Raw genomic sequence first — 60,354 nt, 5'->3', positions numbered from 1 at the left:
CGATGTCTGACACACCACACCAACATTTCCAGTTGCTTATGTGTGGCAAGTTGGATACTACTGACGTTAGTACTAACACTATGAATGATCTTGTTCATATTTTTAAAGATAATGGTAGTCAGTATAAACATCTGTATCATACCCACTAAGAACGTGGTGTTGTCTCTCACTGTGACCACAAGAGAACAATAAATATGATTGTTGCTTTTATTTGGTCGCTTTACTTTGAAAATATTCACCGGCAATGTCCATAGTACCGGTCTCCACAATAGAAAACTGTCACTAAAACAGCTCTTTGATGATACACTTATTACTGATACTGGTTTTCCTGTTATTAGCAATAATCACTCATGAGTTAATAACACAGATTCCACCAATATCAACACTGTGTAATAGCAGGATAATAATAATAATTATTATTAAGGATAATAATTACTGCAGAAACAATACTAATAACATAAATAAACAATACAACGGTAAAAAGAGAAAAGGTTTAATTATGTCAATGGAGGAGGAAGACAAAACATTCATACAGGTAGTATTTATTGATGAGAAGTTTATTTGAATGCATGACACAGATGCCCACTGAAATGAGTGATTGGTCATTGCATGCATTTGTCTTCATACAGTAGCATAGCAACCACTGAGGTAAAACAGACTTGTTGGGCAACATGCAGCAGCATAACTGCAGGCACATTTACCCATGCACAAATATGAAACCATTACTCAGAGGATTATGAAAGAGATGTAATTGCAGTTACCTCAGACAAACCTGGATTTTTCACACAGAGCAAAGACCACAGGGTCACGCCTGTCTCTGCAAGGAGATCCGACAATGAACTCTGTGAGGCTGGATGACGCCTTATGGAAAACCTTACGCTTAAAGTAAAACATATTGTCTTGAAGGAAAGGATGCCGCCTGCATTGTCATGTGTTCTGTGATCACTCGCACGCGCCACATGTGGCTGTTTTTTAATGGGCAGAACTGTATCATGTCCGCTGGTGTAAACAGACGAGTGGGTTGTTCACCAGCAGTGAGAGTAAAAGGTATGTTTTCTGTTGCTTACTGCACTGTTCACATCAAGGCCATGATGCAACACAACCAATGTGTCACTGAGAGTAACATTTCAGAGAGTCAACAGTCTGTCATTTGTTGGCAATCAGCAAACTAGTCTTTGCATTTTTTTTGTTGTTGTAAATGGTCTAAAAGGTTACAATGAATATGTGACATAGATATAAATATTCAGACAGGAGTGTTTGCTTACTGTAAGCAACCCAACCCCACTGTGTGGTCCTTTGATTAAACATCAGTCTCATAATATGCAACATAAAAGCACAATACAATGAAATAATGAAGGTTTTAAAATATATTTGGACACACACAGCCATTCCAAGACAGGGCCTCAAGATCAGGTAAGAAATCAGGCAGCACCTTAAGGTTTGCATTGTGCTTTAATGTTGCATATTCCCAATCAAACGTTCACTTAAATAAGCACAAACCAGTAAGCCCAGAGCTTCCAGGGACCCAGGACAGCTGTCTGCTTTGAGGTTGGAAACTGAGCCTCGTCAACAGAAAGCCTCAGGCAGTATAACCTGATATTGTGAAATGTGAAATCAAACAGTGCGCCCATGTGGCAGAGAACCACACAACACAAGCATGGAGGAAATGTCCTGAACTATCCTACTTATCCAAATTCTCTTAGTCTTGTGTTTTGCCATTAAGGCCTAGTCAACCATAATGAAGGTAAATATTTGCCCAAAGAAAACACAACAGTTCACTCTTGGAAACACCGGTTTTCAACCGTATCACATGGTCTTCATCAGCAGATGGAGTTTGTTCAGTTGCCGTGTAATTGCAGATTCCTGTCTATGTCTTAAAAGTTGAGCTTGACATTGTGGTGTGATTAAAAAAAAAAAAAAGCCCCAGCGCAAGCAAGTTTGTGGACATTGATTTGAGATAGTTTTGTCAATACGAAGGTCAAGAATAAACTGTCGAGTTTCAACTTTTAAGCCAGCATGGATGGAGACTAGAATGTATGATGAAGACCGTGTGATAGGGTTGAGAGCTCCAGAACAAGTAGTGGACTTTGAGTTGAGACTTTTATGTTGAGAATTTTTGTTTTTCAGCAACACATCCTGTATAAATGTACTTCTAGTGCCAAAAGGGCACACCACCAATTTTAGACATTTTATATCAGTTCAGTGTATTTGTCTTGAGGAGAACCAGTCAACCCGTCTGCTGTGGTTTAGGTGGAGGTTTCCAAAGTTCAAAAAATAACCCTGATTATATCATCATAATGAAAGACCCTATTTAGTTGCATTATGGAAAACGGTTCTGGAGCTTGACCCACACTACAAACTCACTTTATGAGTGGAATAGAAAATCAATGGAGACCCCTTTAACCCTAATGCTGTGTGGTCCTAGAGACCATTGTTTCATTACCTTGATATTTTACGACTTCTGATTTTTTGAGAATTACTTATAAACATGATTTTGTTGTATGTTTCATCTTTCTCTACATTAAATGATGCATTACCTCTGTTAACGGTCTCAGAGACACCAGCTGTAAAACATTTAATACAATGGATTTTCATGTTGAATAACCACGATAGATCACGACTATTTACGCAGCACTAGCCCTCCCAAATCCCAAATAAGTCTATTTCCATTTCTTGGTCTTGTAGTTTCATAACAGTTTGCTCCTAAAAGAGGCCTAACAGGGAGTTGGACCCCAAACATAAGTAACATCACTGTGTGTGATAACTTACTTGCACTCTTTGCCTGTGAATGACTATTTGGCAAGCAAAATGTGTGTGTATATATATATGTGTTCATGCATAGCCCATATGACTTATGAGACACAAAATATATGCTAATTTCTGTGCATTTATTTTGTTGCCTTTAAATAGGGAGGGTAGGTAATCAAAGGAAAACAATGAGGACCTCAATCTCATAAGGGTTCTAACTGACAAATGAATATAAGTGGACTTTCTGTGTCCATTTTAGTACAGTTCATTTGAAATATCGCCTTTCATACGTTTTTCAGTTCATGTTTCTCCAGTCTTCACAGTAACAGACCGCATTCGTCGTGTACGCGGTTACATCATCCCGGAATGCAGCAGTAACAGTACTATCATCGCAGAGCCGTTTGGATATAAAGAGCAGTGTATGTTTCAGCGGTGAGTGCAGAGGCACTGAGTGCGGCGGTCCTACAGCACTCGCATCATTACACTGAAGGTCTGATAGCCTAATTGTAGGCGGCGTTCCCTTTAAACCGTGACGCAGTTCAACTAGTGCCCCGCCGTGTTGTGTGAGCAGCCGCGGCAGTCTGCGCGAGCGAGCGAGCGAGCGTGGCTTGACGTAGCATACGGCTCTGCTCGGGGACGTCGGCGCTTCGCTGGGCCCTCACCGCTCATCAACATGGAGTTTTTAATGGGGAACCCGTTCAGCACGCCGGTGGGACAACGGATAGGTGAGCCGTTTTATAACCACAACACAACATGGTTACGTTGTAATAACCAAACGCTTCGGTCGGGCTCAGTCACCTCTGCCGCAGTCGGCGAGCCTCCGGCACCCTACCGCTCTGTGGAGCCGCCTCTCCGTTTTTATTAGAAATTGTTTTTATTGCACGAGATAACGCGTGTATAAAGTCAATACATTATAATTGTGAATCCGAGCGAAATGTATTGAGACTGACAGAGGAGCGACGGACTATGGTTTGATTGACGCGTTCGTTAAACAATGATTAGGCAGAGGCGGGACCTACATGCTGGGATGCTCAAGTTGATTGGTTGTTATTGTGTCCGTTGAACCTGCCAATAGCTGGGCGGGACGAAAAGTGGCCGACATCCTCTTGACCTAAATTTGATGCATATTCGCCTGCAGCCCAGTGATCGCACATGTGTTTTCACTGACTGATGGAAATTGATTGTTAGGCATTAAGATAAATACTTGAGCAGATTTAATGAAAGTAGATACAGTATTACTCATTATACAACCTAGATTTCTACAAAAATACTAAATACATTCACCCATCTGTCCTAATTCCGTATCTATGCATTATTATCGTGTAGTATTTAAACCTGTTTTTAAAAACTGTAATAGTGCCGCCACACATTGACAGGATTTAGACCCAACAGAGCCAACATGTGTCTGAATTCTGACTGAATTTAGACTTTTCCTGTTATACTTATGATGGTCTTAGTGCACTATAACACCTGTTAGTCACGTTTAACTGTTTTAGTAATTAAAAAAAATAATACACACATGGGTTCTTTTATTGATATCAAAAATGTATCATCTTTGGACATGTGTCTTTTTCTTTAGGATTAGGATGTATTTGTTTTGCTAAGAAGAAATTATTATTATTATATTGTGAAAACACATGTATTAAGCATTAATAAAAAAAATTATCTTATTAATAATCATAAAGGCAAGATATAGGATAAATTCCAGAGTAAACTGTTAATCACAGCATTTATTTTAGTCTGCAGTTTCATATTACTCAGCCGTGTATATTCACCTGTTTTTCGCAGAGTGTGCGACCGGCTCCAGCCTGCCATCAGATGACTGGGCCCTCAACATGGAGATCTGCGACATGATCAACAGCTCAGAGGAAGGGTGTGTGTTAGTGTGTGTGTGTGTGTGTGTGTGTGTGTGTGTGTGTGTGTTATTTGTCAGCATCAGGAACTAACTGGTCTTCTGGAGGTTACATGCCTCTGACTGTTGAAAATTCTCTGATTACAGACCCAGAGATGCAGTCAGAGCCATAAAGAAAAGGATTGTGGGGAACAAGAACTCCAAGGAGGTTATGCTGGCGCTTACTGTGAGTGTCGTGCCCTCGTCACCCTCATGTTCCGCCACCGCCCTGTTGACCCGGTTTATGTTCCCGTACGTTCTTGAGTGCATTTGCTGATTCTCCACGTCTCCTGCTGATATTAGGTCCTGGAGACTTGTGTGAAGAACTGCGGCAACAGGTTTCACATCCTGGTGACCACACGGGATTTTGTGGAGGGGGTTCTGGTACGGTCGATCATCCCGAAAAACAACCCTCCATTAGTCCTGCATGACAGAGTGCTCAGCATCGTACAGGTAAGAAATGCTACATTACATGTTTGGCAACACTGTGTTATATTTAGTGTTGCTCTACAGTCTGGTAGTGATTTGTGGTTTTCCCTATCAAGGCGTGGGCCGATGCATTCCGTAGCTCACCGGACCTGACGGGTGTGGTGTCGGTGTACGAAGACCTGCGAAGGAAAGGGCTTGAGTTCCCCATGACAGAGCTGGACGGTTACTCACCTGTTCAAGCCCCAAAAACGGTACAAACATTGCTGGTTGATTACTGCTCACGTTTGGGTGCTACCTGTCATCTTTGGTCATTTCTCTTTCGGGTCATTTCTGTGCCTTTGCTTACCAGACTGTGCCTGGGAACGGGCCTGCTATCACTACTCTGCCTACTGTGCTCCTATCTTCCAAACCTCCGCTCATCCCACCCCAGACGCTAAACCTGGCCCTAGAGGGAAACAATGCCTTCACTCCCAGCCAGGTGATGGCCCTGCTGCCCTAGAGACGGATATTCTACGCGAACATATCTCTCGACGCCTTCTTGTATCTGTGTTTCTCAATTCATTTCAGCCTCCAACACTTATTAAATCAATATTTGCCTTTGCAAGGAGTTGTTTTAGCTGTGTGTATTCAGGAAATATTATTGACATTCTAGGTAAAAAAGCTGAAGACAGAGCTGGGAGTGGTGCGAAGCAACCTGACTATGATGTCAGACATGATGAGTCAGCTGGATCCTGTCACGGTAAAACAAGCAGACATGGAGCTGCTGGAGGTAAAAACAAAACAGACTCTGGCTTTATTAATGTCAAGTATTCTATGCAAGAAAATCATTTCCATCCAGTCGTGTTGAGTGACAGCGCGTTACCCTTAACTGATCTCGTACTTTATACATTTTGTGTGGCATCTGGCCCCTCAACCCCCCCCCCCACCCACACATTCTTTGTCTGATTGTGTCATTAGCAGTTATACACAGTATGTAAGGAGATGCAAGAGAGGATTGTGAAGATCGTCCCCAGACTCAGTGAGGAGAAGCTGATTGAAGAGTTGCTGGCAACTAACGACGAGATGAACACCGCCTTTACTCGCTACCACAGGTTAGCCACAATTATTATTATCATGCTACCTCATTTATTAACAAAATGAGAGGATGATATCATTTTGTTCTGCTGTTTACAGGTTTGAGAGACGAATAACAAATGGTCCGAACACGGCACAGAAGGTACAGAACACGCAAATCATTTTTTTATTCTTACTTCACAAGCTCATCATTTTATGAAATGGTTGCATCGCGGACTTTCAATTTATTGCTTTTTGCACCTCAGAGCCACACATACGTCAACCTAACGGACCTCGATTTGACAGCCAAGTCTGTCAGCCAATCAGGGGTTGCATCAGTTACCAATGACAGCTCACTCAGCCAGTCAAAAGCTTACAATTTGTCCAGTCAGATGGCAAGACTGAGTAAGTACTCCAGTCTGATACATTTTTATTATTTATGTGTAGTTATTGATAAATGAATATGTAATTGTTGTGCACAAGCCTTCATACTGCAGTGTATGTATGCCTCTACTTACTTTGTGCTCTATAAACTTGTTGCTGTTCTTCTTGCAGGTACAAGTGAATCAGATGACACATTATCACAGAAAGCAAATGTCTCAACTCAACAAAGCCCAAGGTACAGAAAGACGAGAAATCATAGTTTTAATGACCTTGAAGATGTACACGGTTGCAAAGACTGTATTTCTGGTATTAAGTAAAGCAGTGATTCCCATTGAGAGTACATGAAGACTTGTGAGCAGAGAAGTCTAAACTGTTTAAAGTAATGAATAAACAGTTGGAATAATTAGCTAAAATCAATGGAGAAGTTGTTGAAATAGTTAGCTAAGCATACTGGAAAATATTTAAAATAATTAGCTCAAAGTAATGGATAAATGGTTAAAACGTCCAGCTTCTGCCACTCCTAGCAGTACATTAGTAGTATGAATGCAAACTCGTAACAGTAACAATTTCATACTGTATGATCAACAGTGTTAATCTGTGGGGGTACAGCAGATAACAAAGGTTGGGAACCACTGAACTAAAGGGAATGCTGTGTGAATAACAAAGCAAATTCTGCTGATTTCTTATATGACAATGTTAAGATGACAATCTTACAGAGCAGTCACGCAGCTCTGTCCCGAGCAAATTCTCAGGAATGGCATTTGCGGAGATGCTGATCTTTGTTTTGGAGCTTAATTCCGACTCATTCCAGCTAATTCTTTTTTTAAGATATGTGCCAGTATTTCACTGTGTGTTAACTGAAAATATTAGCTTACATGGCAGTTAACCACTGTACAAATGTGTTTCAGCGAGCAGAGTGAAGCTGTGGACGGCTTGGCTCAGGCTCAGAACAGCAGACTACTGAACATCGGAACGGTAAGCAAAGATGCCAAGTAATTCAGGTTTTACACAGTCCCAACAGGTTTAGTCGCAGGATTTATCAGCTTTCAGCTTGTTCTTATCTATGACCAGTAGAAAAATGAAGTGTGAAAATTGCTTTTCTTGAGTTTGCAATGGAAACCCAACACTTTTGACACCAAACCTCAAGTCAAATTCTGAGGTTTTATGTGCAACAGAGTAACGAGCTCACTGTATAGATATTCAGTGTAATGTAAACACTGTCTGAGCTGTGTTATTTGTCGGAGGGAGTTTGGGGGGGGGGGACACTGCTTCCAGTGATTTTCAGTCAAGAAATAGTGCAGAATTACCTGGCCTACAAAAGGCTCCTTGGTTGCGTAAATGTGTATGTTGCTTTGTCTCAGTAACTGTTTTCCCTCTAAATGAACTCTCTGTCTGTGCATGAAGGATGGCAGCCCAGCCTCCAGCTGCAGCTCCTCTCCAAAGTTAGATTGGATGATTAAAAGGGGAATGGTGGGTCTGTGTTCATAATGTGTCCTGGTTTTACCTTGATTCACCTTTCCACACCCTTTGTCTCCTGGTTTTGTTATGAGGTTGCAATTTACTTTTGCAGTGGTCTGGATTGCTTTTTTGTTGGATAACCTGTTGGGTTAGGGTTAGGGTACATTTTCGCATGTTGTCATATGTGGTGAAGATATATTTTGGAGTTTGCGTTCGTGCCTACGCCCACAACAGAGCATGACAATGTTTGGGTTGCACTGTCCTGATATGCTACATTGTTGTCATACCTGTCATGCTTTGCTTACCGACATGTGGTTGTTCTGTTTGTTTTCTTTTGTGTATGTTTTTTTTTTTTTTTTTTTGGTGGTTTGGTAGCTTTGTTACATCTGCATAAAGTTAACCAGTTATTATGTTATATATTTTACTGCACTGAACATCCTGGTGCTCTGCTTTCTTCCTTAGATTCCTATCAACCAGAACACTGTAATGGATGATATTGAGAAATGGCTAGAGTTGGATGATGAGGTAAATGGCTGGATTCCTGAATTTACTCTAAAATAAATAAATACAGTCATCTTGATGGCAAAGTAACTCGAATGATCATTTAACTATATCTGTCTGTTTTAATATATATGTAAAAGCAACATTTCTGTTTGACACAGTATGATGACTTTGAGGATTCAGATGGTGTGACCAGTGAAGGTGAGGGTCTTTACAATTTAATACTTCCTCTTTTAGAATGAGCTACTTTTATTATCCATTATTGTATTTGCTATTCGTGTACACCTGCAGCATCTGAGGAGTTGCTTTATGTAAAACTTACTGTATATTTCGTGTGTAGTACACAAGGCTCACTAGCTTGGGCTTACTTTGACTGTTTAAAGGGATGATTAGTGTTTGAAGTGTCTAATTTACCGGCTATACTTGGAGCTACAGGCTCAACTTGAGGTTTTGATCACATTTTTCTTTACTTGAATATATTAAACTCTAAATTTCTACCCGTCAGACTGATATCTGCTGCTGAATATGTCTGCCTTTGACCAGTAGGTGGCACTAGAGGCTAAACTGGGCCTGTGGTGCCACATACTACCTCTCTGCAGAAACTCTACACAGCTATGCATTCTTTAAGCATCTACTCCAAAAGAGACTACTGCCATATTTTTATTTTTATGTTTATGTTTAAACAGTTTCAGTTTTTTCCAGTACAACTTCCATAAGAACTACTAACTTCTCTAAACCTGTGACTCCCAACCAGGGGGTACTTCTGCAGTCCCCAGGGTGTATGTAGAAAGATTGTGGATTAACTCGACTAATTTGGAAAAAAAGATATGGAAAAATCCAAATATTGAGTCAACTTTAACCCCTGAACACTACATGATGTGATTGAGAGTATGTGATTTGGATAAACAGTGAAATAGCTAAAAGTAATTTTATATAATTAATAGTTTGGAACATGACTGGTGGTGTTGATGAAGGGTTACTCTTTGCTACTTCTTTAGCCCATTGTTCCATTCAGTAAATTCACTTGAGATAGTTGATGGAAGTGTTATCTCATCTAACCCTGCTCCTCTCCCTCTGCAGAGTTTGACAGGTTTTTAGCAGAAAGAGCAAAAGCAGCTGAGCGTCTGCCATCGCTGAGCACTCCCTCGCAGGATACCAACCACTCCGAGTCTTAAGCTACACTACAAACCTGCCAGACTAACAATACTCATGAAGCTCCTGCGCCATCGGCTGAGAAATGGAGATGTCTTTTAGGCGAACTGTTGAATGGCACATTTGACATGGGAATTCCAACCCATATCTGAGGAGGGTGGTCGTAGCTGTGTATACTGCTCTTTACTGGGGAGCAAACGTGTTTTTTAACTGCTAAAAATAATGTTATTTGATGAAGAACAGCGGTTTTTACTTGGCATTGTTATGAGGGTTTATCCATGTGTGGAATGCAAATATTTGCACATTTTATATGGTTACATTCCTGCTGTTGAAAGAGAAAGAGGATGTTGTTACAGAAAACAACTTTTGCAACATAGATTATGTATTATATTGCTGATATATGAATGTTGTCAAACGTGCTGATGGGTGACAGAAAACGCCCCTGTCAAAGTAGCAAACACCGTAAACTTGTTTGTCAGAGAAGCTCAGCTGTTACAGAATAGTTTGATGCTTCACATCATTATTGATGTAGGATGTCAAAGAAAACTGAAAACTGTGTTGTTTTTTTTGTTTTGTTTTTTACATCCAACAGTCCCTTGTGAAGATGTTTTACTTGAAGTTTAACAGAACGTCATGACAGACTTCTGTCATATATTAAACTAAAACTATTAACTGGAAGTCTGGCTGTTCTCATTCTGACCTCAAGGTGCAGTGCATTGAGGTTTCTTACTGTATAATCCAATCCATGGCTTTGCAGGTATGGGAGCACTGCAAATCTGTTTTAACTCCTGTCTGCTGTTAATTAGATGTGACTTGTGGCTTTGGTCCTGAGCATGTCACACCCCTTCACCCTTGACTGCCTTGACCCAGCTTGGCTGTCTCTTAGACATTACTGTGCAGGCTTTAATTGATAGTAGAGGTTATTAAAAAATTTGACATACATCATACATACAATCGGATTAATAATGGCTACATACTTTTTTATATGATAAGATGCTGGAATACAACCGAGCTGTGATTATTCTTTACATCTAGAGCTCTGCAGTAGCAATTACAAATATATTTTAAGGGTCAAAGAGGGTAAACAGGGTTAGTGTGCCTGTGTGTGTGTGTGTGTTGTACGATAATAATGACACCCAGACAAGGACTGTGCTTTTGTAGTTGTAACACAATATACCTTTTTTTAAACTAGTCAGAGTTGAGTAGTTTTGATAAAAGAAAGAAGACGGACATGAAGTCAAACACTGTAGTTTATATTAGGCAACATATTGCTGCCATACTGGATCTGAACCAGCAAGTAAGTACTATCTGAAATCTGATTGGACAAAACAAGCCACCTGGCAAATGCCCCTGCCTCTGATTGGTCCACTACACATACGCCTACCCTTGTTACGTGACGCAGCTACGCCTCCTCCACGGTCCTTACGTCGAGCCCTCCTGCACGTTTGACACCTCACACACACACACACACACACGGCACCACCGTCATGTCTCTCGGAAAAGCTGCCCGGAGTTTGGTGAAGCCAGTCCGGGGCGTCCTGCGGCCCTCGGCCTCGGCTCTGAGCCGGAGCTACGCCGCTGTCGCCGAAGCCAGAGCGGTGCTGGAGAACGAGCTCGAGGGTATCCGAGCCGCGGGGACGTGGAAAGCCGAGAGGATCATCACGTCCAAGCAGGGTCCTCAAATCAACGTGGGCGGCAGTCGGAGCAGTGAGTGCTAGTGTACAGTTTAACAGTTTATATAAACATGTGGCAGCAATGAGACCTAGATGTCCGTAAACGCACCATGGGGGGACACACTAGTCCAGATAGTGTTTTGCTGTTTGACAGTTGGCGCTCTGCCACGATGTTATCTTGATGTTGAACTGGACTCAAACTGCAGTTAACAGTTAACTTAAAGTCATGTAAGGTTACTGGAGGACTAACCTCTAGGACGCCTGTCCAGAAACTTCTCAAAAACGTATTCCAACAGGAAACCCTTCCGCTCTGTAATTGCTGTGTAATGAATTGCATTGTGCCCTCAGCAGCTCATCTCTGACCTGCCTGCTGTTCTGTTAACAGTTCAGGGTGAACCTCTGCCAGAGGTTGACTCTGCTGGTTTCTGAATGGCCCTCTGACTTTAGGCCTTGAACCCCTCATGTGTGAAAGTGACTCTGTTCAGTTCATCTGGATGCCGTTTGTTCTGTCAACTCTTTGTTCTGATGTGTTGGCTTCACTGTGCTGTTTTTGTCACCTGCCTTTGATACAGGCAGACTTTCTATTGCAGGGTTTGAGTAGCTCACAGTGGTTATTGTCTTAACTGATTTGAACTGGGAAGTGTGTTATAACAGACTCAAACAGGGACTTTTTTTTTACCTCAGGGGTCCTGTTCTCCACTAAACTCTCTCTCTCTCTCTCTCTCAGGCATATTGAATTTCTGTGCCAACAACTACCTTGGGCTGTCCAGTCACCCAGAGGTGGTGCAGGCAGGGATCGACGCTCTCAAAACATATGGCGCTGGGTTGAGCTCTGTCAGATTCATCTGTGGCACACAGGTATGATGGAGGAACACATAAGGATAAGAACATATAGGTAGCCGTGTTGCCGCTAAATCTCATGGAGGTTCATGAGTTCGCTCCTGTGTTCATAGGATCTCCACAAAAACCTGGAGCAGAAGCTTGCAGAGTTTCACGAGAGGGAGGACTGCATCCTCTACGCTAGCTGTTTTGATGCCAACGCTGGACTGTTTGAGGTACTTTGCAAATCTCCAGCAGGCTGGAGCAAGAGCAGAAAGGTTCCCCCTGTTATGACCAATAAAGTGTCATGTTACTCGCACACCAGGTTCTGCTGGGCCCAGATGACGCGGTGCTGTCTGATGAGCTAAACCACGCCTCCATCATCGATGGGATCCGTCTGTGTCGGGCAAAGAGGATGCGCTACAAACACATGGACCTCAGTGACCTGGAGAACAAGCTCAAAGAGTCTCAGGTGTGTGTGTGGACGTCTTCCTGTGCTAGAAGGACTAGAAGAGCGGCTTTTTACATGGAAACAAATGTTATTACTGTGTATTCCGTTAATGTTTATGTCACTGATATACTGTCTTCATATTTCAGCATATAATACGTGAGTCATATTCTCCATCGTGTGCGTCTTTGGCTTACCTGGACTGACTTATTGTCTGGGCTGTGTTAGCTTTACGTTGCCGTTTTCAACCAACTCATGGAGCTAACGTTACTTTAATGAGCTGTGTGCTATCAACAATTTCAATCTGCAAAATCTGTAGTTATCGCCTAGAAATGAGGAGCTGCTGAGTTGATGTGTGTGCACTTTGAGGGAAAAACTGAAATCGATAAAACGTGTCAACGATAATGATGATAAATGCTCACCACAACAGTATTTCATGGGCCTCATCTCAGAGCATGTCCATGTGAGTTTCATGGTGCATGAAACCGCATGTAACTGAGCTGACAGGGTCAGGTAAGGGTTACAGTGTTGATTAGACCTTGACCAGCTCCACTGACTCCACCAGGACTCTGCCTTGTCCTCCTCAGTCATCTCGTATGCGCCTCATAGTGACCGATGGAGTCTTCTCCATGGACGGAGACGTGGCTCCCCTAACAGAAATCTGTAACTTGGCTGAACAGTACGGAGCCATGGTGTTCATAGATGAATGCCACGCCACTGGCTTCCTGGGGCCCCGGGGCAGGTAAGATGCTTCAAGATGCTCTTGCTCTTGTTAGCTTTGATTATATTTTCATGCTATCCCCGCTGTGTGGAAATATGTGATTACAGCAAGCTTTCAAATTATTGTAACGACACGAGAGTTTGTCTGTTGAAAAGAACAATTTGTTGCCGTCTGCAACATTTGTGAGTGTCTTTTGTTGATGTGGCCAGCAGGTGTCGCCAGAGTAAGAACTCCTACACAACGGCGGCTTTAGTAAAGTCAAGCTCTGTATCTTACTCTCATAAACTGATGGCACTTCTCCCTGTGATGTGCAGGGGAACAGACGAGCTCCTGGGAGTGATGGACAGAGTCCACATTGTAAACTCCACCCTGGGGAAAGCATTGGGAGGAGCAGCTGGTACGTCTCCATCTGACCTATGACTTAAATAACATGCAAGTTCTGCCTATTTGTTGCTGCTGTTCGAACATGTGGCTTTAAAGCTGCATTGATGTGTGGAACTCAACTACAGGATGACAACATAACATCTGGCACAGTATTGTCGTATAAGTTGTTATGGGGAACGTGTTAGCGAACAGTTGCCTGTTTACATTTATTTAGCAGACACATTCAGTTGGGTTAGTCGTGTTTCTGATGAATGCACCTGCAGCTTGCTAGATGTTCTCCACCAGCTGGTCGCTAACTTTGTCTGTCTGCTGTTTTGTGCCGGGCAGGTAGCGCACAGTGTGTTTATCAGGGAAGTTACCTAACCCTGGCTAGCTGTTTCCAGTCTTCATGCTAAGCTAACCGGCTGCTGGCTGTAGCTTCATATTTACCACACAGACATGAGAGTGATGATTTTCTCATCTAACTCTTCGCCAGAAAACGAACAGGAACTGTTCCTTTAACAAAGTGCTGTTATGGTACTAATACACAAGATGTCACTGTTCTGTGTGGAGTCTTTCTCTGTCTTATGCATTTTCTGTTTTTTCAGGTGGCTACACAGTCGGCCCTAAGCCTCTCATTGAACTGCTGAGGCAGCGCTCGCGGCCGTACCTGTTCTCCAACTCCCTCCCCCCTCCTGTGGTGGGCTGTGCCACCCGGGCCGTGGAGCTGCTGCTCGCCTCCAGCGAGATTGCACAGAGCATGACGGCCAAAACCATGAGGTGCGTTTGTGGTTCAGGGTGGAAACACGTCAGGGTTTTTTTTTTTTACTTTAAGCTGACTTGAATCAGTGAATTTGTATTTGTTCCCACCTATTCACAGACGGCTACTCTGAAACGTCTGTCTGTTGGTTAATGTACTCTGCCTAGTAGTATACAACTTTGTCTTTCATATATAATGTATTTATGGAAATGAAACACCCAGGAGGAGGACCTGTAGAAACGTCCTTGTTTTTCTCTTGAACTAAATGAGCTAATATTTGTTCTGGCAGCAGCGTTGTTCTACATTTGCAGGGAGAATAAATACGTTTCCCGTCCTGTTTCTTCCCCTTGTTGACCTGAAGGCAGCGTGTGGAACGCCCACACGCTGCCTTCAGGCCAAGACAAAGCATGCATACTAAATCATGTTTCTCAGAATTATTATTGAAATAGACTTTAGAGGTGTACAACTGATCTCACCTTGAAGGGGTTCTTCCTGGATACAGTCATGATACAACCCACCGCTCTCCAAAATATCAAAAACAGACAGACTTGATTTGATTTTGACTCGTACACAAAAGAAACGACACGATGCGACTGGTGAGTGCACGTTTACACCGCTATCCTTCTGTAACTGTGACTGTGATATATATATATTTTATTCTCTGCCGTCCATTCAGGTTCAGGAACAAGATGACGCAGGCTGGCTTCACCATTGCAGGCTCAGCTCACCCCATCTGTCCCGTGATGCTGGGCGATGCGCGGCTGGCCTCCCTCATGGCCGATGACATGCTGAAGTTAGGTGAGACAGAGTGTTATGCCTGCCGTACACTGGAAGACAGACACTGGTTAAAGACTCATAACGCTGTTAATTCATCGTCTGTCGTGTGTGTGAGACGGTGTTTGGAGCACACCCATTGGTTGTTGACAATCTTCACGTCAATTAACTTCACTGTTTGCATGAGCCAAGACTAAAAACTCCCGGCAATATTAAACAAGTTTGAACGTCGAGACGAGAAAAAGGCTGAGTTTTAAGACCACCTTACATCACACGATCGAGAGGACGGGAGCGCGCCCCGACTCCAGCAAAACTCTCGTGATTTTACTCCGACGCTGGAAATTTGTCTGCGACAGTGAAATCGTTTGGTGAAAGGCCGGCATGAGTTGTTACATGATGCTTGGATGAGGCTTTACAGTTGTAGTTTCAAAACCAGTTTTAATGTGTACTCAAATACTCTGTGTTGTCACTAGAGGTTACAAAGCAACCTAAAGCAAGTAAAGATCAGTCAGTAGCATTTCCCATAACTGGTTATATAGCATTTAGGGTGTAAAATGATGTTAAGTCTTTAAAAGACGTAGTCCCAAGCTCTGGTAACCCCTCCCTTCCCTCCACAGGAGTGTACGTGATTGGATTCTCCTTCCCAGTCGTACCAAAGGGCAAAGCCAGAATCCGTGTTCAGATTTCAGCCGCCCACACAGACGAAGACATCGACCACTGTGTGGACGCTTTCATCCAGACGGGCAGGAAGCACGGAGTCGTCTCCTGAAGAGGACAAATAAGCAGGAATTCAGCATTTGAATTAACTGAACAACGCTGAACCGCTTGCTCTTGCAGATCTTGCTGCTGTTACTCGAGACCTTGATGGAAGTATTAGTTGCATTTGTAGGTCAACGGAGGATAATGTTATTTTTGTCTTTGCTTAGCTGAATAAAGCACGTTTGCTAACATGTGCAGGTGTTTGTACTGTAAGAAAAAGGGCTGTTCATTTCGTATTTCTTTAGATTTTTAGGAGTGAAGGTAAATATGCTTATTTTCTCCTCCCCAACATGTATGAAATCTGACAGTAGGGGCTTTAATGGTGTTTTCAGTCTCTTAACACATTCTCCTCGTGAGGTGACCTGCTGTGCCTTTATCCCAGACTCAACAGCAGATGTGCTCGTGCTGGATATGGAAAAATATTAAATAAAGTCCGCCTTTACTCAAAAATGTGTTGTGCTTATTGTTGAGCTTCGCTGTGAGTTTGACACTAGAAGGCCGTTTTCCAAATCATCTGCTGGAGGAGGAAAGTTTCTCTGGGCTCACCTCAAATATGAGATTAAGACGTGAACCTACGAGCAGGATGTTGTGACTTCACAACAACCCGTTTGGAGGCAAGTGTGATGGTGAAACTTGAAACCTCTTGTGCACAAACATTGAGAATGTAGTTTTCAGTGAGGTCGGAGACACATTGTGTCCATTAGTTATTGATACACAACATATTTGCATATTCATAGGGAGAGAAGAAGTAGGTGTAATTTAAATAACTTTCAAAAGGTTTTTCTAGAAAAAACAATTCAAAGTCTAGTTGTTTTTTTACACATTTATGGAGGGGATACACATTATTTTGTTCAAATGTAAGACTTTGGTCGTGTGGGTAAACGCATAGTCTCACTGATCATCTGTAGCTATAGTTACACCATCTCTCATTTACGTGAGAGCAAATAAACTGCACAAAGGAGTATCATTGTACTGTAACTGTCCGCACCGTGAATGCAGATAACACTGCAAATCCTGTGAAGAAAGAAAAAACAGCGTTAACACGGATCATTGGCGGTAAAAGTGTGTTTTCGTCGAACTGTGATTGCAGTGTGCACTTCTTTGTAGCTCATTGTTGCTGGTACACCTCATGCTTCTGCTTCTTCCTCCCCCTCCTCCTCCTGTTGTCGTTTTCGCGCCATCAGTGCTCACAAATCCCGCCTTTACATCGAAGACACGCCTCCGCCGAGCCGCTCTGACCAATAGCAACAGGCGGTAACGGCTTGCAGCCAATCAGAGGACAGGAGAGGGGGCGTCGCGAGGAGACACTCGCGGGAAACAGACAGGAAGAAGTTCAGTTTTTGCAGCGAAGCAGGTCCTCTGAGCAGCTTTGTCTCTGGCAGCTGACAGTCTCCGTGTTTTCCTTTTAACTAAGAAGAACTAGTCCACGGCACCACACTCACTTCTGTTCACCGACCCGGTTCAGTATGTCTGGCTTTGACGACCCGGGAGTGTACTACAGCGACAGCTTCGGAGGTGGAGAGGGACACGGCGTGGATGAAGGCGGACAGAAGAGGGTCCAGATCAAGAAACGGTTCCGTGAGTTCCTCCGGCAGTTCAGAGTGGGCACCGACCGCACCGGCTTCACATACAAATACAGGTGAGTTAATAATGATGATGATGATGATGATGATAATAGAACATTGTAATTAGGGACTGTATACAAAACTTTGAAATGGAGATGAATCTAAAAAAAAACAAGAGATATGAACCTCATGAAGCCGACATCAGTAATGAAGGGACATTCCACCACTTTCACATGTGAAGTCCAGTGTATTCATCATGAGAACTACTCAGCCTGAGAAAATAATAATAGAACAGTTTTCAGTCTCATGTGGATCCTGAGGGAGCTGTTGATGATGATGTCATCGAGGTCATCTCACTCTGGCCTTGAGACTTAAAGAGTTAAGCAGAAAGCCTGCCCTGCAAAGTTTTGAAGGAAAGAAGCTATAGAGTTGCATTGTGGGAAATGTAGGATCCAGCATTTCTGGAGCTTGACCTATACTAGAGAGTAAAAGTCATGGCTTCAAATGCTTCTGTTTTCACTGCAGCTTTGTCAGTCTGTCCCGCAAATTGAATAAGAACAACAGTAAATCCTGTACCTGTTTCGCTGACGATAGCTAGCCCGTCTGGCATTGAAGTGCATGTATGGTTTAACAGTTGGCTTAAGCTACAGTGTCTGACTTCATACACACTGTTCTGATGGTGTGACAGCAGTAGTCCATCATCACCACAATATTCATTTTTTTTTTTGCTTTTTTCGTCTTTTTAATCAGAGATGAGCTCAAGAGACACTACACCCTGGGGGAGTACTGGGTGGAGGTGGAGATGGAGGACCTTGCCAGCTTTGACGAGGATCTGTCGGACTGTCTGTACAAGCTGCCCTCTGAGAACCTGCCGCTGGTGAGTCTAAAAACTAACATACAGTGAAACCTGATTTGCTTGGAGATGACTGCCCCCTCCTTTCACCAAAATCTTATTGTTTCTCACAGCAGTTGTCATGATTACTCTCATCCAACGATTTGCTCCACTCCACAGTTGGAGGAAGCTGCAAAGGAGGTAGCCGATGAAGTGACCCGTCCCCGTCCTGCAGGGGAGGAGACGGTCCAGGACATCCAGGTCATGATGAAGAGCGACGCGAATCATGCTTCCATTCGCGGCCTCAAGGTACCCCCACATACCTCTTTGTGTCTCATAGTCTCATACTACTGTCATCCACCGTCCGATCACATTTAGTCATTCCTCTCCTCCTCGCAGTCCGAGCAGGTGTCTCGTCTGGTGAAGGTGCATGGCATCATCATCTCGGCCACAGCTGTGAGGGCGAAGGCCACCAAGGTGTGTCTGCGGTGTCGCGGCTGCCGCGCTGTCATCAACGACATCCCTCTGCCTCCAGGCCTGCAGGGTTACGCTCTGCCCCGCAAGTGCAACAAGTGAGTGTGACCATCCGGATCAAAGACACATTTTCCACTTCAAGTTCAATTTTATTTTTCACATTTATGCCCAACGACGTCTCTTTTTTTTTTTCTCTCTCTCTCAGTGAGAATGCTGGAAGGGTGAAGTGTCCCGTGGACCCCTACTTCATCATCCCGGACCGCTGCGTTTGTGTCGACTTCCAGACTCTCCGCCTGCAGGAATCTCCGGATGCTGTGCCTCACGGAGAGATGCCCCGTCACCTACAGCTCTACTGTGACAGGTGAGGAGCTCAATGAGGAGGAGGAAACATATTCAGTCCAGGATGGTGTTTTGAGATCTTTTTATAATTAGAAATGTGAAAGGACTGTTGGCTCAAACAGTGTCCCCCTCTCTCAGGTATCTGTGTGACCGTGTGGTCCCAGGCAACAGAGTGACCATCATGGGTATCTACTCCATCAAGAAAGTGGCTGCTGTGAAGGCCAAAGGGAAAGAGAAAAGTGCTGGTGTGGGCATTCGTGCATCCTACCTGCGAGTGGTTGGCATCCAGATGGACACAGAGGGGGCAGGTAAAGACGAATTACTGCATTAACACACTCATGTGTTGGTGTCCTACCAGGAAGGAGAATTATGGAACCCAGTTTGATCATGTTGGTTTTTTTTTTTCTTCCAGGTCGTGGTGCTACAGGATCAGTCTCTCCACAGGAAGAGGAGGAACTGAGAGCGCTGGCTGCCACTCCCAACGTCTACGACTCTCTGGCTCGCTCCGTAGCTCCCTCCATCTACGGCAGCGATGATCTGAAAAAGGCCATCACCTGTCTGTTGTTTGGAGGTTCAAGGAAGAGGTGAGGCTGCCACATGTGCCCCAAATCGGCACATTTTAGAGTAAATCTTCTCCTTATGTGGGTAGTAATGCTTTTGTTTCCTGTCCCTTTTGTTAGGCTGCCTGATGGTCTCACTCGTAGGGGGGACATCAACCTGCTGATGCTGGGAGATCCTGGTACAGCCAAGTCTCAGCTGCTCAAGTTTGTGGAGAGGTGCTCGCCTATCGGGGTAGTTATCCAGTCTCCTGTGCTGATGGAGCTTTCTTTGCATTCATCTGAACCAGACCTCATCTCTAATTGTTATGCCAGCATGTAAACTCCCCCACTGATACTGAGAGCTCGTTGTGTGCCGTCAGGTTTATACCTCTGGCAAGGGCAGCAGTGCGGCTGGTCTGACTGCCTCCGTGTTGAGGGACCCCAACACTCGCGGATTCATCATGGAGGGGGGAGCCATGGTGCTGGCCGATGGCGGAGTTGTATGCATCGACGAGTTTGACAAGGTAAAAAGATTTTGTGTAGCAGGAGTTTTATGTTTTGACTTCATTTGTGCCCCAGGATTAAAGACAAAACCACTTTTTTGTTGTTCAGATGAGAGAGGATGACAGAGTGGCCATTCATGAGGCCATGGAGCAACAGACCATCTCCATCGCTAAGGTATTACCCATTTGAGTACTTACTAAAAAAAAAAAAAAGCCTTTCCTTACTGTACTGAGTGGTTAACAGGGTGAACTAACATTTCAACCCCCCCCCTCCCAGGCCGGCATCACGACCACCCTGAACTCTCGCTGCTCAGTGCTGGCTGCAGCTAACTCTGTGTTTGGCCGCTGGGACGACACAAAGGGGGAGGACAACATTGACTTCATGCCCACCATCTTGTCCCGCTTTGACATGATCTTCATCATCAAAGACCACCATGACCAGCAGAGAGACATGGTAAGGACGGACGCTGTTGGCAGGAACATATAATATTGAGTGTAATGTTTTTTTTTTTTTAATACCTGTCTGTTTTGTAGACGCTGGCTCGTCACGTGATGAACGTTCACCTGAGTGCTCAGACACAGACGGAGGGCGTTGAGGGCGAGATTCCACTGGCCAGCTTCAAGAAGTACATTGCCTACGCCAGAACGTGAGTCAAACATGCTTTGTTTTTCTGACGGCCGAAAAGCTGGACGTTTTCTTCCACTCCATGAATCAGTTACTCTGTGAACTGTCGTGTGCTCAGTAGCGTTATTTTGGCTTGAACGTTTGCTTACAGTAAATGCGGGCCTCGGCTCTCTGCCGCGGCTGCCGAGAAGCTGAAGAACAGATACGTGGTGATGAGGAGCGGGGCGAGAGAACATGAACGGGAGACCGATAAAAGACCCTCCATCCCAATCACTGTCAGGTATCTTTTTTTACATGCCGCCTTTCACATCTACACATCGGTGATGGACATGTTTTACTCCACCTTTTGACACCGGAAAGCTCTGAAATAATCATGTATGTCTTTTTCAGGCAGCTGGAGGCCGTTGTGCGTATCGCAGAGTCCCTGGCCAAGATGAAGCTGCAGGCTGTGGCTGGAGAGGAAGAGGTGGACGAAGCCCTCAGACTCTTCCAGGTCTCCACACTGGACGCTGCATTGTCTGGCAGCCTTTCAGGTGTGTGTTGTTGTGTAGTATTTGTGACTGGAGCCATCATGAGGTTTATGGTATTACATGAACCTTCAACATCAGTGGTATTTTACATAAACGAGTACCTGCAGTGTTGTAGTGCAGTTTAGATCGTTAGATAGTTTAGACCTATCGTCTACCTCAGTGAATCCTAGCCAGGGGTACTTGTACCCCAGAGGGTACTTCTGCAGGTGCCAGGGAGTATGTTGTATACATTTAGGAAAATAGTTAGCTAAAATTGGGAACCACTGCTCAACGTGTCTACCCTGACTGCTGCCACTCAGTTAAGCGTTTCTTTTAACTGGACACTGTGCAATAATTTGATGTACTTCACATCTCTCCAACCACATGCTGTTACTAGGGGTTGAGGGCTTCACTTCTCAAGAGGACCAGGAAATGGTGTCGCGCGTTGAGAAGCAGCTGAAGAGGCGCTTTGCTATCGGCTCCCAGGTGTCGGAGCACAGCATCATCCAGGACTTCACCAAACAGGTCAGTCTGAAAGATCATAACGGTGGGAAATGGCACATAAAGTACGTCAAGTTATTTTTCCATTATATAATGGAACAAGTCACGTGTTATTTATTTGTTTAGTATGGTGAGGTCTGGTTTAAGTGTTTTTAGTTACCTGTATGGCCATTCAATCAGAGAAGAGGGGGGGGAAACTACTATTTCCCACTCATGAAACAGAAAAAACTTGGAAAGAAATATGTGGATTGCATCATGGGCTTGTGCAGGCATCCCCCTAGGCCTATGAGACGGGGTTATTTGTGCAGCACACAAAGGCAACTTCATGCTGAAAACCAATTGTGTGTAATAAATTTTAAATTTGAATCTCTGTATTCTCCCGTTTGTCCCTCCCTACCACTTTACAGAAATATCCAGAGCATGCCATCTACAAAGTCCTCCACCTGATGTTGAGGAGGGGTGAGCTTCAGCACCGCATGCAGAGGAAGGTGCTCTACAGAGTCAAGTAGAGCAAACTGTGCTCTAATGCATATTGCTGTTGATGTAAATAGTTTTGCGCTCTGTGTTTGCCAGCGGACATCTTAGAATAATTACTGATCTCTGTCATGGTGAAAACAGTTTATTTCAAACTCTCTGAGTACATGTATGAGAATTTATACTAAAACTAAAATGTTGAGGGTGTCGCTGTTACACACAGATGTTATCAAATGTCTGCGTGATGTGTGAAGAATTAAAGTATTTGAAATCATATTAGGACTTCAGTGTTTTTCAATTCAACACAAATCATGAAAAGATGAGTTATGGAGACCGTTTTTACAGTGAAGGATAGTTTAATAAAGTTCATACAAATGACGACAAGTTGAGAAAATCACTGTTTCAGCTGTGATTTGATCAAAGTTTTAGTACTTGTTGTGTAAAGTGATTAGTAAAATGGTGCATGTGCATAACAATTGTAAGTGCTGGTTGAAGCCTACAAGGCATAAATCCCCATTCCAATGGCGGTCAGTGTGATACACAGTCCCATGGTGAACTGCATGACGGGTGAAGATGGGAACAGGGATGTTTTGACAGCGTTGCCCTGTAATTGGTCCCCTGCTTCTGCTGTGACACTCAACATTTTCTGCAAGTCATCAAAAACCTGGAGGAAAAGGCATGAAAACTATCAGCAAGTCGTTCTCATGCTTGCTGCATGTGCCACATTCACTTCCTCTTTTTAAGAGTTTGTTCAATGTGACTTTTTTGAAGCACCTCTTTGACACCATATTGTCCGTCTACACTGTAAATCTGCTCTTTTCTCACCTGGATGTTGAACTCGAAGGCGGTGACGGCCTCCTCCAGCACCTCCGCCCTCTCCTCCTCCGTCAGCTCGATGCTGTTCATCCGGCTCCTGTACAGCTGCTTGAAGCGGTTGGGGCTGGTCACCCCGGGGAAGGAGAAAAACGAAAGCCCCTCTTTGCTGCTCAGCCCGAGAGACTTCTGGGTAATTTTCCCCAGCACCTGACCTCCTGACAGATCACCAAGATAGCGGGTGTAGGCGTGGGCCACCAGCAGCTCTGGCCTCTCCTTGCCAATCTGGAAAAATAAGCACACGTTGAGCTGCTATTTCACAACCTGACCATCAACTGAACGTCTTCCTCTCCACTCACCCTCCGCAGCCTCTGTTCATATCTGTGAGTGGCTGCGGGAACGATCACCCTCTTCCTCCAGTCGGAGCCAAAGAAATGCTCCAGATCTCTTTCGAGCGTTTCCAGACGGGCAAGTTCCTGAGGGAAGTATATCGGAGCAACTGCTGGATGGGAAGAATTCCTGTCCAGCTCCTCTTCCAGCGCCTTGTAGATCTCGTACAGGGAACACAACAGGACCTGAGGGAAGCATACAGATAAATATCCACTGTTCAGGACAATGTAAACATAAATCGAGCAGAGAGTGTGGTGGCCTCTCACTTTTAGCCCAGTTAGTGTGAGTAGAGTTTACCTTGTACTGTGGCAGGGTGATCTGTCCCCTCTGGTAACTCAGCATCAGCTGTGTGTTTTCAGCTCTGACGTGATTGTCCTTAGTGGCTGCTTTAATCTGCTCTGATAAATCACTGACAGAAGAGGGGCAACGCAATTATTCAGAGGGAACTTTTAAATCGTGAAATCGTATCCTGACAAACGTGGTTCTGTGTGGTTTAAGTGTTTTAAAATCTTTTCAGTCAGTGAGCTAAATTGTCATACCTGCCAACTTCTCCTGTGTCATTTTTCCTGGCACTCCTCACGGTCTCCATCTCTGCAGACTGTAATGAAAGGTTGATTTGGTTTAATCAAACACATGTCATGTGAATAACAATACATGTATCAATGTATTCGACGCACCTGTAATAAAGTCAAGTCCTCTCTTCTTAATGCTGGTTGGTCCTCTGACAGTTGTTACGGGTCCACTGTATCCTCACAGCCACTGTCCTGCCTCTTTTATACAGCCACGATGAGTCAAATGGGAAGTGAGACCGCTGACTCATGTTACTCAGACTGCTGAGGCTTAACATGACAAGGCAGGTGTGAGAATATGGCAGAAAAAAATCTGAAAACATGATAAGGCAGAAATCAAAAGCAGGTTTTGTACGTACCTAAAAGATTAAATGAAATGAAATGAAAAGTACATTTACTCAGCTAATGCACCTAAGTACAATTTTGAGGTACTTGTACTTGGACTATTTTCATTTTATACTACTTTATAGGAAATATTGTACTTTTTAGTCCACTACACTTACAGCCAGTTTTCAGATTGAGAGCTCCACTATTAAAATTACTCAGTAGTATATAAAGTACCTAAAATTGGCTCCACATGGACTTGCTTTATTATTACGTCTAAGTATGTCTTCAGACACACCACCGAGGGGGAAGGGCTTATGCTGTATGCAGAGACCACTAAATGGAAGTTTTTTTTTTTTGTTTACCTCACCTGGAGAACGTTAAACAGAACCTCACAGGAACAGTTGAAGAGAAGGATCTTCCAGGTACAGGCACATTCCTCACCCTGTGTCATCTACCTGACGGTGAGTAACAGGTCTTTTTCAGCAAGAAAGGAGCAAAACATTTCTTTAAATTGTTCAAGTAAAACATAAGAGAAGTGTAAATTATATCATGAGAACACAGTGTGGGCTACTCTGAGTCTAAGTCTATCTTACGTCATCTGCTATCAGCAGCAGTGAAGTAAATGCAGACGGGTTTGTTTGAACTGTTTAAAAGTAAAACGTAAATGGATGTAAATGATGTAATTAGAATAGCCTACAATTACACTGAATAACGTACAAAGTAACATACATAGTAACATATGGTCACTGTGAAAACGCCTGTTGGGGCGTCCTGACTGTCAATTTGAATACCAGGAATACTTTTCTAGTTGTAGTTGTAGCTGTAATCGTAATCGAAACACAAATACTAAAAGAAGTGGTGAAAGAAGACTGAGTTTCAGTCTAAGTTCAAGCACTGAAAGGAGTTGAGGTGTCAGTTGAAGTGTAAAGTGATCAATTGAACTGTTTGCGTCAGTCGAAGTTGAAGTCCTGAAAGAAATGAACGCCTATTGAAGTGTGTGAACTGATCGGTCGGTGTGCATCCTGTTGGGCATCTGGACAACAATTTGAATAGGAATATAACACCAACAGCCCCTCTTCATTGCACTGATGCTCTCAATAAGCATCTGTCTCCCTTGAGGAGAAAGCAAAGACAAACGCAGCACAGCCTTCCTGGTACGGCCAGGGGGGTGTTCCAGTATTCCACTGAGGTCAAAGACAATGTACACATGTAGTAAAGTTTATAATAAATCTGCTAAAACTTCTAGGTCAGATGCTGGGAGACATCTTTCACTCAGTAGCTTCGGTGGTGTTTTCTAATCACGCCCCCTTATGCAAGCAGCCCTCCATTGGTTTTTGTTATCCAAGGGGGGAAGTGGGTTGTGCCAGTGGACTTTCCGAGGGGGGGGGGGGGGGGGGGGGTGGCACAACATACACACATAACACGCTTTAAAATGCAAACTAGTAAACATGTAGCAATCTCCGCGGGTTTGCTAGGTGCTAAGCCACAGATGTTGCGCGCGAAGGACCGACGGATGTAAAAGGTACCGCGTTTCTACGACGACCTCACGACGTGGTTCGGCGGGCGACGGCAGCCGCCGCATCCGCAGCAGAGTGACATAACATCGGCTGGAGAGTTCGTGGAGAGCCGGGGAGCTCTCGCCGTGAGCCCGCCGCCGTTTCTTCGCACATCTACACGCATTTTGGGTCGCGAAACGATCGAATTAGCCGCATGTTTACTTTGACGCCGTCATCATTTTTGAACGTGTCCGTCTGTGCTCCGGAGCGTGGAGCCGCGGGATGTAGCCAGGGTGGCCAGTTGACTAATGATGGCCCACATGCCCATGCGGGCGAGGAGTGAAGTAAATAAATAACATTAAGACAGTTTACAAACAACTCTATTCAACATGCAGCTCTACTTATATCCAAATGGGATATATGTGATTTTTTTTTTTTGCAATAGCTTCCTAAATGTTATGTTATAAGTGATTTTATTTATTGGTATTATGTGTTTATTTATGATGAGATTTTTATTTATTATGTTATCATGTCATGGCTCACACACTTTTCCCACATTGCCTCTTGTGTCCGGCAGGTTATGGATTCGAGCCTTCCTTGTTTCATCCTGTTCGTCTTGACTGGCTGTGTCAAATGCTCTTTTGACAACCACGACCACCACAATGGCACCCGCCGCTTTGATTACTGTGTGCTTGGCGCTGGGCCTGCAGGAGTGCAGATGGGATATTTCCTTTCCAAGGCTAAAAGAGACTACATCATCTTGGAGAGGAACTCAGGACCGGGCAGCTTCTTTAACAAGTAGGAAACTTTGCGAGAGCATCTCATCTGGTACAGGAGAATAATTGTACCCGTCTATCCTCCTGAATCACCTTTGACACATGCCTCCTCTGCTCTGCTCTGTGTGTCAAGGTATCCCAGGCACAGGAAGCTCATAAGCATCAACAAGATCCACACAGGAAGGCAGAACCGAGAGTTCAACCTGCGCCATGACTGGAACTCGCTGCTGAGCGACAAACCCGACCTGCTGTTCAAGAGAGTGAGCAGTGAGTTTTACCCGCCAGCTGATGCCTTCCCACTCTATCTGTCCATGTTCGTGAAGGAGCTCGGGCTGAGGGTCCGGTACGGTGTGGACATCGGAAGGATCAGGGCAGCGCAGTCAGCCGCTGGCAGGAGCTACGTCCTGACTGATCAGCATGCGTCGGACTACACATGCAGGTACTTCAGGTCATGCTGAACCTGAGATCAAAATTTCACATTTGTCTGGATTGTGGTTTGCATTGTCGTGGGACGTCTATCCTCTCTCTCCCTCAGCGTCCTTCTGGTAGCCACAGGTTTGTGGGTTCCTCAGAAGGTAGAGTTTGTCGGTTCCGACCTGGTTGAAGGCTACGAGTCCATCTCTACTAATCCTGAGGACTACAAGGACCAGGCCGTACTCATTCTGGGCAAGGGGAACTCGGCCTTTGAAACAGCCCAGAGCATCTTGGGAAGAGCAAGTCGGGTGCACATGCTCAGTTCCAGCCCTGTTAGACTGGCTTGGCAAACACATTATGTTGGAGATCTCAGGTAGAGCTAAAGAGTTGGTGATTTCTTTCCTTATCTTTTCTGTCTATGATTTTGCTGTGCGTGTACATCCCTTCATCAACACCACCAGACATGCTGCTTTCCTGTTATTTAACACTTTTAATGATATAAAAGTAGATATTATTATTATTTTCATACAACCAAATCTGCATTTGTACTAGTGGACATTTCAACCATTCATCCATTACTTTTAACTAACTGTTTGGACTTCTCTGCTCGCTTGCTAACTACTTTTCACACACTCAATTTCAACATGTGGTGTTCAGGTTTTAGAGCTGGGTTGTTGTTGTTTTTCTCAAATCAGTTGAGCTACCCCACATTTTTCACATCCCCCCGGCAACTGCAGAAGTACCCACTACACCACCTACATTAATGCTTTGCGCACTGTTCTGCGTTGGAGCTGTCTGCACTTTTAACATTCACTGACTTATTGTTTTTCTCTTTTAGAGCCGTGAATAACGAGCTAATAGACACGTACCAGCTGAAGTCCCTTGATGGGTTGGTGGAGGCTCGCTTGGAGAAAATAGTTATTGCTCAACGAAAGGAGCAAGGCAGGAGGAGACCGGGCGGACAGAAGACAGAGAAGAAGGGACAGTTGTACTTAACTATAAACAAGTACATACAGTACCAGGAGGCGAAGAACAGCTCTGGTGTGACAGGAGAAGAACTGCCCGGTTATCACATTGACAACTTCTCTATGCGAAAGCCCTACGACCGTGTGATTCGATGCCTCGGATTCCGATTCAACTTCAGCATATTTGACAGGTATAATGTACGGTCCTGTCAGTGAATGCTCCTCTCCTGTATCATGTTACTTATTATCGTACTTATTATTTCAAAAGCCCAAACTGTTTTATTTATATAATGTTCATATTTCTTTCTGAAAACTCTCCCTAGCTCTACCTGCCCACCCAGCAGTGAAAATGCAAAAGGGAGGTTGCCGGGGGTGACAGCCTGGTATGAAGGGAAGGACACCCCTGGCTTGTTTGTGCTGGGAACCGCTGCTCACTCCAGAGACTACCGCTCATCTGCTGGAGGCTTCATCCATGGATTCCGTTACACAGGTGAAATATCCGATTCCACCTGCAGGACATGTAGTCGATAGCACACAAATGTGGACTATGAACACTCAACTACATGAGTCACAATTGGAATGCAGACAAATTGGACTTTGACAATTGTGCATATAAATAAAGATCACATCTGTGCCAATTTTACATATGATCAAGGTGATATTTAAATAAACCGTATGGATTTTCTGCCACAGCGCGAGCTGTACATCGTGTACTTGAACAGCGTTACCATAGCAACATGTGGTCATCGACAAAACTGTTGACAACGCAGCTGCAGTCCTGGATCCTGAAGCGGGTCGGCGAGGCCTCTGGGCCGTACCAAATGTTTGAGGTGCTCGGGGACGTCATACTTCTTCGAGGGTAAGCAGATGTTATTTTGATATCACCACTAATAACTTGCTCTTTCCAACTGTGATCATTTGTTCATGAGGTCCGTCCACTGCCGTTTGCTGAGTTCAGGTCATCCATCTATCCATCCATCATTTTTAAGTTACATGACCTGATCAACTGCTGTTCCCCAGCTGTTCTTTCAGCTGCTCCTGGTGAATCCAAAAGCACCCACGGCAGCTGGGAGATGTATTCCCTCTTACATGCCCTGGGCCCCTCTTGGTCCTATCCTAACACCTCTGAATGGATGTGGCTACTGTCCAGGAGGCATTAGATGCCAAAACCACCTTAACTGGCTTCTTTTAATTAATGTGAAAGGGCAATGGCTGGATGCCAAGGGAGCCAAATCATCAGTGAACAGTCTGGACTAAATATTTCTGCTGTATAACATCTTTCCCGAGTCTCATCTGTGAAGTGTTTCATTTTCAAGAAATACATTTTTACTTACTTTATCTTCATGATAAGTGTAGGAACGACATTACCTGACCTTTTCACAATAAACAAAAGTACAGTTAATCCCTATTATGCTCATCACGTTTTGCTCCTTTCTTCTCTCCTTGACTCAAAGTGCTCACTGTGAATACGTGGAAGAGTTTCCTCTCCAGGCCTTGCCTCAATTCTCCTCTCTCTCGGGCCACGAGGTGTCCAGCCATGGACTGGTAGTTCTCGTCATGCAGTACGGGAAGCAGAAGATAGACTATCTGGGGGAGAGCAGGGCTGAAACAGACTGGACCAAAGCTTGGAAATCCAACTTTCTGCACCCTGTTTTATACTACTATGACACACTTCCCACTGGTGAGTAGAATTGCTGCCACCATTATAAAGTAAATGTACTTTTTAGGAATAGAATTACTGCAGTTTTTACAGAGAACAAACTAATGAAAGTTAATGTAATTTCTTTTTTTTCCCCAGAGGAAGAAATGAAGCTCCGTCCCTATGGCTGGCCTTTACCAAGGCCCAAGGCAATTCATCACATGGTAGAGGACTTCCTCGCAGAATGGGAGAGTCCCATATCTCATATCCAGCCACTGCGGCGCTTCCTGGAGCACTGTGTGCAGACTGACCTCAGGGCCTTCTATGCGGGTAAAGCTGCGTCTTTGCAACTGATCTGTTCCTAGCCCCATAAGATATGTGATAAGAAAAAAAATGCTGCAAATACTATTTTAAACATATGACTTTCACACTAATTTCTGTATAATGAAGGTAATGTAGTTATTTTATTATTAAAATAGTAAAGGTACAAGTTGTCCAGCCCTAACAGGTACAACAAATAGGTTTGTCATTCACAGCCTGTACTGCCCTACTGTGGCAGAGAGCAGAAACTACAGAGATTTTGATTCTTATTATTAACCTGTCTTCCAAGGCGTTACATATTTGAAATGTCACTGAAGCTGATACCAAACCTTGTGGTGTGGGTGTCACTTAAAAATCTTCTTTTTTAGTAGCAGTGGGGTTTTTTTTGCCTGTGACAGTTGATGAAAATACCTGAGTGAAATCAGTGATTTTATAGCAGATGGTATTTTTTACTCCTTCCTGTGTTTTCTCATGTCTTTTAGAATCATGTTTCCACTCATCCCTTACCCACCGCAAGCCGCCGCTGTTTTGTCAGCAAGGATACTTGAAGCAGCAGGGTGTCGCTCGCAACAGTCAGCTGTGGCAGCGCGTTCATGACGCTGGACTGATGCCCACTGAGCAAGATGCAGGCACGTCAGGGGCTGACCCCGCATTCAGCAACTACCTGGCACAAGCTGGAGCCTCCATGTCTTCAGGACTGAAACTTGACTTCTGATTGTTTTACCCAAGCGTGTTAAAGCTATGCCTATGACGCTATTTAGACCCCTCAGACTTGCTACCTCCAGCACCCCTAACAGGTCCCTCTGCACGACCAAATATTTTTGACAGAGCACCATCCTACATACAGACAAACCCTCCACACCAGATGTAAATGTCTTACCCGTGACTATTTCAACCAAAGAGTGATTTTCCTTTCGTTATTTTGATAATGTTTAAGGATCCAAAGAAGTAAAATTATCCAGTAATTCACTAGAAAAAGCAAAGATTAGAGGAATCAATCTCACCCTCAGATTTCTGGCTGACATCATCATGCGACCTCTCCGGGTCCCAACCCCCAGGTTGGAAACCGCTGGAGAGGCACCTTGTCCCTTGAAAACTCCCTTATTATTATTCCTCACAAAATATTTATATACATTATAATATGCCATTTTCATATCATAGAGATCTAGATTATATGAAGCTATATAGGTGGAGGGTGGGTGGTACTAAATGATTATGCATTATACATTTTACATGATGTTACCTGATTAAACGTACATTAAAGAGGGAGTACAGGCTGTCTTTTTTTTTTAGTCAAATTGTTGTGTGTATATATATTTGTGGAATTTATTTTACTGTGCGCATGCGCGGGATATCATCGGTCCAGTGGTGTTTGATTGGCTGCCCGATTGCGTAGATCCTATTGGACGGAAGCTAATGAACAAAACGGGATCTGATTGGTCGCCATTGCTCCGTAGCTGTTGGTTGTACAATGGGTGTGCCTGTTACTACTTCTATACTATGAAATGGAAAATGTGAAATAGGGGACATTTTGGTGCTGTAAAGGAAGGGAGGCTTCTGCTGTTAAAATACTTCACGTTACCCAGGACGGGAAGACTTTTATGGGGGAGTTTCTGCGCTGGCGTGCCGTGCAATGGCCCCAGACGTCGCGGAGCAGATGCCACATTCAAAGTTGACTCTCGATATTACCGACGGCTGTATTTCCTTTTTGCTTTGGCAGGAGTAGTAAGGACCGTGCGTAGCGAGTGTAGTATAAACACAGCACCCATATGTCACGATAAAGCATGGACGGGTGGAGCCCAATCGTTGCAACAGCGTCGGATAACGACCGATCCAGCTCCGAGGGGGAGTACATGGTGGAGCCTGGACCCGAAGATGAGACCGGGGAGGCGGTGGACGCCAGAGAGCAGAGGGGTAACGCTGGGGGGAGGATGGACGACGGGGGTACCGCTGCTGTTGGGTTTGGTATAAGCGGGACCGGGGAGGGCAAAGTGGTGTTGGGTCGAGTCGGACAGAGAGACGACAAAGAACTCAGGTACCTGCACTTGTTGTGGGAGCCGGGACGAACTGAGCTCGGCGCCGGTGGTGTGGCGAGCAAGCTGGGGAAGATGACGGGCAGCAGGGCCAGGCGGCAGCACAGGGTTGTCCGGAACCTCGGTCCTATTGGTAAAGACATTTATGGTAAGGGGTAGTCACGTTGTCTGTGTGTGTTTGTGTGTGTATGTGTGTATTAGCTACATTTCTAAGTTTAGCTACAAAATACAATAATGTCCTGTTTTCCTGTCTGTGCCCAGTGTTAGAGGCTACTGATGAACAGCAGATGTACAGTTGCAATATCAGTTGCTGGTGGAACAAACACCCCTCTTGAAAGTGTGAAGCCAGTGGTCCTGTGAATGATGCCTTTGTTTGTTGCTCTGATGCCATCCAAGCTGACCCCATTCATCCAGTCATGAAGCAATATTTACATACTTTGAATGTCTTATCTCCACAGCAGTGAAAAGACTGAGGGAGGCGGCGAACAGCAATGACATCGACACAGGTATGAACAGTGAGGTGGTGCAGTACAGTGCCTCGCAAGTGGTGTAAGGGAAGGGTGATTTAAAGGCTGTGCTCGGCTTATAACGTTGTGTTCTCCCAGTTCGAAAGCTCCTGCAAGATGACATAGACCCCTGTGCAGCAGATGACAAGGGGAGGACAGCCCTCCATTTCTCCTCCTGCAATGGCAATGAGAGCATTGGTAGGTTGGTGATTAGAATTTCATGACATTAATTATATCCTTGTAATAAGGCAATTATGATATTCATGAGTATCATTCCACTACATTCTAAAATGACAGTTAAGTCTAAATTTTTTAATGTCCGTAGTGCAATTGTTGCTGAGCCACGGCGCTGACCCCAACCAGCGAGACAGTCTGGGGAATACCCCCCTCCATCTGGGTAAGAGAGAGAACAATCTACAAAACCTGTAGCACTGTGGTCAGTAATGCGTATGACTCATATGACTGTGGTTTCACTCTGACACACAACTGTGCAGCTGCTTTAGGCTCAGACCTGTTCAAATGAACAGATATACTGCGCGATTTCTGTGATATGTCTGCATGCACGTCTTTTATTCTTGTGTTTATGTGTTGCAACCTGCCCATTTTTAACCTGTGTATCTGCAGCGGCCTGTACCAACCATGTGCCTGTAATCACCACATTGCTGAGAGGAGGTGAGACCCCTGTTGACGTCTTTGTGTACACATGTTGCCCAGTTTCCCGTTATAGGAGAGCTCTTTGTAAGTTAGCTGAAAACTTTGGAATTATTTATATAAACACTATGTATGAGGTGTCTGTTGCCCTGAAGGAGTATATGGAAGGCATAATGCATAAAGGAGGGTTATTCTTTGTAAGAAACAGACTTTTCTTATTGTAGAAAATTACCTTACCTATAACATATAACCTATATATGGTTACTTGCCAAAAACTTAAAATACAACAAGTGCCACAGGATACATTTAAGTGTAAGTTGATCTAACTATTAGTAAGTGTAACCATTAACGTCATCTAGCAACGGTATTGTCACCATGCTTTCTTATAGATGAATGCAGGCTACCATGAGCACTGATTGAGAATGGTGATTAAACTGTTGCACGGTGCTATTTTTTTTTTTTATCGGTGTCCCAGTATACGATTCAATTGGACCTCTGTCAGCCAGTTGGAAATAAATATTTTCTGTGGCCCTGGTAAAATTTAAATAATTCCCAGCTGTCTGTAAGTAATTTATATAATTACGTTAAAATGCAGTTCAGATGTAGGTTTGTAACCATGTAAATTTCTGTAGCTACTCTGTAGGTTACACTTTCAAAATGATTTTATGTCAATTCAGTATGTAACCATGGCAAATATATCTCAACACAATTTTCTATGTGAAGTTGCTAGATCTACAACAACACTGATCCTTTAATCAGAGTTTTACTTTAGAGAGTATGGTTTATTTATTTATTTAGTTAGAACTGAGAACTCATTGAAACTATTTAATAAGCATGTGTAACTAAGAGATCTGTGCTCTGTTAAGGAGCCCGTGTGGATGCCCTCGACCGAGCAGGCAGGACCCCTCTGCATCTAGCACGCTCCAAGCTTAATATTCTGCAGGAGGGAGATTCACGCAGCTTAGAAACCCTGAGAGGGGAAGTCACGCAGGTAGAGAATCATGACTTGGGGCTTTGGATCGATCCTGATTGTTTTGGAAGGCGTCTGCCTTCTTAATTTTTAGGCGGGTGCTATTGCTGAAGATTTTTATGTGTGACTGTCTTCGTTCTTGCAGATTATTCAAATGCTGAGGGAGTACCTGAACTTAATGGGCCAGAGTGAAGCTAAAGAGAGGCTGGAGCACATTTCAACACAGCTGCAGCACACGCGCACCAAAGAGCAGGTGAGACCTACATACTCACTGAATGATTCTGAGATTCATATACATTACACAACTTTTCACATTTGCATGTTTTTTAGATTTGCATGTATTGATTATTTATTTTGCATTCACTTAGATTTGTGTTCACCTACTAATCCATTGTATTAATTGTGTTAATTGTATGTATTTTTGCTTTCCTTCAGGTGGATGAGGTGACCGATTTATTGGCCAGTTTTACATCACTCAGCCTTCAGAAACACAATTTGGGGGATAGGTAGAAGATAAAGTGTGTAGAGAGCTGAAGTCTTGCTCCTTTTTAAGCTATCCTCTGCTCCACTAGCACACTGGTGTTTCCTGTCCATATTCCAAACTAAATATTCATCTACAGTACTACTATACTGGACAGTAACATTCAAACACCTTGTCATTGTAACCAAGACAGTGATGATTTTGTTAGCATATACAGCTCTGATGAGGTTTTGATAGTGTGCCTGTGGCTAAGACTAATATGCTAACAATGCTATCAAAAATATTGTTATTTTGGTTCAAATGAAAATATGCTCAAATTGTAATGCCCGGTACTGTCGTGTAGGACTTATGGACAGCAAAAGAGTGTCACATGTTCGCTTCTCAGAAAAAGGATAAAAGAAACCCCTAAGGGAAAATTACACTGAGAAAGCAAGCTAACCCGAAGTGCAGTGGGACCTCGGCTCTCTATTGTGTGTGTGTGTGTGTGTGTGTGTGTGTGTGTGTGTCGCTGAAATGTTCTCTTTTTGCCTGCCATTATTAGCCAAGTTCTATGATGATTATGAGACATATTTCTCATGTGATTAAACAGTTTTCACTGTTGTATTTTTGTTTTTTGTTGTCAACAGCATCACCAGTATCTCATTGCCTTTTTTCTTGTATTGCATGTTATGTTTGTATGTGATTTCTTCTGTAAAAATGTATTTTGGCTGTTGTTGGATATGGATATATGTGAATCAATAAATCAATATGTTTGGCTATATTTGTGAAATGTTGTCTTTCAAACTATGTGATAAAGAATGGTCGATCTGTCTGTATTTCTGTTGCATTTTAATATATTTATTTCATTATCAACATATTTACTGTGTGAGTGCCTTTTGTAGTAGTTATTTGGTTAGTAGGATACCTTGTATCAGAGCTTTAGCAAATGTGTGCTAATATGGCTACTTTTCCTCTACGCTGATTGGCTGCATCACCAAAGCCCCTCCCCTTCATCGACACGTATTGTTGCTTCGCCGATAATAAAAGATGGCGGCCGGACCCGCGTAAATTGGAGACCCCATAGAGGTAGTAATATTTAATAAACACATTCTTTCCACTCCTCCTGGTGTTTGTAAACTACACATGCTACCTCCCCAGAGGAGATGAAGACATGAGCAGAGTTGAATGCATGTCCGCCACAGAATTATGTGCACTTGAGACGACCGCGGCCTAGCTGTGGGTGAAAGCCTCGGGCTTTCCTTATCCGCTTTCACCGGCAAGCTGTGGGCACGCTCGGCGAGACGGATTTGAGCGCAGGAAATGTTGGGATGCTAGGGAGTCAAAGTAAATGGAGAGGGGGTGTGTTTGTGTATCTTTATGAAAGTAGGCGGGAATTTGTTTAGCGATAATTTTGTTGTACTCTTTTGTAGGTGACAGACCACATCATTATTGTAATATAACCCAAATTGTATTTTTTCCTCAAGAAGCAGCCAGTCATCGAGCACTTCTCCACTTTTGAGGAGTGTTATGTTCAGGTTACCTGCAGCTCCAGTGTTGCTTGGACTGCTCAGGGTAGGGTAGTTAGCAACCAAACACCTATTTAGGTGTAATTAACTAGTTGATTTCTCGGTGACGTTACAAGATGAGAAAACATGAAGACAGACAAAGTTTTCCACTTCTTTGTTATGTAACCTTAGTCTGCTCTCAGTCGTTTTTGTCCAGAAGAGATATTATGTGTTCAATACCTTAACTTGTATTTTCATTCTTGCTGTTCACTTAACAGGTCAGTATCCTGCCTTATGTTGTCAGTGACATACTGTGACAAATAAACGTGTTGACAAAGGAGGAGCCATGGCTTTTGAGGAGATCAAGAGTAAAGGAGGAATGGGTAATGTCTTCCTGTGAAGTGCATGTAGTTCTACTGGCTTATCAAACATTCTGTTATTGCAGTTATAAACACTATGACAAGTACTGACAAAACCATTAAGTGTTACTGCTGCTCCACTGATTTGAGTGATATTCTCAGTTTTATCAAATGTTTACTGTTAAGGTAAAAATGTTGATATTTAATTCATGTTATGTAGATGTGGGTATGGAGGGAGACAGAGGGCTCGTAGCTGGTCGTAGCCAGAGAGAGAAGAGGAGGTCATACAAGGATCTTCTACGGGAGGAAGAGGAGATTGCTGCTCAGGTCCGAAAGTCTTCCAAGAAACGTCCCAAGGTAAGTCATCTGTCCGCAATCACTTGACCTCATGGTTTAATATCACAGAAAGCTTTTAAGATATTGTGCCGCTAGTTATCGTGTTATTGCACATTTAAATGTTTTGACTCTATGTGTCTATAAATTGGTAAAAGAAAAGCAATTGTGTTGCTCCAAATCAGGATTCAGAACTTTTCATGCTTGGAGGGGACTCGCACAAAAAGAAGAAGAAACATAGTGATGACTACTATCACAGAGGTGAGAGGTTGATATAATGTAATAATGTTTTCATTTCACAAAAAATGCAACTGTATTAACTTTCCTCTCCTTTTCCTTTATCCTCCCTGGATCAGACCACGATGGTTCAGGTCCACCTCCCCACAAGAAAAAGCACAAGTCTGCAGACCGCTCCCCTCCTCTCACTTCCCCCGCATCCTCCCACCCGACAGATACAGCGATGGGCCTCCTGCAGGCTATCACCTCTCCACTGGCCACAGGGTCGGACCCCAGCCCCCACCTGCACAAGAAGCCCTCCTACCCCTCCTTCTCCTCGCACTCATCCAAGGACCGCAAACGGGAGAACAGCAGCGGCAGTGGAAGCAAAGGGAGCCACTCCTTCTCCCACTCCCGCCCCGTGTCTTCTTCATCGTCGTCCTCCAAGAAGCACTCCTCCTCTTCCTCAAAGTCGTCTCTGTTCCACGGCGGAGCTCCCAAAGAGGAACCCTTGACGTTACGCGAGGCTGACGGGCTGAAGATGAAGCTCATCATGTCGCCAGAGAAAGAGGAAGGAGAGAGCTTCCCGTTCACGCCCCACTCATCCAAAGGAGGTGTAAAGAAAGAGAAGGACAGAGACAGGATGCAGCACTCAAAGTCGCCCAAGAAGAAGCTACAGCAGAATCGAGATCCACTGCCTGTAGTGGGGAAAGAGGTGGAGGTGGAAGGTAAGATAACATATATGTGTGTGAGTGTATATGTATATATATCTTTCTCTTAGTAAGGCTGGAGTTATGCTTCTCCAGGCTGCACGTAAGCAAACGTACACAGACAAGTTCCCATGTGTTTCTTTTATACTTGTATTGGTTGGGGGTGTAACGTACGTGTCCACTAGGTGTAGCTAGTGTAGTGTAGCAAACCGCAATGTAAAAAAAAACCAGAGAAGCCCAAATATCCCGAATTGGAAATTGACCTTTCTGACAGTGTAAACAAACCACTAGATTTATCAACCTAAATGAACGGGACAATGACGACATTTCCTATGCTCTACTAGAAGATCACTTGTGGCAGTACAGTACTGCTGAAATAGCCCAAACTGAATTGAAAATTAAATCAACCAATAAGCTTGCTTGATCGCAGGTCAGCACAAAGCATTGCGATCTACTGCAAGCCTTTGTGACCTAGGGTTACCCACTCTCTGCATATGTTTGCACAGACGTTTATGTGTTACCTCCACAGAACCAATGGCCTCTATATAGTGTATACCCCTACCAATAAGATTGAGACGGGGACAGGGTCTTTGAAATAAAATAGCACGTATAATAGCATATTGGGCTTAGGACCAGTGTTGTAATAATATGTACATTTACTGCTTTTACACCTGATGCATGTCATTATTAGTTGGGGCATCACACACCGACAAGTTTCTTTGCTGATCAAACACGTACTAAGCAGCTTTATTATTATATTTATTATTATAGATATTAACACCCGTAGTCCCAAATGTAATATACCACCTTAAATTATTCAAACCCCCATGTGTAGTGTATTAATATTTGTTGCTGTGTTCTCTGTCTTACAGGTCATTATGGAGGTGGCATGGGAGATGACAGCTCTTCATCTGGGGGTGAACTGGAGGCTGGTGAACTGGTCATAGATGATTCATACACACACCTGTCAAAAAAGAAGAAGAAAAGCAAAAAAAGCAAGAAGAAAAAGGACAAAGAAAAAGACAGAGACAAGGATAAAAGCGGGAAGGACAAGAAGCACAGCAAAGGATTTGGAGGTGAGTTTACTATTGTAAATATTGTTTGTGAACTTTTTTTTATTTAAGTCAGCCACTGTAAGAAAGGATTGCAACACAAAATGTGTACAATGTTGTTGAAAAAATATGGTCATTTTCTTATGCAATTTGAAAAATAGAAAGTTACAGACTTGCAAGTTTAGTTTGTGTCATTCTGCTTCTGCTGAGCCCAGCTGGATTTAATAATGTGCATACTATGGAGTATAAGTTAGTAGCAGTAGTTGTAAACGATGAAACGTTGGTTTTGTGGCATTTGGGTTACCAGTTTTTTAAAAAAGGTAAATGGTAAATGATCTCGCTTATATAGCGTTTTTCAACCTTCACGGTTCCCAAAGTCTCATTCACTCATTCACTCACACATTCACACACTGATGGCTTCTCTGAACCCACGATCAAAGATCAAACTGAACCAATCTCTGAATATGTCAGTACAGTACTTCATTACCATCGCTTTGTCTTCTTTGTCTTTGTATGACATTCTTCAGACTCATCGAGGGGCCACAGCCACTCCCATCCCACTGTCACCCACAGCACTGTCGGTCCAATGTATGCCATGGGCACGCCCGTCCCTCCACACCACCATCAAGGCAATGACGGAATCACAGAGAAGAAGAAGAAGAAAGAGGAGAAAGATCGGGAAAAGCACGAGAAGGAAAAAGACAAGGTACGATACTGTTCGCTTATGTTTCTTGCAGGGTTGCTCGTTAAAGTTCCAAAACAGTCTTTGAATTGTTGAGTGACTGGCATTAAATCAACTGTTGTTTGTCCTCTCTTAGCCCAAGAAGAAGAACACAACAGCATATCAGGTGTTTTGCAAGGAGTACAGGGTCAACATAAACGCAGAACAGCCAGGATTAGGTGGGTAATGAGATACAGTATATATATATACAGTGATGTCACTGATTTGCATATTGTCCTGTATCCTGTGTCCATAAACTATATGCTTGTATGTCTTTTCTGCAGTCTTTGGTGAGCTAAGCAAAAGGTTGGCGGAGGTGTGGAAGGCGATGCCCGAGAAAGACAAATTAGTAAGTTTTTTCCTCATTTGTAACTGATGCTTGAAGCTTTTGAATATCACTGTTCATGCTCGCAGTTGTTGTGGTGCACTAATGTGTTTTCTGTTTGTTCTCCTGTGCAGGTTTGGAGGCAGAAAGCTCAGTATCTGCAGCACAAACAGAACAAAGCGGAGGCCACCACAGTCAAACACAAGAACACCAGTGAGGGCAAAAGCAAAGGTATCTTTGAGTCTTCAACGTTCAACTGATTGATAAGGAAGATTTATCATTTCTCAACTCTTTGTCCTCTCACTGTCTCTTTACTGTTATCTTTTAATTGTGTTTCATGTTGAAAGTTGTAGGAGCGGGAACAGGGATGGTATCGCCCAACAGAGCGTCTGGCACCGTGTCCCTATCCCCAGCACGAGTCCCAGATGTTGATCCCATTGATGCAGCAGCTCACCTGCAGCTGCTGGGAGAGTCCCTGTCCTTGATTGGGCATCGGCTACAAGAAACAGAGGTACGTTTGCTCATGCAAAACAGACAGACATGATATACAAGAAGCTTTATGTTTCACTTTAGAGTTTGTGCACCACATTTTCTATTTGAAGTGTAACATGGAGATGATACATTACTGATGTGTCTTTGTGTTAGGGGATGGTGGCAGTGTCCGGGAGTCTGTCTGTACTTCTGGACTCCATCTTGTGTGCGCTGGGACCGCTGACCTGCCTCACAGCACAGATACCACAGTTAAATGGATGTCCTCGAAACGTCCTGGTATGGTATTATTTTTATCAATGTTGTATAAAATGACTGTACTTTACAATAATTCAAATGTTACTACTTTATGGAGTGAATTTCATGTTCATTCAGGTGTTATACTCGTGGCAGGGATCATGTGCACCTGTATTGCAGTTTTCTAACAAAGCCCTCTTTCTCTCTTTATGTCAGTCAAATACGTTGGACAACATTGCCTACATCATGCCTGGGCTCTGAGTGAAGGAGGATAATCAACGTGGAGTGATTTGGCATCGGAAGTTTAATTTAAGCCACTGCTTGGCATCTGAAGACTTGGATATTTCTATTGTCGACGTGTTTTTAAAGTATTTTTTTAAAAACCCTCTTCTCTTAATTTTCTAATTGTTCTATTTTTAAATGAAACATTTTACTGAACACGTTAATCTTCTTTCTTGGCATGTCATCTTAGTTTTACTGTTGCTGTACAGTGTGCTGTTGTGTGAATGGGTATACGCTTGTATGTACTGTACTGGAGGTATGTGTGCATTTGTTTAGCTGTGAAGTGGGTTTGACTGATAGTGTATGAGACTGTTGGCTGTACATGTCTTCACCAAAATGTACAGGAACATTGACGTCGTTGTCTTTTGGTCATCATCACCATAATATATTTGTCACCTGCTTCGTTTTTATTTGATCTTGTAAAAAGTACTGTCATGCCTTGCCGTTTTATACATTTGATATTTTACTGTGCTTACAGCATTTAGATTTTGACTACTGTAGAATTTCAAGTGATAGAAAACAAACACCTTTGGGTGCAACCAAGTTGTAATCAAGAGCTGTAGCTTACCAGCTAGCACCTGTCAAACATTTAACAAAAATGGCAGAATTAAAATATCTGTTTCCAAATTCAGCTTCTGCTTTTTTATTAGCCATGCTTGCTGCCATGGCTCTGGGGGTGGAAGAGCCTCTCGATGGGTTCATCACTTCGTTATCCAGACTGAAATATTTCAACAAGCTTCTGGATGCATTGCCACAAAATTTTGTACAGACATTCATGGTGGTCAAAGGATGAATCCTAATGACTTTGGTGATCTGCTACATTTCCCTCTAGCGCCACCATGAGGTTGACATTTTTGTTTTTTAGCGAACTATCCGGAGAACTTTTGGATGGGTTGCCATGAACTTTGGCACACACGACAACGTTTCCCCTCAGGGTGAATTGTGATCACATTGCCATCAGCCTCAGCTGTGTTTGGTTAGCAGGCTAACACGCTAAACTAAGATGGTGAACATTATACCTGCTTAACACCAGCATGTTGGCATTGTCACTGTTAACATGCTGAAGTTAGCATGTAGCTCGTAAAGCACCACTGTGCCTTAGTACAGCTAACGCAGCTGCTAGCATGCCTGTGGATAGTCTTGTTTTATTTAATGATAGATTAGGTTGGGCTAAGTAATACAGATAAATTTTTTTATAGGCTTTTTTATAGGCTCGTTTGTAGGTTGTTGCCACAGTGACAAAACACTAGTGGGCTGAAATGATAAAACTCTTCAGCCGTTTTACATCGGACCCTGTGCGGTCCGCGGGCCCCGGGTTGAGGAGCCCCGCACCAGCCACCACAACAGACGCAGCTGCGTGCACCTCCGCTGAAGTCAGTCAAGTTGAGTCCAGGACCAGAGGCTGGGCTGAGTCAGCCCGCAGGAACCAGGAAGTGCGCTCGTCCCTGATTCAACACTAAATACGGCAGTGGACCAGGTCTATCACAGGACCAGAAATGTCAGCGTCTGCTTCGCAGTCAGGTAGGCTGGGTCTTTCTTTAAATGAGTTGTATCTGAGAGACACGACAGGGCAAAAAGTCAGTGGGGTGCGGCTCCCCGTCGCGTGTTTTCGGTGTGTGTGTGCGGTTTGAGGTGAGAAGGGGCGCAGCTGCACAGGCCGCTGCCACTTCTTGGAAATGTGATGATGGCGTTTATATCACCGTTACACGAGGATATAAGAATTCAAGTAATGTTATTGTCGTAAAAATGCCTCCAGTGCATTCTGGTCAACATATACACAGTCCGTTACACACACACACACACACACACACAGCCTTAACATGTAAACAAAGTACGCCAAGAGAACCATGATTGTGTATTTTCTTGTCTTTTGCTCCTGCTGAGCAGAGCTGAGGCTGGTGGTGCTGGGCCGGACAGGAGCAGGAAAGAGATCAACAGTCGGCAACATCCTGGGCCTGCAAGACCCTCAGCAGGGCACAGATGATGCCGGCGTCACCCAGGAGTGCAGCAAACACAGAGGAGAGGCTGCAGGCAGAGAGGTAGGCATGAAATACCCACACAACGTCACGCTGCAGTGGCTCAAGGGGGCAAGTGTCTTTTTAAAAGTTGCATTGAAATGAAATGTTTAGAATGGGAGGCCGGCAAGTGTTTTACAGGTAATGAAGAGATTCAGCAGAGGCTATACAAGAAGTCAAGTATAACAGCAGAGTATCATGCTATTAAGTTTGGATTTGGATTTTTGACAACGCAATTCCTAGAGTTCTGTTTGAAATGACGTGGTTATCAATCACTGGGGGCAGGAAACACTCTTTTAGCAGCAGCTCTGTCAGACATACAAAAGAAAATGGTGATTTAAAAACCCCCAACGTCTTCACATTTTGCTGTAGGACCAGCTGTTACCGATGATGACATCATTGCGTGACATATGCACAATGTCTTGTCTTCCAAATTTCGTTCAGTACGTGCATGCGTCATTTCCTGTGGATATCTTCTGCATGTCCAGACCATTTGAACCCAAGGCGGGGATGGCAGACCCCGCCACTGGTGATGCAAACTGCGATACAGAGAGATAGCTGACGAGCGTAAACACATTTCATGGCTTCAGCAGAATAAATGCCAGCCGTAAATAGTATAAAAAAATGATTAGGTTATATGATATGGTGAAAAGGAATGCAATGCACGCCACATAAATGAGGAAGAATAAAACCTCTGTCTGGGACCTTTTGGGATCTTTATTACAATTACGGAGCAATAAAAAAAAAACTTCACATAATGTTACATACATACAACAGGCCTACAGTGAGTATACATAGCATGCATACCATTGATTTTGCTCGACAGACAAATACAAAAGTACCAAAAGAAAGAAAAGAAAAACTCACGCACGCGTATACAGCATATACATCTGCATGCATATATGGATACGTATACATACCTGAATACATGCATACACACACATGGTTACAAACATGTATATGCATACTCATATACCTACACAAACCTGTATACACAAATATTTACTGTCCTTTACTTTCCGTAGATTCCCATCTTCCAATCTTATGTACTATAAACATTTAATTTAATTTATATATAATCTATACAAAGTCCTTGTCCTACGTTCCATTTTGTTACGGTGACACATCAGTTTGTAATTAATGTACTGTAGAAAAACAACGTATGAGCTGTGCAAAGTCTAGTCAATCTTGATTTTATGCTTCTGCCCCCTCTCGGTAGGTGGTGGTAGTCTCCAGTCCAGCCTGGTTCGGCTCAGGTTGTGACCCAAAGGAAAGAAGAAGACACATATCCTCCTTTATCGCCTTGTCCAGCCCTGGACCACATGCCTTCCTGCTATGTGTCCCAGTGAACCAGCCAGCTGACGGAGAGGCCAAGGCGCTGGATGTCCTGGAGGAGCTGTTTGGCTCCTCTGCAGTCAGCACAAACACCATCGTACTCTTCACCCACACTGAGGAGCTGGAGGAGGACGAGCAGCTGGAGGAATACCTCGTCACGTGGCGCAAGGACCTCCGGGAGCTGGCGGAAAGATGCGGTGAGCGCTACCACACCCTGGAAACCCGCAGTGGAGAACCAGAGGAGAGGAAAGCTGTTGAGGAGCTGCTGGAGAAGGTTGAGCAGGCAGTGAGGGAGAGCGGCACGCAACACTTCAGCTGCCCTCTTTACCAGGAGGCCGAGGAAAGAGTGAGACAGAGGCAGGAAGAGATAGTGAGACAGAGGAGAAGACAGGGGTCTCCCACAGACTCACTGCCTGAGGAAAATGTGACGGATGAGGAGATGGAAACAGCCCGGGAGGAGGCAGAGAGGAGCGTAGGTGACTTGGACGTGGATGTGGACGGTATTTTCCCCTCTGCCAGTGTCTCGCCTCTCACCCCTGCTCCCTCTTTTCTCTGGGGCTTGTGGGAGAAGCTGGCAGGCTGGATGAGGTGGCTGCCCACACTGGTGAGAAGGGAGGCCCTGCTGGGAGCGCTGGTTGGCCTGTTTGTGGGGGGGCCGTTTGGAGGTATGATGGGGGCCACTGTGGGATCTGTGGCTACTGAGGTGGGGAGAAGAAAAACGCAGAAAACTAAATGAGAAATAATCTCATATGAATGCATTATGCATTAAGTCGCACCTTAAAGTCACTTGTCACTGTGTTCAGCACGCACTCAGTATTACTGAGCTAATATATTAGCTTACCAGCTAGCACCTGCCAAAATAGTATTTATGCTTGACCGCTAAGCACCACCACCACCACTCATTTTCTATTTCAGAAAGGGCACCACTCTCTAATGAAGCATGCTGTGTTATTTAATGGCTTTATTAATGGTTAATAAATCATTATAGCTTTATAGCTCAGTAAGAACACATTAAAGTTAACGTTTGGGTTGCCAGGTTTGATAAATGTCTTTGGCTGTTGTATATCCTCCTCTTGTATAACTTACTTTTTAGTTAGCTCAGTTATTCGTCTTGATAGCTTAACTTAATCACTTACTCGGTTATAAATGTAAATGATGAAGTCATCTTCCACTACAGTACTCCATTGAATGCCCTGGTTCAATGCAAATTTCCCCGCTGAGGGATTAATAAAGGATTATCTCTTATCTCGATCGATTGTTTATATGAAAATATTGATCAGCGCAGCTTTAACTAAAAAGCAAGTGGCATGCTGTCGGAGCATAATATTCACCAGCCAAATAGGTTCTTCACAACTTGGCAACACTAAGTCCTTATGAGTGGATTATTATTATTTATTAACCATTCAATTGTTATCAGTAACAACTTTTAAACTCCTTTTTGACTTTTTAGAACGTGGTAATGCAGACGGTATTAAAGAGGCAATACTGAGAAACATCCACATGGGGGAGACATTGACCTTCATATTGGAGAAGTTCAATTTGTTTGAGGTGAACTGAGAGATCCGTATTTACTGCTTAGCAAACAAATAAACGCTGCTGATTTAAGCACATTTCACTGTTATTTCTCTGAGACCTTTGAATCTGAAGTCATTCATTTTTGTGCGATCAAGTTATGGAGAATCTGAACTCATTTAAGGACCGCATTTACCAAGAGCAAGCTTCGAGCACGAGCGCACTTGTTTTGTTGAGTTGCATGTTTTGTAAACAGCACTGAATGTGTTGTAGAATGAAGTGAGTGGATAAAGTTAGCTGCGGTGCGGGAAACAAGAGCGCAGGATTCATGCTGCATAAACTCAGCTGAGCACCAAAGCAGCCGTCTCTCCTCCTCACACAATGGCAGGTTATGGCTTTGACATTGATGTAATTGATACTCTGCTAAAACCGTCAGTCATAACCCATCCTTATCTCTCTCTCTCTCTCTCTCTCTCTCTCTCTCTCTCTCTCTCTCTCTCATGTTGCTCTCCCTCTGTCTAAACTGCCGGCGGCTCTGCCTCAGGAACAGCTAGGCGTTTCCGAATGTGGGTGGTCCGGCCGGGGTGGGAGGGAGAGAGAGGGAGAGAGAGAGAGAGAGAGAGAGAATTAGCCCAGCTCTCATGTTTCCCAAAAAGAGAGGGGAGGGAGGGAAAGACGCGAGAAAGAGAGAGTAAGTGAGAAGCAGCGAAGGAGAGGAGAGAGAGCGAGAGTCAAAGGCACAGAACAGGCTTTGGGACCACATCTGTCTTCCAGATGTGGCCTCCACAGTTGTCTGAAACAGGGAAAAAAAGAAGGTTTTAAAAGTAAAGGAAAATTGGTGCTAAACAGTTTTTTATTGTTAGGGATTACACATACAGTATAGACGACAGTATACAGTCCCGGCTTAAGAATCCACCAGCCAGGGTATGCTGCTTTTTTTTTCTCTTTATGAAACTGCAATGAAATAGCACACTAGACCCCTTGAAGTTAATGTATATGAAAGAACACCTGTCCAAATATTATTCAGTCTTAGTGGATACACATTACGGATAAGACAGAGAGAGCAATGACAGAGTCGGCATTATGGAGAAAAATTAATGAGAAATGTTTTTGGAGGGGAATTTGTTTCTTCGGGAAGATATGGGACACACAGTATCAGAAAAGATTAAAAACAAAATAGCACAAATCGAGTGCCAGTTCTGTGTGAGAGTGTCGGCAGCGATGGCCAATATCAGATCTGAAAGATGAGACGTCATCGTGGAGAGAGAGAGGGGGGAAAAAAAAAAGATTTGTGCCTGTATGTACAAGCAAAGCCAAAATCTGAACAAACATGTGAGGGAATCACCAGTGAGCCATCATTAACGCTCAGGCTGTAACTTCTGCTCCTCTCCCTCACAGCAAAAATGTTGTTCCAAGGGCCTTGTGGTCCCTGGTTGGATTGGGGGGGCAGACGTGGACGCCCCGCAATATTTTTTTGTTATCATCTCGCCCTATGGGCTGGAAAAGACAGCAGACCAAAGGAAAATAAACAAGATGACACACTTTTTCCTTAACAGCACAGGAACGTTTCCTCTGCTGGTTTACACGAACATCACACTTGATCATTAAATGCTCCACGTTGTTTGCCTACACATATTTTTACTGACCTGGATTGTTTCTTCGCACGCCAATATTTAATGTTTCAGCATTCAACGTAACTGTTTAGATCAGTTTGATCAATCTGAACATAACAATAACTTGCTGCTCTGGATGAGAAATAGCAGTTCACGCCGTGAAGTACACAAAATACAGAAAACCACAAAATGACTGAAGTCCGAACACTTACAAATTTGGGAAATGACAAAAGAACAAAAAACATTTTTTTTCCACAATAGTTTGATTTTTAAAATCATATATTAAAAGAAAAATTCAGAAAGCTAATTCTGATAATTGAATACCAAAATGGTTTGTTTTATTTTGAAATTTAAATAAATGTTGGTGAAAAGACAGCAGCATTATGTTAAATTAGAAATACAGCAATAGCAAGAATATACAGTCTGTACGTAAGAGGTCGGGATCCATTAGAGAGAAATAAAAATAACATAAATGTATAATATTCCACCGAGCATTTCAAGTGGACTTTGTTTCCAATGTGGCCTCAGGCAGCAGTCTCTCTATGTGATCCCAGGCAGTTTGCGTGTGTCAGCCGGGCTGAGACAGCGGTGTCCACCAGCCGGCTCTCTCCTCCTCTCTCTCTGGGTGTGCTCTCTGTGAGCCCTCTCATCTTTTTCCCATTAGTGCTGTTTTCATGTTCCTTCCTAGCGTGAGCGTGTGTGGCTGCAATTGTTTATGAAGCAATGCTTGCCCCATCCGACCATGTGTTTGTGTGTGTCCAACGTGGATTTATGCAACAAATTGCCCAGAATGTCACAGAAAACAAACTATAATGACAGCATGTTTAATTGCATGTCATTATTATAGCGCACAAAATGTCATTTAGAAATAGGCCAAACGTATTGTATGATCCTTTTTAACACTTGGAGAGCCGGAATATGAAATGCAAAATTTAAAGCAGTGGTTTCCAACCTTATTTTTCCCAAAGTACCCTCACAGCCCCATCAGATGAACTCAAGTAGCCCTTCATCAACACCGGCAGTCATGTTCCTTATTTAACTTATTTTAAACTGGATAAAGTGGATGTTATTTAACACTATTAACTATATAAAAGTGGATATTATTAAAAAAAAAAATTCATACAGTTGAACTGTCGGTGTTGGTTTGGTCAAGTACTACCCCCAACTACTTAATTAGCTATTTCAACTATTTAACCATTTTAACTAATTCAAATGTTAATACATTACTTTTAGCTAACAATTTCAACCTGTGTATATATATATATATATATATATATACACACAGGCGGTACAGTATCTACGGTGTTTATATCTATGATTTCACCTATTTATCTATTACTGTTCTCTAACTATTTCAACCATTTAGTCACCATTTCAAACTAACTGCATTTTAGACTTCTCTGCTCGCTTGCTAACTTGTTTTCATGCATGAGCTCTCAATTGCTCCATGTGACTCAATATATGAATATGTATTTTTAATCAAATCATAATTGTTTTGGGAGTTTTTTTTCAAATTTTTGAGGTACTCCACAATCTCTCCACATACCCCCCAAGTAACTCTTTGGGTGCAATTTAAAGCATGATTGATTTAAAATATCTCCTCGTTAACACCGAAAATGAACAGGCAGAAATAACTTCATAGATTATAACTTGCTCAAAAATATCCATATTTATTCTTCTAAAAAAACAGGCATTAATGTATCTTTCCTCTTAAAGTTCAAACACAGAGAGCGAAGGCATCTGCATGTTATCTGCCTTTTCACAGAAGATTCTGAATGAAAATTCAGATATTGAAGCACTGCAGCTGACATAAAGCAGCTCACATCCATAATCTGACCAGAACGTGTCTCCACCACACGGAACAAGGTGTCGGGACAGGAAAGAAGCCCCCAGACAACATGAATATAAAATCACACACAGCTGCTGAGGTTAGAGCTCCGATGGACACACACACACACACACACACTCACACACACACACTGAACCAGCCGCACACGAACCAGCAGCTGAACCGCTTTTGGGGATAGGACAGGCACAAGTGGAGGTGCGCTGGGTGAACCTGCCAGCATGAGAGTCACCTTTCATCCCCTCACTGACCCGAGCCCTGTCCAGATGTGACAGAGGAAGTCCTCTCATGGACAGAGACTGGAGGAGGAGAAGAAGGAGGAGGAGGAGGAGGGAAGAGAAGGAGGAGCAGTGAGACTTAATGTTGTGTGGTCTGGTTCAGGTTTGCACGCCCTGCTGTCATCTGTCAGTTTAAAAGGGAATTCTAAATATGGTCGCCACATTTGTGTCATTTATTTTCGCTCGTACAACCTTAACATACGTTCTGTCACTTGGATACCAAAAAGGCATTTGGGCTTAACTAATACCCCATGGCCACACGTCAAGATCAGATGACGTTAAACGAGCTCCAGTTTGACTCAGTTCACTTGCCAAGGGGCCGATAAACAGTGAGTAGGAGGGTAAGGTCGTGGACTTGTGTGAGTCTAACAGGCGTGTGTTAGCCTACTGTGGGATGCTTCACAGCAAGTGTATGGGATGAGCAGAGGGGTGTGGATGTATATTAGGAAGGGGAAGAAGAGCTATTATGAAGCGTAAAGCTCACTGCAGGGAGCCCAATTTACAGGAGGACGAGGAGTTTGTAGGAGTGGTGGCGAGATAACACGGCACGAAAGAAGAGGGAAAGCCGGGGTTCTGTTTGTGTGACAGCTCTGAGGAGTTAGCGGTCTCACACCACACCTCCTGCAACAGATGGGCTTTGTGGACTACAAGGAGGTTTGGGGGGGGAGGGGGGGGGGGGGGGTTCAGTCAGAACAGAAGACAACTCACTACTTGTGGAGCTGTGGTGCGGGTGTTGGATGGCCCCTGAGCTCACCATAATTGATGAATAGTGTGGTCCACATTAAGTGACATGCGCCGTTGGCTGTAAGTGGGTGCGATGATTGGGGGGCCTTTTGAAGCTGGGGCCGTGCGCTGTGTTTGAACCGTCAACAGAGACCCCTCTTCTCTGTAAAGGACACCAGCCTGCGGTTTGGTCGCAGGCTCGGCACAGACAACGCACACACAAACAAATGCACACATACGTTACCCCTCGGTAGTATTACAGGGTTTAGGGGGGAGGTGATTGTATTATTCCTGCTGCAACACTGACTTAATTCAAGGCAGATCTGACCCGAGCTCGTTCCTCTCCACTTCTGCTCTATTGGATCAAGTCTTAATCCTGCCCTCGCCACATGAATGGGAGACCCAGAGAGGAGCTGCACTCACTCCTGCCACATACATCAAATGTCACTCAGGTCCATATGCTGTCATGAGGCTTCTGATGGGTATCGCCGTGTCATATGAAAGCTGAGGGGGCTTAGTGGAGGCCTAGAAAGACCAGAGCTGGAGACAGACAAGCAGGAAGATTGGAGCCACGTCTCGCACAGATATTCGCCGTCAACCTGGAATTGATCTTCTGTTGCCCTGTTGTTTTCACAGGATCCACGGGCCCGACACATCCTCCGCCAGGAAAGCCGGGGGGAGCTGACCCGTGACACCACTTCAGAGTCGCTGCGCACAAAACAATCTCTAAATAGGAGCGTCTTAGGAAACACTTTACAGTAAGCTATGACTAACAAACCCAAAGCACCTCAAAACAACACTGGGAAGCATCCAACTTCCAACATGCAACTCGAGCTCCCGCTCTCAGCTCAAACACATAATAACTCCTGCTCGAGAGCCCGTTAGTGTCACATCTTTTCAAAGGACGCCAAACCCAAGACGCACACTCCACTCACACACGACCTTGAGCTAACAAGGGATGCAGGCGAAGATTTCAGGGCTTTTTCCAGCGACTGCGAGCCACCAGACAGCAGATCGTGGGGCAGAGGCACTTGCGGTGGGCTAGTTGTTTGGTGTGTGTCACAGTCCAGCTCCCACGCAGTGGAAACACAGAGGCCCCCGGGGCGGCGGGTGCTACTGAGGCCCCCTGACCCCCCCCCCCACCCACTGACGCCCCAGGGGTAGACTTGCCCTTCAATCTCCATCTGAAATGAGAGACAGGCCATCGGTGCACAGGGATGGGCCTCTGATTTGTTATGTGGTCCCTTTGAAACCATGCATCCTGCAGAAGAGAGGAGAGAGGGAAACATGGAGTAAACATGACAGGCAGGATGGAGGGGAAATAGGATGAAGATGTGCAGCTGCAGTGGCTTTACTTTGCCCATGAGAGGACAGTGGAATCAATGTGGAAATGATAAGGTGGTGTCAAAAAAGTGGGGATTTTTTTTTTTTTTTTTTTTTACAGTGACTCTGATGCTATCTCATCATTTCTTAAAGCTCAAATATCATCTGTCAAAGGAAAATACATGCGATAAGTATGTTAAAATCAAGGACTTCAATGTCAAAAAATAAATCACAAATGCTTCTGAACACTACTTCGGAGCAGATTTGCTTTCAGATGAACGCTGATCAAAGAATATGTCCAATCCCTCCCATAACATACTCTTACATAAATGTGTTTTAGCTTGTGCATGGTTTGTGCACAGGCGCGGGCCAGAGAGAGAGACGGAGTGTGTGAGAGACAAATCGTGAGAGAAACAGACAGATTGTGGTGGCTTTGATGTGCGCTCGGAGCTCGGCCCTCAGAATAGATACTAGGTGGAAAAAAAGCAATATCATAGGACCAATGTCTCACTGCAAACCACTACAGTGGAAGAGCGTGTAGGACTCTCTGTGCGTGTTTGGTGCTATAATTCGCAAATGGCTTGCACACACTCATTCATGTGTGCAGACTATCAGGATGTCAATCACTGCGAGTGATGAAGTAGAAAGAAATTTTTTGTCTCCAATATCCTCAAGCAGGGCAGACAACTGACACGCCTTTAAAGGGAAACAAAACAGCCCCTACCACATCTAAATCTTGTTGTATTCTCTTCTCCTCAGAAGAAACTTGTGTGATCACAACTCTGCCACCAATATGCTCCCCATATGTCCAAGTCCACTCTTTTGTTTTTTGAGGAATCTGGCTTTTAAGCACATATCTATTTATCTGTTCTTTGCTCTATGTATCCTGCATATTATGGGAAGGCTGTCTTTGGGTGAATGCTGACAGCCCATCACTTAGCACTGACTTGATGGCTTTCTTTATCAATAGCACACACAGTTGTATTAGGAAAATAGGGCCTAAATCAGTGGTTTCCAACATTTTATTTGTCTGACGTACCCTCATAATCCCTCTCAGATGAACTCAAGTACCCCTTCACCAACACCACCCCTCATGTGCCAAATATGTTCAGTTTTGTTTAATTTAGTTTAGTTTTAAACTGGATGTTATTTAACAGTATTTACTATATAAAAGTGGGTATTGTTCCAATTTTCTTCTTCACATAATTCAACTGTCAATATTTAGGTTGGTTTGGTTTGCACACTACCTCTTGGACCATCTATTTCAACTGTTTATCCACTACTTTTAGCTTTTCACCATTTATCCATTACTTTTAGCTAAGTGTTGTGACTGCTTATTCATTAGCTATGCTATGCTTTTAGCTTTTCACTATTTATCCAATGCTTTAGCTAACTATTTCCACTGTTACTTTGAGTTGTTTCAACCATTCACTGACTCCTTTTAGCTTTTTCCACGGTGTATTACTTTTAGCTAACCATTTCAGTCATTTATCCATTTTTAATTAATTCATTAATTATTTAAACTTCAGCTACTTTTAGCTTTTCACAATGTATCCATTACTGTTAGCTATTTTAACGGTTTATTCATTACTTTTATCAATTTCACCATTCGTCCAATACTTTACTTCTGGCCGTTTCAACCATTTAGTGGCTCCTTTTAGCTTTTTCCACTATATATCCATTACTCTTAACTAACTATTTCAGCCATTTAGCCATTAAGTTATTTTCATCATTTATCCATTACGTTTAGCTTTGTCACCATTTATCTATTACTGTTAGCTAGCTAGGCTACTTCAGCCATCTATTACTTTTAGCTAACCGTTTAGACTGCTGGCTCGCTAACTAGTTTTCACATACTAGCAAAACTAGCATCATGTAGTGTTTAGGTGTTAGAGTTGACTCAATATGTGGATTTTTCCTTCAATGTAATTTCTACTTTGTTCAGGTTAGTTGAGTTACTCCACAATATCTTTAGTAGCCCCCTGTGGTACAAGTACCCCTGGTTGGGAACCACTGGCCTTAATGGGACCAAACACTAAAACTCGGGGCTCAGCAGTGCAAACAGACCCTGCAGATATGAAGCACATCAAGCAACGTCAACGTTTTTTTCAATCTAAATTCTAAAATTACTTCATTTTTTAGTGCGACGCCAGACCCCAGTCACAGCCAACATCTGAATACACCATCACTCACTGAAATATTACAGACATCAGAAACTCACAAGCAGCGGGGATTTGAAAAATGAATCCACGTATTCACACGGCTCGTCTAATAATTAACGGATGCTATGACTCAACATGGTCGCAGCACGGTAATTATCTGAGGAGGCTGTCATATTTATTTAACTAGGAAGCTAAGACTGCTGAAGTCCAGCCATGTCGTATGTTAGATCGTGTCAGATTGAAACCATGCCACATTAGGCTGATTTTTTCCCCCCTCCCCTCTCTCTCTGTCGAGGCAGGGTGGTCCTCACTCTGGCTCCAGCCTGGTGTGTGTGTGTGTGTGTGTGTGTGTGCGCGCGTGAGACTGTCACAACAACATGACCCCCAGAAAATCTCTAACATACACACTAATTCTGCTCAGACACGCACGACCTCGCATTGATACATGCACACACACACACACACACACACACACACACCAAAACTCTGTCCCGTCTGCAGGGACAGAAACAACAAGGCTGCCATTGACACTGACCCTAGCCTCCATCCCATCTCTCCATCCCCCGACCCTCATCACCCTCCCACGTCGCCCGGGCCCGGCGCTGGCCACAGGGCCGAGAATGCGGTTCAGGTGCAGGACTCTGCTGTTTCCAATTAGCGGGGTATAAATTAGGATCACTCTCTCCTGTCCTCTCTCCAAACATTGCTGTCTCTTCATCCCTGTCGACCCTCCACACTTCACTCTGCCTCTGACCTCCCGCCTGTATCGCTCCGACACATAAATTCACCTCCTTTATGGCTCTTGTCGGCAACCTCTGCACTCCCCTAACTCATGCTCGGCGCTGTTAATGTGCAGTGCATTTGGTATAAAACCCTCCATTTCAGTCAATGAGAGTATAAATCCATCGCCACATATCTGACTTAGAAAGGAATATAACTTCTGGTTTTACTGTACAGTCTGGTTACTGTAACTGAGATATTTCACAGAAGACAAGGACATAACCTGACACATGCGCTCCACATTGCAGCAAGGCGTGCACTGATAAGGTTACACTGGGATTCAATTACTCTGCGAGAGGAAATGTAGCCTTATTCCCGGACTTATTACACAGCGTGTTTGCGAGCTTTTTCTTCCACAGGTCAGTCTGTTAAACTGAGTGTTATTTTTCCAGGGCGGAGAGATCAGCTGCAGAGTAGCCAAGTAGGACCTGAGGTCACCCTGGCACTGAGAGTTCACATCTGTTCAAATAAATCCTCCACTGCAGTACACAGCAGTAAAAAAATACACACACACACACACACACACACACACACACATACATGCAGTGGTGGAATGTAACTAAGTATATCTACTCAAGTTTTGCATTGAATACAAATTTGAGGTATTTTACTTGAGCATTTCCACTTCGTGCTACTTTATACTTTGTACTCCACTATGTTTCCAATATTGTACTTTTTCACTCTGCAACATTTATTTGACAGCTTTGGATTGAGATGACACATACAGAACAGATGATTGTAAAATATGATGCGCTGTTATATATTAAACCAGATTCCCAACCAGGGCTACTTCTTTCTGCAGTTGCTATAGTGTCTGTGGAAAGATTGTGGAGTAGCTCAACTCATTTGAAAAAACAAAAAATAAATCCACAGTTGAGTCAACTGTAACACCTGAACGCTACACGTTGCGAATGAGAGTACGTGAAAACAATGAGCAAGCTAGCAAAAAAGTTGGCTAAAAGTAATAAATATTATAGTGTAAATGGGTGAAACTAGTAGTACGAATGCAAACTTCACCAAACCAACCACAACACAGACAGTTCAATTGTATGAAAAAAAAGTATTGTTACAATATCCACTTTTATATGAATAATAAAGAGTGTAAAATAGCGTCCAACATAAAATCAAGTCAAATGAATACATTAGGTGACAGGCGTTGTTGATGAAGGCGTACTTGATGTACATCATACAAAAAAGGTTAGGACCCACTGGATGAAACTCCCCAACAGTATGTAAAATAGTCCAAATGAGCCTAACTTTGACCAACTAAAATAGCAAATTAGGCAATAATATATAAGACAGCACTCACATTTTTATGCATTGTATTTTACTTTTGATACATCAAGTACATTTTGTTCATAATTTCAAGTAATACTTGTGTGTTTACTTAAATTACATTTTCAGTGCAGTTGATTGTTGCTTTTATTTAAGAAGAATTCTTCCTCCAACACTGGTGTGAATGTCTGTAGAAATGCAGATAAAAACACTCAGACAAGGCAGGGAAGTAACAAGCTCCGTAACAATATTTCATCATTCACTTTTTTCAACATTCCTGACTTTGGCACCTGTCATGTGTGTGGTTTTTCTTTTTTCTTTTTACAAGCTCGGGCTGCTGTTACAGAGAACACAGCACACGGGAGGGAAATTTACAGAGCGTGTCCTCCCCAGGCCGCGCAGTGTTCACAGGGATCAAATACTCCCAAGGTGTAAGTGTGTGTGTGTGTGTGTGTGTGTGTATATAACTCTATATTCCTCTCCACCGCCGCTACCACCACCAGAGCTGCTGCCACAGCCTTTTTTTTTTTACAGAGCCCGGGACCTCAGTGTGCCCTCTGAGTTTTCTCTTTATGAGCTCTAGCTCATCCCCTCGACTTGTAGAGAAAACAAGAGCAGGACAGGCTTTTATAGGACTCCTGGGGAGAACACAAAGAAGGAGGCAGAAAAAAGAAAAAAATGAAGAGAGAAAGTTAGTTTAAGGTTTCAGCTCTCTGAAAGATGGCAGGAGAGCGGAGGCCGATGGAGGAGGTTGAAGTGTTAGCTGCAGGATCAGACACATTGTTGCCCCATTTACTGCACCCTCACCCTGAGCCGCCTGGAGGATGTTTGAAAAATGTTGAAAGAGATGAAGCAAATGAAGATGGAGAGAAATGGAGGGCAGACACAAGGAGGGTGTGAACTTTCCCCCACCGACACAAGCTCGCTTATGTGGGCTCCCTCCTCCACGGGAGTCCCGAAGATAAACACGGCTGTTCGTTTAACATCTTTCACCTCTTCTCCTGACCTCAGTTCATCCCTCCTTTTTCACCCCCCCATGTCCATCCTTCCCTCTCCCTCTCGAAAACTTTCTCTCCTTCACTCCTCTTTGTTACTTCCTCTCTCCCTCTCTGTCCAGATGTTTGGCCCGGCAGCGGCAGCAGACGCAGGCAGAGAGAGGACCTGGGGCTAAGTGGCGGGGATCTCCAGCGTGGACTGGAATGCTGACCCTCTATCCATCTCCATCAGCGGAGCCGCGTTTGTTTGACTTGAGATGTGATTGTGTTTTCTCTTCCCCACACCTGCAGCTTCCTCTGAAACCATGTTCCCCCACCCACCCCCTCCTCCTTTGGACTCTCTGGACTCTCACTGATCAATTGCTTTAACTTGGAAAAACACTCATCCAGCTGCTACTGCTTTTCCTCATGTGTTCCCATATCTTCTGCTGGCGTTCCTTTAGGGCCAACCTGCTGAGGAAGAGCTGCAGTTGCATCCCAGCAAAACAGAGTTTTTCGGAAAGTATTTGAATCCAATGGAGTCACGAAATGAAGCAGGCGCGCTCAGTCCACTGACAGCTCCTGTCTCTTTCTGCTGTTTGTTGTCACTTCTGCTCTGATTGACTGCTGTGAAAGCAGGCCTCTGGGGGAGTAGCGTCGCTATCAGAGGCAGCTCATGTGGGATCTGCATAAAATAATAAACCTCGCTCTGTGTTATGATGATGTTCTCTTCGCCCGGAGCGGAGCAGGCATTGTGACTCTCAACAAACTGTGGTTTGGTGCGGATCAAACGCGCCTCTCGTTTTTTGAATTTATCACGCAGCAAACCCGCCCTCATTAGTCAATGGCACTCAGCAAGTTGTAGCGTCTAATTCTGCGGGGCCGCCCAAACTTATCACCCTTCATTTCAACATGGTGGGCTGCCCTGTTGCTGAAACCCTCTCAAGCTGTTCCAGACATCTGACAACAGCCACATTTATTTATTGACTTCATTTCGCTAACGGGGCGGCCTTTACAGCTCCCTTGAGTGATGCAGAGTTAATGTAGAACTGTTCATTGCTCGTGAGTGTTTTTTCACTCCTCCTCCTTCTCTACCACCACCTCCTCTCCCTCCTTTTAAACTGTTCTTAAGTGTTTAAACACTCGGGTAATGACGTGCTGTTGTGGAAGCGAAAAACCATGTGGGATAAAAAAAAAAAAGAAGAAGAAAAAAGAAAAGAAAAACATCCATGTGGGCTTTTCCCCCCGAGGAGAGAGTGAACCACCAAGGATGGGATGAGAGTGAGGAAGGCCCTGTTAATCAAAATGAATGAGCACCTCTCAGGGCCCTTGTGTCGACGAGGCCACAGAGGATCTCTCGGCCCCCCCTTCGCTTTGGGAACATGGAGCTCTGGGTGTAAAGAGAGATCCAGACGCTCTGCTGCACAGAGCTATCAGCAAAGTCGACTGCTGCGCTGCAGACTTTCCATCAGCAACTTCCTGTTTGCTCGTCTTTCCAGCGTCATGTAGACAGCAGGTCAGAATAACTGACACCATCATTGAATTTCTATTTCATGTAACATTTATTTCAGTGGTTCCCACAGCACAGGGGTATTTGAGTTCATCTGGCACTGAACTCAAATACCCCCTCATCAACACCACCCGTCACGCTCCAAATATGTTCATTTGAAATGATTTCAGACTGGAGGTTATTCAACCGTGTTTACTATATAAAAGTGGATATTGTTACAATATTTTTTTCCCATACTATTGAACCGTCAGTGTTTCGCTCAGTTTGGTCAAGTTTGCATTTGTACCTTTACTTCGTTTCAACCAGCTAACTATTTCAAGTGTTTGACCATTACTTTTTGCTATTTTAACTGTTAATCCATTCATTTTAGCTCACTGTTTAGACTTCTTTGCCATCTTGGTAACTAGTTCTCACACAATCGCAACATATATGTTCAGGTGTTACAGCTGACTGCATTTTTCTTTAAATCGTTAGATTATTTTTTCACGTTTGCAGGGGTATCATGGTAATTTACCCAGAATGGATTTAAAAATAAAAATAAACCAGTGACTCAGTCGACGACATCTGGAGAGAGTTGGCTACCCAACTCTGGAATACAAAGCACAATAATGTGTGAGTGGTTTTAATTTGGTTACAAATCGCTACGTCCTATGACAGTAGGAGAGTCCAACACGTGGTGACGCTGAGCTAATGCATTCATATCAAGCAAATCACTATAATCAAGAACCGGTAAAAAGGTGGCAGCAACAGGCCTTCTCCTAGCTCCTAGCTTAAATAAATACACTTATTCTTGAGAAGAGAAGCTTGATACCACTCTCACATCTCTACGCTAAATATGAAGCTACAGCCAGCAGCTGGTTAGCTTAGCATAAAAGTTGGAAACAAAGGAACAGCCACCCCGGCTCTGTCCAAAGGTAACAAAATCCTACCAGCACCTCTAAAGCTCACTAATTAACACTTTATATCTCCATTTGTTTCATCCGTATGAAAACTGAAGTTTAAAAACACGTCCTGGCTAGCTTGTCCCCCTCCGTTTCCAGTCTTAATGCCAAGTTAAGCTTTGGCTTCACATTTAGCAACAGACATTAGAGTGGTATCGATCTTCTCACCTAACTCTCAATAAGTAAAAGCGAAAAAGCGTATTTCCATGTCAAACTTTTCCTTTAAAAGACAAACATTAATTGAGCCGAATACCTAGATATTTGTAACCTGTAACAACTTCTGTTGTCTTCCTCTAAGCTGTAACAATGTCCACAGGCTTCCTCCGAACATTAGAAAACAACATCAACATAATTTCATCTGCATTCAACGCCCAGTTTAACTTCATGACTTTAAAGAGAAAATAAAAGGGCCCAGCACAGAACTATGTGGCACTCCTTCAGAAAGCCAGTTCGAACTGTGGCCTTTGACTCCCACTGACTTGAGTCACTACCTGAGCAATAATTTCTAAACCACTCGACTGCTTATCATTAAATGGCCTTTAGGAATATTCAGCTGTTTTTTCTTTCACAGATGGCCTTTTTTTTTTTTTTTTGCAACTGACTGTCAGTCTGAGAGCGTTTTTATCTCAGAGAATTTGAGGCCACAAGACGACTTAAAACCCAGGAAATAGGAGCTATTTTGGCCAAGAGAATCTGATAAGAACATGTGTTTTTATAGGCTAAACAGAAATCATATAACTTAGGATATAAGAGGAGACATTATCGCCATCATTTCATTAAAGTAATTATTGGTGGCTACGACTTACATTACCCAACAGTTATTATTGCATTGCTGTCTTCTGCCTTTTGAGGCTTATCATGTTTTTTCTTTTCATCTGATTGAATTTAGGCCCTCTCCCTCTCCGTCTCTCTCTCTCCTCTCCCCACTGTTGCTCCTACCGCCTTTCACAGAACGCCTTCAACTCAGCAGCTTTTTCAAATTTGGGGCTTGCGACACTCAGCCAAAAGCCGCAAATTACCCCCCTCTAGCAGCAGCGAATTAGGAACAATTTTGTGTTAGCTATAAAAAAAGAGAGAGAGAGAGGGAGAAGTGAGGGGAAAATATAGCTTACACCAGGGACCACCAACAGAGGCAACATGGGATGAACGGCTCGTTGGCCGACAGTTTGGGTGGCAGGGCGGTGCTAGAAAGCAGCCTCGGAGATCTTCAGAGC

The 60,354-nt window shown here is 43.7% G+C and overlaps 8 protein-coding genes across 10 annotated transcripts; 7 read left to right on the top strand and 1 right to left on the bottom strand.

The window, feature by feature from the left end:
* Nucleotides 1-3,341: 3,341 nt before the first annotated feature.
* On the top strand, nucleotides 3,342-10,294 carry tom1 (target of myb1 membrane trafficking protein). 2 transcript variants are annotated; one of them, XM_070922733.1, is made up of 15 exons: nucleotides 3,342-3,473; nucleotides 4,537-4,621; nucleotides 4,748-4,826; nucleotides 4,943-5,092; nucleotides 5,185-5,319; nucleotides 5,721-5,837; nucleotides 6,029-6,159; nucleotides 6,242-6,284; nucleotides 6,388-6,526; nucleotides 6,677-6,740; nucleotides 7,414-7,480; nucleotides 7,910-7,975; nucleotides 8,426-8,488; nucleotides 8,626-8,665; nucleotides 9,545-10,294. In XM_070922733.1, exons 1-15 carry the CDS (start codon nucleotides 3,422-3,424, stop codon nucleotides 9,637-9,639), a joined length of 1,326 nt encoding a protein of 441 aa, XP_070778834.1. In that variant the 5' UTR covers nucleotides 3,342-3,421; the 3' UTR covers nucleotides 9,640-10,294. The 2 variants fall into 2 exon arrangements, with proteins under 2 accessions (XP_070778834.1, XP_070778832.1); XM_070922731.1 differs by having other exon boundaries at nucleotides 6,026-6,159.
* Nucleotides 10,295-11,096: 802 nt separating this feature from the next.
* On the top strand, nucleotides 11,097-16,377 carry gcat (glycine C-acetyltransferase). Of its 2 annotated transcripts, XM_070923311.1 has the most exons (10): nucleotides 11,097-11,329; nucleotides 11,675-11,697; nucleotides 11,974-12,147; nucleotides 12,243-12,344; nucleotides 12,434-12,580; nucleotides 13,144-13,298; nucleotides 13,592-13,674; nucleotides 14,249-14,420; nucleotides 15,077-15,198; nucleotides 15,792-16,377. In XM_070923311.1, the coding sequence occupies exons 1-10, from the start codon at nucleotides 11,104-11,106 to the stop codon at nucleotides 15,941-15,943; spliced, it is 1,356 nt and encodes a 451-aa protein (XP_070779412.1). In that variant the 5' UTR covers nucleotides 11,097-11,103; the 3' UTR covers nucleotides 15,944-16,377. The 2 variants fall into 2 exon arrangements, with proteins under 2 accessions (XP_070779412.1, XP_070779413.1); XM_070923312.1 differs by lacking the exon at nucleotides 11,675-11,697 and having other exon boundaries at nucleotides 11,097-11,323; nucleotides 12,017-12,147.
* A 954-nt stretch (nucleotides 16,378-17,331) lies between these two features.
* Nucleotides 17,332-22,542, top strand: mcm5 (minichromosome maintenance complex component 5). Its single transcript, XM_070923306.1, has 16 exons — nucleotides 17,332-17,572; nucleotides 18,249-18,375; nucleotides 18,511-18,639; nucleotides 18,730-18,902; nucleotides 19,010-19,165; nucleotides 19,282-19,451; nucleotides 19,556-19,727; nucleotides 19,824-19,935; nucleotides 20,063-20,206; nucleotides 20,295-20,360; nucleotides 20,463-20,639; nucleotides 20,720-20,832; nucleotides 20,962-21,090; nucleotides 21,201-21,343; nucleotides 21,717-21,844; nucleotides 22,228-22,542. Exons 1-16 carry the CDS (start codon nucleotides 17,400-17,402, stop codon nucleotides 22,327-22,329), a joined length of 2,214 nt encoding a protein of 737 aa, XP_070779407.1. The 5' UTR covers nucleotides 17,332-17,399; the 3' UTR covers nucleotides 22,330-22,542.
* Nucleotides 22,543-22,678: 136 nt separating this feature from the next.
* Nucleotides 22,679-24,226, bottom strand: hmox1a (heme oxygenase 1a). The gene is made up of 6 exons (XM_070922513.1): nucleotides 24,175-24,226; nucleotides 24,037-24,095; nucleotides 23,795-23,906; nucleotides 23,467-23,682; nucleotides 23,120-23,392; nucleotides 22,679-22,958 (listed from the first exon to the last, which is right to left on the bottom strand). Exons 2-6 carry the CDS (start codon nucleotides 24,084-24,086, stop codon nucleotides 22,791-22,793), a joined length of 819 nt encoding a protein of 272 aa, XP_070778614.1. The 5' UTR covers nucleotides 24,087-24,095; nucleotides 24,175-24,226; the 3' UTR covers nucleotides 22,679-22,790.
* A 1,673-nt stretch (nucleotides 24,227-25,899) lies between these two features.
* foxred2 (FAD-dependent oxidoreductase domain containing 2) lies at nucleotides 25,900-31,274 on the top strand. The gene is made up of 11 exons (XM_070922512.1): nucleotides 25,900-26,233; nucleotides 26,467-26,687; nucleotides 26,799-27,104; nucleotides 27,201-27,452; nucleotides 27,918-28,002; nucleotides 28,045-28,247; nucleotides 28,386-28,534; nucleotides 28,738-28,903; nucleotides 29,499-29,725; nucleotides 29,843-30,013; nucleotides 30,487-31,274. The coding sequence occupies exons 1-11, from the start codon at nucleotides 26,198-26,200 to the stop codon at nucleotides 30,717-30,719; spliced, it is 2,049 nt and encodes a 682-aa protein (XP_070778613.1). The 5' UTR covers nucleotides 25,900-26,197; the 3' UTR covers nucleotides 30,720-31,274.
* Nucleotides 31,275-31,553: 279 nt separating this feature from the next.
* On the top strand, nucleotides 31,554-35,363 carry ankrd54 (ankyrin repeat domain 54). Its single transcript, XM_070923455.1, has 8 exons — nucleotides 31,554-32,185; nucleotides 32,496-32,543; nucleotides 32,643-32,741; nucleotides 32,869-32,940; nucleotides 33,168-33,215; nucleotides 34,061-34,185; nucleotides 34,310-34,417; nucleotides 34,600-35,363. The coding sequence occupies exons 1-8, from the start codon at nucleotides 31,789-31,791 to the stop codon at nucleotides 34,672-34,674; spliced, it is 972 nt and encodes a 323-aa protein (XP_070779556.1). The 5' UTR covers nucleotides 31,554-31,788; the 3' UTR covers nucleotides 34,675-35,363.
* A 296-nt stretch (nucleotides 35,364-35,659) lies between these two features.
* On the top strand, nucleotides 35,660-41,480 carry hmgxb4a (HMG box domain containing 4a). The gene is made up of 13 exons (XM_070923546.1): nucleotides 35,660-35,710; nucleotides 36,408-36,512; nucleotides 36,709-36,845; nucleotides 37,007-37,082; nucleotides 37,178-37,765; nucleotides 38,620-38,823; nucleotides 39,327-39,505; nucleotides 39,618-39,699; nucleotides 39,805-39,869; nucleotides 39,980-40,076; nucleotides 40,199-40,356; nucleotides 40,491-40,613; nucleotides 40,788-41,480. Exons 2-13 carry the CDS (start codon nucleotides 36,476-36,478, stop codon nucleotides 40,830-40,832), a joined length of 1,791 nt encoding a protein of 596 aa, XP_070779647.1. The 5' UTR covers nucleotides 35,660-35,710; nucleotides 36,408-36,475; the 3' UTR covers nucleotides 40,833-41,480.
* An 820-nt stretch (nucleotides 41,481-42,300) lies between these two features.
* LOC139300513 (GTPase IMAP family member 9) lies at nucleotides 42,301-45,813 on the top strand. Its single transcript, XM_070923638.1, has 3 exons — nucleotides 42,301-42,374; nucleotides 42,741-42,892; nucleotides 44,088-45,813. Exons 1-3 carry the CDS (start codon nucleotides 42,350-42,352, stop codon nucleotides 44,937-44,939), a joined length of 1,029 nt encoding a protein of 342 aa, XP_070779739.1. The 5' UTR covers nucleotides 42,301-42,349; the 3' UTR covers nucleotides 44,940-45,813.
* Nucleotides 45,814-60,354: the final 14,541 nt, after the last annotated feature.

Source organism: Enoplosus armatus, chromosome 17 (genome assembly GCF_043641665.1).
Source record: "Enoplosus armatus isolate fEnoArm2 chromosome 17, fEnoArm2.hap1, whole genome shotgun sequence".
Taxonomy (NCBI): domain Eukaryota; kingdom Metazoa; phylum Chordata; class Actinopteri; order Centrarchiformes; family Enoplosidae; genus Enoplosus; species Enoplosus armatus.
Note: the sequence above shows the minus strand (reverse complement) of the source record. Positions and strands in the feature narration are given on the sequence as shown.

Bases quoted from the DNA above. Each gene is read 5' to 3' on its own strand.
- hmgxb4a (XM_070923546.1), top strand. From the start codon at position 36,476: ATGGCTTTTGAGGAGATCAAGAGTAAAGGAGGAATGG. The intron at 39,870-39,979 runs GTAAGTTTTTTC...TCTCCTGTGCAG, and splicing joins TGCCCGAGAAAGACAAATTA to GTTTGGAGGCAGAAAGCTCA. The intron at 40,077-40,198 runs GTATCTTTGAGT...TGAAAGTTGTAG, and splicing joins CAGTGAGGGCAAAAGCAAAG to GAGCGGGAACAGGGATGGTA.
- ankrd54 (XM_070923455.1), top strand. From the start codon at position 31,789: ATGGACGGGTGGAGCCCAATCGTTGCAACAGCGTCGGATAACGACCGA. The intron at 32,941-33,167 runs GTAAGAGAGAGA...GTGTATCTGCAG, and splicing joins GAATACCCCCCTCCATCTGG to CGGCCTGTACCAACCATGTG. The intron at 34,418-34,599 runs GTGAGACCTACA...GCTTTCCTTCAG, and splicing joins ACACGCGCACCAAAGAGCAG to GTGGATGAGGTGACCGATTT.
- hmox1a (XM_070922513.1), bottom strand. From the start codon at position 24,086: ATGGAGACCGTGAGGAGTGCCAGGAAAAATGACACAGGAGAAGTTGGC. The intron at 23,907-24,036 runs GTATGACAATTT...CTCTTCTGTCAG, and splicing joins GACACAGGAGAAGTTGGCAG to TGATTTATCAGAGCAGATTA. The intron at 23,683-23,794 runs GTAAACTCTACT...TGCTTCCCTCAG, and splicing joins TCACCCTGCCACAGTACAAG to GTCCTGTTGTGTTCCCTGTA.
- gcat (XM_070923311.1), top strand. From the start codon at position 11,104: ATGTCTCTCGGAAAAGCTGCCCGGAGTTTGGTGAAGCCAGTCCGGGGC. The intron at 11,330-11,674 runs GCTAGTGTACAG...TTCTGTTAACAG, and splicing joins CGGCAGTCGGAGCAGTGAGT to TTCAGGGTGAACCTCTGCCA. The intron at 12,148-12,242 runs GTATGATGGAGG...CTGTGTTCATAG, and splicing joins GATTCATCTGTGGCACACAG to GATCTCCACAAAAACCTGGA.
- foxred2 (XM_070922512.1), top strand. From the start codon at position 26,198: ATGATGGCCCACATGCCCATGCGGGCGAGGAGTGAA. The intron at 26,688-26,798 runs GTAGGAAACTTT...CTGTGTGTCAAG, and splicing joins CCGGGCAGCTTCTTTAACAA to GTATCCCAGGCACAGGAAGC. The intron at 28,904-29,498 runs GTAAGCAGATGT...CTTGACTCAAAG, and splicing joins GACGTCATACTTCTTCGAGG to TGCTCACTGTGAATACGTGG.
- tom1 (XM_070922731.1), top strand. From the start codon at position 3,422: ATGGAGTTTTTAATGGGGAACCCGTTCAGCACGCCGGTGGGACAACGG. The intron at 4,622-4,747 runs GTGTGTGTTAGT...CTCTGATTACAG, and splicing joins ATCAACAGCTCAGAGGAAGG to ACCCAGAGATGCAGTCAGAG. The intron at 6,527-6,676 runs GTAAGTACTCCA...TTCTTCTTGCAG, and splicing joins CAGTCAGATGGCAAGACTGA to GTACAAGTGAATCAGATGAC.
- LOC139300513 (XM_070923638.1), top strand. From the start codon at position 42,350: ATGTCAGCGTCTGCTTCGCAGTCAG. The intron at 42,375-42,740 runs GTAGGCTGGGTC...CCTGCTGAGCAG, and splicing joins AGCGTCTGCTTCGCAGTCAG to AGCTGAGGCTGGTGGTGCTG. The intron at 42,893-44,087 runs GTAGGCATGAAA...CCCTCTCGGTAG, and splicing joins GAGAGGCTGCAGGCAGAGAG to GTGGTGGTAGTCTCCAGTCC.
- mcm5 (XM_070923306.1), top strand. From the start codon at position 17,400: ATGTCTGGCTTTGACGACCCGGGAGTGTACTACAGCGACAGCTTCGGA. The intron at 19,936-20,062 runs GTAGTTATCCAG...GTGTGCCGTCAG, and splicing joins AGAGGTGCTCGCCTATCGGG to GTTTATACCTCTGGCAAGGG. The intron at 20,833-20,961 runs GTGAGTCAAACA...GTTTGCTTACAG, and splicing joins TACATTGCCTACGCCAGAAC to TAAATGCGGGCCTCGGCTCT.